The sequence below is a fragment of the Odocoileus virginianus genome, chromosome 25 (assembly GCF_023699985.2).
Source record: "Odocoileus virginianus isolate 20LAN1187 ecotype Illinois chromosome 25, Ovbor_1.2, whole genome shotgun sequence".
NCBI lineage: Eukaryota > Metazoa > Chordata > Mammalia > Artiodactyla > Cervidae > Odocoileus > Odocoileus virginianus.
The window spans coordinates 36,232,111-36,304,199 of NC_069698.1; positions in this window are offsets into that span (position 1 = coordinate 36,232,111).

Here is a 72,089-nt window from a genome sequence, read left to right on the forward strand (position 1 = left end):
AGCTAAGAATGTGCTAAAAATAAAAATAAAGTTGGGGGTAAGTTAAAAGAATGCAGAAATCAGCTTGAGAAAGCTATCACTGGTCAGACTGAAGACAATGTAAGATAATATATTATAACATGTCGCTAAAACAGAACAAAATGTCCATGGATATACAAAGAAAAATAAATAAATCAAAACATGTATGATAAAATGGATATTTATACAGTTTCAAAAAGTTTTTCTAAATCATGACAATTACTACTTACAAAAGGAAACAAATAGTAACTTCACAATGAAAAAAAACCCATCAGATATTACTATAATCCAGTGACATAATTGAATATTCTCAGTAATAGAATAAATTAAAACTATACGCCATCTGAAAGAATGCATTATGAAAAATTAAACATCATTTCTAAGATGTTCATGAAAAAAATACACAACCTGAATTATTCATAAAGAATCACTTCTAAGGAATATTCTGAAAACAAATAAGCACATATAACCGTCTTGGGTCAAAGTCATGAAAATCAAGATAAGATTAAGGAACTCAAAACTGAGCTCTTTGTTATCATGACAACATTGTCACAATTGTCAAATTATATTGGAGTCTCTGTATTATATAGTACTAATGTACTAATGTTGAGTATTTTTTGATGATCATACTGTAGAGGTGAGTGTATTATACAAGCAAGTGTCCTATATAATATTATATAATTACTAGCAAAATCAATACTAATCTATTTGAATCATCAGGTCTGCAACTCATTATCAACTGCTTTAGGGAAAAATAATTATTGATAGTACTGTACTTCTAACTTCCCTGTGAAATTGTTTTTATATTAGAAAGAAAACCACAATATTACCCTTAAGTTATTTGGCAGTTTCTGAAGCTATATGACTGGAGTCTTTTTTTTTAATTGAAATATACTTTATATACTATATTGTGTTTGTTTCAGGTGTACAATATAGTAGTTCAACATTTAAATGCATTACAGAATGATTACCACAATGCCTAGTAAACATCTGTTCTCATACTCTTTTAAAGTATTATTGACCATATTTCTTATGCTGTACATTATATCCTTGAGACTTATTTATTGATATTTTATAGCTGGAAGTTTGTACCTCTTTATTATTTTCACTTGTTTTTCCCATCTCTCACTCCACTCCCCTCTGGTAATCACCAGTTTATTCTCACACCTATGAGTCTATTTTCATTTTTTTTGTATGTTTGCTTTGTTGTTTTGATTCCACATGTAAGTAAAATCATGTAGTATTTGTCTTTGCCTGATATATATATGACTGAGCATAATACCATCCAGATGCATCCATGTTGTTGCAAATGGAAAGATTTCATTCTTTTCTTATGGCTGAATTAATAGTCCATTTTGTATATATACCAAATTGTCTTTGTGATTCATGAGCCTAAGCAACACCTTTGAAACAAATAATTCTACAATAGATATAATGCATTTCCATAAGGAAAGAGATATTTTAAAAAAGGCAATATTCAAGTAAATAATAACCAACAATATCCAAACATTAATAAAAGTGTCAATCTACAAAATCTTCAAAATTTCTACTTTTATGATATTTTCACTTCATGTACCTAAAAAGTAGTAAAAATATGAATTTCTTTACAGACACAGAGTGCATAATTCAATTTACTTGAAAATATACTTGACGGGAAAATATTAAACATTTCAACAGTCAAATGATAATTTTGAACCTTTTAGATTGTTTCTTCAATGTGCTTAATTTACATGAGTCTTTGTCTTCACTTTTAAAAATTGAATAAAACATCATTAATTTCATTTAATGTACACAACGTGTTCCTTGTGATAACATGGCAAACTTTTTCACTTTGAGAAGTAAATAAATCACATGAAACTAATCAAATTTTTAAGAATGAAATTTAAAATTCTATAATTTTGTGCATATTCATGTTGTGTGTGTGTGGGCACTCAGTCACTCAGCCATGTCCAACTCTTTGCAACCCCATGGACTGTAAGCGCCCCAGGCTTCTGTCCGCCCGGCAAAAAGACTGGACCGTGTTGCCACGTCCATAACTCCAGGGGTCTTCTGAATGCTAAAATGTCTGTCACAGTTTTAGTATGTATCGGTAGCTCCAAAGTTAGTTTGAATTTATGTTTATTCATACTTTAAAAGTTGCTGAAAGTTCTGATAAATGTCATTTATGAATATGGAATTTGAAGATTAGCTTGCTTAGGAGTAAAGATCTTTTGACATCAAGAATTACAGCTCCTTCAGGGCTTTAGCCATAAAGAAATACATTTTCATAATATAACTCAGGACAAAAAAAATTTAAAAAGAGAGAGAAAATATTACCCTTTAAGGAGACAGAGATTTTTAGGAAAATATTTTTTCTATTTCCAATAACATATGGAAAATATTTATAAAAATCTTTTGTTTTTATCTATCACAACACGTTTATCTCTTTTAAACTTGAAATGAAAATACTGATTTACTTTTTGTGTTTGCAAATGGAAGCAGTGACAGATTTTATTATCTTGGGCTGCAAAAATCACTGCAGACTGTGGCTGCAGCCATGAAATTAAAAGATGCTTGCTTCTTAGGAAAAAAATAGTATAACAAACATAGTGAATTAAAAAGCAGAGACATCACTTTGCCAGCAAAGGTCCATATAGTAAAAAGCTATGGTTTTTCCAGTAGTCATGGACGGATTTGAGACGTTGGACCATCAGGAAAACTGAACGATGAAGAATTGATGCTTTCAGTGGTGCTGGAGAACTCTTGAGAGTCCCTGGGACATCAAGGAGATCAAACCAGTCAATCCTAGATGAAATCAACACTGAATATTCGTTGGAAGGACTGATGCTGAAGCTGAAGCTCCAATTGTTTGGCTACCTGATGTGAAGAGCTGACTAACTGGAAAAGATGCTGATGCTGGGAAAGATCGAGGGCAAGAGGAGAAGGGGATGACAGAGAATGAGATGATTGGATGGCTTCATCTTCTCAATGGATATGAGTTTGAGCAAACTCTGAGAGATAGTGGACAGGAAAGTCTGTTGTTCATGGGGTGACAAAGAGTCGGACACAACTGAGTCAGTGAACAACTAAGGAACAATTATCAAGTGTCTGTTTTATGTCTGACTTGAACATACTCTCTTGGTGAAAATAAACTTTTTATATTAATAGATAAAATGGCAATCCTACCAAAAATTTCAAGAGTTGCTGGTGATAAGTTTTGGCTTTCTTTACCTACTCCCCTGCTCACATTGATTATTATTCCTTTTTTCTTGGCATTTGCATGAAATTTATCTTTGTTCTTTCCCTCCATTCTTATAATATTGAAAAATACATATCTTGAAAAACTTGTGATATTTCTTAAAAGAGTCTTTTCATTTTTTTTCATCCTGAAATGTCATTATATTAAAATGTTCACAAATAGAAGAGGTTATAATTCATTCTCATCCTCAACTCTTCCACGTCAAATAGAAAAATAAATACTTATTTTAACATAAAATTCTATATTAAATTATAGTTTAAAAAGCTCAGTTTCACAGCATATAATAATTTGTCAAGTAATTTTCCATGATACTTGTATATAACACACATTTTTTCATTTTTACCATCATATGTTGAAACTGCTTGTGATTTTGTGTGTTACTTGCTCAGTCATGTCTGACTCTTTGCAACCAAATGATCTGTAGCCCTCCACGCTTCTCTGTTCATGGGATTCTCCAGGCAAGAATACCACAGTGGGTTGCCATTTTCTTCTCCAGAGGATCTTCCCAACCCAGGGATCGAACCCAGGTCTCCTGCATTGCAGGTAGTTTCTTTACCATCCCAGCCACCAGGGAAACCCACTTGTGATTTTAGGGATCTCAATTTTTTTTCTAAATACTTTCTCTCATTAGAGAGTTTTCAGCTGTTATGGAGTTCAACCACAAATATCTTAGCACTCTACTTTTAAAATATTGACTGAAATTCATTAAGTTATATATTTAGTGTACATGAGTTTTTCCACAGGCATGTTGTTCCTCAACAACAAATTTTAAAATCTGTATCAACAGTAGTTTATGCCTAAGTAAAAATTATCTTCTAGAATACAGGGAAAAAAAAAAAAGACACCATTCACCTTAAGTGTTGTATAATTGTCCATGTTTAACCACTTTATAAATGCTTTGTATAAGTTCTAAATATTGGTTGGGGCTTCCCAGGTGGCGCTAGTGGTAAAGAACCCTCCTGCTGACGCAGGAGACTTAAGAGACATGAGTTCGATCCCTGGGTCAGGAGATCCCCTGGAGGAGGGCATGGTAACCCACTCCAGTATTCTTGCCTTGAGAATTCCATGGACAGAGGAGCCTGGTGGGCTACAGTCCATAAGGCCACACACAATAGGACATGACCAAAGCCTCCTGGCACACACATCTATGGGTTACAGGGGCACAGCTCACCTTTTATCACTGATGATTGTGCAAGCATCAAATGTGTGTGCTTAGTCACAGTCCTGTGTCCAACTCTTTGCAAACCCATGGATTGGAGCCCGTCAGGCTCCTCTATCCATAAGGACTCTCCAGGAAAGAATACTGGAGTGGGATGACATGCCCTTCTCCAGGGTATCTTCCTAACCCAGGGATCGAACCAAGGTCTCTCATGTTGATACGATATTATCTAAATACCAATTTACTACACCAGCTTATTGTAAGGATATCAACATCTTCAGGGAAACCTTTAAGAAAAAAACAATTACTTTATAAATGTACAACAAAAAGGCAAAAGTCCCTGTTCTCTCTAAATTGACCCTTGACTTCTAATTTTGTTTTTTTTTAATATCTAATTAATGATTAAGAACATAAAGCTTGATTGAAATACCAAAAGCATTAATCTAATTATATTCTATGTTATGGACTCCAATTGTTTAAATGTAACAGTGAAAATTCTTTTTATCCAGAAACAGTTTCTTAAATACATTAGTCTCTAGAATTCACCCCAACAAGATTTGTGGAGAAATTGAAAGCATTCCGAGGACATTACTGCTTATTTCACAGCTGAGCTATTTATCTTAGCTTAAGTTTAAGAAACTCTGTAGCTGACATGTAAAGATCACTTTCTGTAGTATAAAGAGAAGTCTTGATTACTTTGGCTTCTCTTGATTGAACAATTGAAGGTGAATTATCACAATTGTTCGAAATCAGGAAAACAGATCCCTGGTAAGTACAGTGCATTTTATGTTGGCAGAGACCTCTTACTGACTGGAACAATTAAAAACATGAGATGTCTACCTCATGAACTATTTTATTATAACATAAATATATGTACATAATAAAAAAGAAATATTAAAGATGTCTTGTGTCAGCTTTATCCCTAGTGACACTGCCCAGAAAAAACACATTTTAGCTTTCTCAGCTTATTGGTTCATCTGTTCATTCCCTGCATCACAATATATTAAATACATTAACTCCATTTTTTGTCAGCTTAGATTCGATTAATCCCTTACTATGGAAAAACAATTGTAAATAAATCCTATTTCCCCTTCTTAAATTTATCAGTAATATTTTTCTTAATTTCTCTCATTAATTAGTCTTTTATATAAGATACTCATGCCTTTTTCTCTTGCTAAATCAACTGCAAGCAGTGTATCTTGGCTTCTTTTTAAGTAAAATGCAGACATTTGCACACTAAAATTTCTCTTAGTTTCTAGTATGTTCCTTTACTTTTCAAAATTTTCAAGCCATTTTTGTTTGTTTTTACTTTGCCAAGGTGTATAATCTTACATAAAAAGTCTAACAAGTTGGTCAGAAGCTGTCTTTATAGGTTAAGTCTATACATTCAAGAAGAGCATAAATTATTAGAACATCTTCTGTATTACCGAAAACCACTAATGTGATTGGACCAGTAGAGAAATAAACATTATGTAATTCCTTGTTATTCAGATGTGCTCTTTGATGCAAATAGGAATAGTCTCTAAATGTCAAGGACAAATCCCCCTCCCCAACTGTTACATTCTGTATGTTGTTAAAAATCAGCATTTCATTTATTTTGCTTTATGTTTGGCCCATGACTCTTGAACATTTTTTTTTCCTGAAATTTGCAATTGTTTTGCTTTCTTATTGACAAAAGAATCATATGTCATTATCATATTGCTAACATCCATTTTCTTAATATTGTGCTAGTTTTTGTCAGGGGAGTGTGTAGTTTCCTTGGTTCTGTCTCACCAAAGCAAAAATTTGAAGAGACGGACGAACCAGTGTTATAGCTCAGTTTTATTGACAAGCAAAGGAAAATACATCTTAGAGGAGTGAGGGTGGGCTGACCCAAAAGACTCAAAGAGAAGAGAAGCCCCCGGCTCAATTTTGGCTCCTTTTTTAATGTTTTTTTCTCCTCCCCCTGAGCTTGACCTATGTAAATTGGGCTAGCCTGGAGGACTGTTTGTTTTACCTGAGGTCCTCACTCAGGTCTTCGGACATTCCTTTGTTCTATTTTCACAGAGTTTTCCCTTCTTTGTCTTTTAGCCAATACCATTTTGGACTCATTTTTCCTATTCTAACTACTTAACATTTTGATGCAGGTTTAAGTTGTTGTGACAATAATAAAAATAACAGCAATTAATTTTTTTTTAATCTCTTTAATAGTTTACTCTTAAGAAACAAAGGTGAGTAGGTCACCTCTATGTTTTAAGGATTCAGGTTTGTTGGTTTTGATTCTCTTCCACCTTCATGATTAGGTTTGCATCTTCAAATCTAAGAGACCTGCACAAACTATTAGTATAATATCTACATTCCATCCCATGGGAGAGGAAGATCCAGAAAGAAGAGGAGGGTAGGAGCCTTGCCTTTCATGATGCACATATAATATAAATTAAGAAATTTAGTGTTAATTTGTGAAAGATGTTAAAGCTCTTCTCATATGCAAATCCCAGGTGGCATTAGTGGCAAAGAACCCACCTGCTAATGCAGGAGACATAAGAGACATGGGTTCAGTCCTTCATTTGGGAAGATCCCCTAGTGAAGGAAATGGCAATCCACTCCAGTATTATTTCCTGGGGAATTCCATGGACAGAGGAGACTGGTGGGCTACAATCCATAGGGTCAAAAAGAATTGGACATGACTGAAGAAACTTAGCATATACACTGGCACCTACTTCATATGGATGGATTGAGAATTAAATGAGTTAACACTTATAATGCATTTGGAATAGTACCTGACACAGTAAAATAACTGGCATGATAAAATTCTTTAATACTACTGTGATAATTTTGTCATTTACTGTCCAGAAATTAATTGCATGACCAGAGTTTTTTGCAAAGAAATTAACATATTTTTTGCTTCACCACCATGTGCTCAGGTAAAACTTTTATTATTGGAGAAAAGAGAAGGCATTGAGAGGGGTATATTCTATTAATTAAATTATTAATTAAAACAACAGCAACATAGTCAATTTTTTCCTTGATATTTCATTCTAAATCTGAGACTCACTGATGTAAAATGAAAGCCATTCTTCTCAAGGCTCCTTTTCCTCATATTCCTGTGTCATATCACTTTTTCTTTCTTGAATTTATTTTCTGTTTGACAGAATACATTCTTTTTTCTTTCCCATCTCTTTGTATCAGAAAGTGCAAATGGTACATTGTCTTAGTCGGTTCAGGCTGTTATAACAAAATACTACAGACTAGTAGCTTAAAAGGGCTTCCCTGGTGGCTGAGATGGAAAAGAAACCTGCCTGCAATGCTGGAAACCCGGGTTCGATCCCTGCATCAGGAAGATCCCCTGGAGAAGGGAATATGGTTACCCACATCAGTATTTTAGTATGGCTACCCATGCCAGTATTCTTGCCTGGAGAAACCCATGGACAGAGGATTCTGGTAGGCTATAGTCTATGGGGTCACAAAGAGTCAGACATGACTGAGTGACTAACACTTTCACTACAGGTAGCTTATAAACAACAGAAATTTATTTCTCACAGGTCTGAAGTCTAGAAGGTTTAAGATCAAGGTGCCTGCATGGTCACTTTTTTTTTTAAGGACCTTCTTCCTGGCCCATAGCTGGAAACTTCTCTCTGCTTTCTGTGTCCTCATGTGTTTCAACAGATTATGGGTCTCTATGGGGCCTCTTCTATAAAAATACTAATCCCATTAATGAGGGCTCCACCCCCCCAAAGGCCCTGTCTCTTAATACAATCATTTCATACAAACATTCAGATCACACATCAATGTTCTAATTGCTTAGCTCTGCAAATATCTTTATTTATTTTTAATATTTTGAATATTTGCTTTTCAGGATCTTGATTTTAGTTATTATTTTGTGTTTTTAAAAAAATGTTTAAATATCAAATTCCATTATTTTCTAAAAGCTAGTATTGCTAATGAAAATTCTCCTAGAATACCTGTTTTATCTTTTATAGGTAAACTGTTAATTAAAAAATTAATTTGGTGTTTTAAATTTTCAGAAAAAATGTGCTAAAACACTTATCATTTATTATGATGGATGTTGTTTAGGAGTGAGATTTTTCAATCTGAAGTTTCTTGCTTTTTTTTCCATCTAGGATTTTTTTTTTTTTCTTCCCTTGATTATTTCTCCCATTTTTCTATTAATTTTTCTCTCTGGATCATCTATTAGAAAATTTGAAAACTTCATAGTTATTCTTCCATGTAGCTTCATCTTAAAATTTCTTTTCAAATATTGTCTTGTGTTTTTCTTCTATTTTTTTTTTCTTTTTTCCCACCCTTTGCTCTACATAATGAGATATTTCCTAGCATTCTTTTCCCACCTTCAATTTCCTAGATGTCCTTCTTCTAGATATTTTACTGTAACAACCCTAAATTCCATAAATGGTGTCACAGTCTTTGACTGTTTTTGATTCCCCCCGCCCCCGCCTCCCTGAGTAGACTGTTCTTATTTTACAGATATTACATTTCATGTGCCTGTCTGTATGCTAAGTTGCTTCAGTTGTGATCCTATGGACTGTAGTTCCCTAGGCTCCTCTGTCCATGGGATTTTCCAGGCAAGAAAACTGGAGGAGGTCGTCATGCCCTCCTCCAGGGGATCTTCCCAACCTGGGGATCAAACCTGCATCCATGTCTCCTGCATTCGCGGGTGTGTTATTTGCCACTAGCACCACCTGGGAAGCCCCATGTTACCTTTCACAAATCTTCCAAAATTCTAACTAGTACTTTCTAGGTTTTATCTCTTCCCTGGATGAGTTTAGGTTTCTCTAAAGTTAGTTATGTTTCATGTTACTGAACTTCCTCATATACATAAAATTATTTTCTCTCTATATTTAAAAACAAAACCACTGCTTGTTCATTCTAAGGGCTTGATTAGATTGGTCTTACCTTGTGAAATTCTGCTACTCATGTGGCCTCTCCCCTGAAAGTACAGCTTGACTTTTGCCTCTTTGAGACATATCGATTGATTGGTTTCACTTAAGGATATATGGACTGGACATACAGATTTATGCTCCCTCCACTTCCCACCATGTGTTCCCCAAATAAACATGACTTAACTCTAAAGTGCCTGTATGCATGTTAGGAATTCAATCATTCGCAAGCTCTTTAGACAGGAAATATCAGCTTTAAGCTGCAGGGCAGAGTTACTGAGGCCATTCTTTGTTATTAGTGGCGTCCCTGGTGTCTCAGCAGTAAAGGATCCTAGTTCAATGCAGGACACTGCCTGCAATGCAGGGGGTGGGGGGTTTGATCCCTGGGTCAGCAAAATTCCCTGGAGAAGAGAATGGCATCCCACTCCAGTATTCTTGCCTAGCAAATCCCATGGATAGAGGAACCTGGCGGGCTAGAGGCCATAGGGTCACAAGAGTCAGACACGACAGCGATCAAATCACCACCACCTTCGTTATTAGTAAGGAATTTAACCAGCCCATTTCCATTTGTTAGACTGACTTCAAAATTAGAGTGTTTCCAGGGTTCAACAGGGAACAAATAACTTCACTTCCTTTGATTTCTCCAATTTCTGGTTCCTATTGTGGCCAATTGTACTCTGGCATATCATTCAACAGGAACTTAACTACCTCAGACCTTTCAGAAATGAGCCAAAGTCCCTGTTTCATTATTGTTCCATTTCTCACAAAAGTCTAAGAACTGCATTTGATTTAGTTTGTGTACTTTGGATTTTAGGGAAAGATAGTAGTAAATGCATGTACTGAGTTTTGTATATCAAATTGTTCAGATGATTTCAAATCTCTGGAGAACTTCAATAATGGCATAGGAATAATAAAAACATTTTTCAATATTACAATGTGAATGCAATCAATGGCACTGGAAGCAGATGTTCCAAATTGTCTTTGAAGCCACAGTGACAGGAAATTCTCTGGGGAAGGAAATTTATTTATCCAATGGAAAATTTTATCAAAAATATTTATACAGTTTAGACAGACAAAACATAGCATTTGTTAAAACTTTGCCAGATTTTATTTTCTACTTCACTTATCCTATCTTCTGCCTCCATTATTCTACTGTTGGTTCCCTCCAGAGTGTTTTTGATCTCATTTATTGCATTATTTATTTTTAATTGACTCTTTTTTATTTCTTCTAGGTCCTTGTTAAGCATTTTTTGCATCTTCTCAATCCTTGTCTCCAGGCTATTTATCTGTAACTCCATTTTGTTTTCAAGATTTTGGATCATTTTTATTATCATTATTCTAAATTCTTTTTCAATGTCTCCATCAGCCTCATATTAGAGGTAACTTTGGACATAGGTCCTGAATACTCAAATACTCATATCATTAAGTTTCTGTCCTGCAAAGGAGAATTCTTACATGGGCATCAACAAATTTGTATGCATACATCTACTGTATGTTTTTAAGATTATGCAAACTCTATTTTGAAGAAGATTTTGTTTCATGGTTATGTAAATATCCAATAGAATACAAACATTTACAGTGGTAAGCACTTAAAATATCTTTAAAAATATTTATATGCATTTATTCTGATTCATTAAGGGTATGAAACAAGGTAGCTTATTAACTCAGTTGTTATTTGAGCACCATACCAGATGCTCCAATTATAATTATAGACAAGACAGATAAACTACCTAATTCTATGGTGATCACAGACTAGAAACTATATATCAATCTATAATCATAACTTGTCAGTAATGTGAAAATCCTGATTAAACGGGACAGTAAGAGAAAATAAATGAGTATAATGATACTTACACTTACCCATGTTAAAGTACCCCTGCTACATGGTATCTGAATTATAACTGACATACCATGCTGCGAAGGGGATGACAGAGGATGAGATGGTTGGATAGCATCACTGCCTTGAGGGACATGAGTTTGAGAAAGCTCCAGAAGTTGGTGATGGACAGGGAAGCCTGGCATGTCCATGGGGTCGCAAAGAGTCGGACAGGACTGAGCAACTGAACTGAACTAACTGAACTGACTGATGCTGATTAAAGCTACCATTTCTCTGAAATGTGCACTCATCGGAAAAGAGCACATCGCTCTAACACTTAGACTATTTCACTTTACAAAGTGGTTTATATTTTATCCTTTCCTCCTTACAACATGCTATCACATTTGCTTATTCAAATATGTACCTAATGAGGATCAAGGAGATGAAGTGACACATAGCTCATTAATAGTGAAGCCAGTTTATTCCAGTGTTCCAAGTGAATTGTGTGCCCCCTCAAATTTATATCTCAAAGTTTTAACCTCCAGCATCTCAGAGACAGTAATTAAGTTAACATGAAGTCATTAGAGTGCGCTCTAAGGCAAAATGAAGAAGAGGTTAGTATGACACAGAGGGAAAATCTTATAAAGAAAACGGCAGAAGAAAGCCATCTACAAACCAAAGTCAGGGCTGGTGCACTGGGAAAACCCAGATGGATGGGATGGGGAGGGAGGTGGGAGGGGGGATCAGGATGGGGAATACATGTAAATCTGTGACTGATTCACATCAATGTATGGCAAAAACCACTACAATATTGTAAAGTAATTAGCCTCCAACTAATAAAAATAAATGAAAAAAAAAAAAAAAAAGAAGAAGAAGTCTAAGAACAAACACACTATCAACATCTTGATCTTGAAATTCTAGCCTCCTGAATTGGGAGGAAATAAATTTCCACTGCTTAAACCATCTAGCTACTGTAGCCCTGGCAAACTAAAATATTCAGATTGGACCAGGTTGAGCATAAGCTTGCGACCTGCTCATAAGTAAAATTTATGGGAAGTTATAAGAACTTTACAAGAAAATACAGATAACTAGCAGATTGCTAATTAATTTGGTTCTCTGCACATAAAACTATCAATTGTGTGTTACAAATGAATTGTTGTTGTTCAGTTGCTAAGTCGTGTACGACTCTTTGTGACCCCATGGAATGCAGCCGTAGACAATGTGATGGTTAATTTATGTGCCTTCTTTACAGGTTAAGGAATAGTCAGAAAACTGAAAAAATATTATTTTAGGGTATGTATGTGAGGGTATTTCAGGAAGAGATTTAGCACTCTACACTCCAGTACTTGCCTTTATTCTCCTTAACCCTCTTTATTCATTCTGTGTTTTTTTTTTGTTGTGTGTATAATTCTATGTGCTCCTCCCATTTCATCAAAATTTTCTTTATGATTGGGACCCTATGACTGATTTCCTTTCCTCATCAGTTCCCTTCTCATAACATAGCAAAATAGTATAGCAAAATCAGTAACATAATTTTATTGCTATAGTTAAGTGCTAATTGTAAATAAAAAAAAAGGAAAAGATATTAACTTCTATCCTACTAACTAGAGGAACTACTTTATTATATTTTCTTACTTTTTAAATTCTACTTCTGTGCCCTTATGTATCTATTTGTTTGCATACATTAGTAGCTGGGTAAAAGGTTGATATAATCTTCATTGCTTCTCTTCCTTTTCTTTTCTTTATTATGAAAGTTTGTTCCGTGAATAAGTTAATAACAGAAGTTCTGTCATTTGAAGAAGAGGCCCAGGTTCCAGAGTAAAAAGTCAAAGCAGAAAGATAGAGCAAGCGTCTGGGAAAGGGAGAAAAGAGGAAGATTTGTGTATCTTAACAGCAGTGATAACCACACCCTACCTCTAGGTATGTATATAAAGAAGCAGATAAATTCATGAAGAATAAACATGACTATCTGGGTTTCACTTGCACACACAAATGCCTGAGGCAGACAGCCTGTTTGCTAACAATTATTTGACAGGGTGCATTGCCAAGGAAATAAGAATAAGGGGTATAGGGAGAGAGATGGGGAAGGAGGGAGAGCAAATGCAAAGTGACGCATCACCAAGCTGGTGACAGCTTAACATCAAAACACAACTGGTTCCTGTGACACTTGGGGGTGTCTCCAAAGAGACTGCTTAGAACTACTGCCTTTAAAAACAGTTCAATGATTGTGGAAGAGAATAAATGAGGATTGAGCAGTTAATCTGCCATCTCTTTCTTGTCCTTTATCTCATTGAACTCAGGGGCATAACCCTGTGGGCCCCCACAATCAAACAGTTCTGAGTAGTGTTTTCCAGCTTTTTTAAGCAGCAGTTCGGTTCATGTCAGTCCCTTAGTCGTGTCTGACTCTTTGGCACCCAATGGACTGCAGCATGCCAGGCTTCCCTGTCCATCACCAACTCCTGGAGCCTACTCAAACTCATGTCCATCGCACTGGTGATGACATCCAACCATCTCATCCTCTGCCATCCCCTTCTCCTCCCACCTTCAATCTTTCCCACCATCGGGATCTTTTCGGATGAGTCAGTTCTTTGCATCAGGTGGCCAAGGTATTGGAGTTTCAGCTTCAGCATCAGTCCTTCCAATGAATATTCAGGACTGATTTCCTTTAGGATGGACTGGTTGGATCTCCTTGCAGTCCAAGGGACTCTCAAGAGTCTTCTCCAACACCACAGTTCAAAAGCACCAATTCTTTGGTGCTCAGCTTTTTTTATAGTACAACTCTTACATCAGTGCGTGACTACTGGAAAAAAACATAGCTTTGATGAGACAGACCTTTATTGGCAAACTAATTTCTCTGCTTTTTAATATACTGTCTAAGTTGGTCATAAGTTTCCTTCCAAGGAGCAAGCAGCTTTTAATTTCATGACTGCAGTCACCATCTGCAGTGATTTGGAGACCCAAAAATTAAAGTCTCTCACTGTTTCCACTGTTTCCCCATCTAATTGCCATGAAGTGATGGGACCAGATGCCACAATCTTAGTTTTCAAAATGTTGAGTTTTAAGCCAACTTTTTCACTCTCCTCTTTCACTTTCTTCAAGAGGCTCTATAGTTCTTCACTTTCTGCCATAAGGGTGGTGTCATCTGCATGTGTGAGGTTATTGATATTTCTCCTGGCAATTTTGAATCTAGCTTGTGCTTCATCCAGCCCAGTATTTCTCATGATGTACTCTGCATATAAGTTAAATAAGCAGGGTGACAATATACAACCTTGATGTACTCCTTTCCCAATTTGGAACCAGTCTGTTATTCCATGCCCAGTTCTAACTGTTGCTTCTTGACCTGTATACATATTTCTCAGGAGGCAGGTCAGGTGGTCTGGTATTCCTATTCCTTTAAGAATTTCCCACAGTTCGTTGAGAACCACATGGTCAAAGGATTTGGCATAGTCAGTAAAACAGAAGCAGATATTTTTCTGGAACTCTCTTGTTTTTTTGATGATCCAACAGATGTTGGCAATTTGAGTTAAACAAGCAGGGTGACAATATACAGCCTTGACATACTCCTTTCCCAATTTGGAGCCAGTCTGTTGTTCCACATCCACTTCCAAGTCTCTAGTTCTTCTGCCTTTTCTAAATCTAGCTTGGGCATCTGGAAATTCATGGTTCACTTCTTGTTGAAGCCTGGCTTGGAGAATTTTGAGCATTACTTTGCCAGCCTGTGAAATGAATGCAATTGTGAGGTAGTTTGAACATTCTTTGGCATTGCCTTTCTTTGGAATTGGAAGGAAAACTGACCTTTTCCAGTCCTGTGGCCACTGCTGAGTTTTCCAGATTTGCTGGCATATTGTGTGCAGCACTTTCACAGCATCATCTTGTAGGATTTGCAAACAGCCATGGAAGACAAGTAAAACCATCAACAGCTTTCCTTATTGGCGGTCCCTCCTTATCAGGGGATGCAAGAATGGGTGAGATCATTCTCAGGCAGGGGTAAAGTCAGTTTCCTTGGCAACTTTAAGACTGTGAGTACAAGGTGAGCCATCAGTAGAATGGATCCAGCAAAGAAACAACAAGAATAGCCAAAACCCAGAAATACAGTGAGAAATATAGAAATACTTGAGAAGAGAACTAGGAATATATGAAGTCAGTCTTTCTATCAGTCTGGCAATATAAATCTTTGAGTGAAGAATTAGTTGCTTAGAATATTGTAATACATCATTAAATGCAAACATATATCATTTTTTCAAATTTTGCTTTATTTAGTAATTGTGCTTTATTTTCCAATGTCACTAATTATATACAAAGACATTTCAGTAGTATATTAAGTAAATGTGCCACGTGGCACTTATTTGTACTTGTATTGGTGAAAATATTGTTATATAAACTCTGAGACAAGTCTGAATACTAAAAAAAGAAACATTTCTATCAAAACTATTACTTGAACATTTTTAAAGACTCTTGGAGTATTGGAAACCTCCCTCAGGAAATTCACTCCAATTTACAATTACTATAGCAGTGCATTCAGTTCAGTTCATTCAGTCGTGTCCAACTCTGCGACCCCATGAATTGCAGCATGCCAGGCCTCCCTATCCATCACAAACTCCCGGAGTTTACTCAAACTCATGCCCATCGAGTCAGTGATGCCATCCAGCCATCTCATCCTCTGTTGGCCCCTTCTCCTTCTGCCCCCAGTCCCTCCCAGAATCAGGGTCTTTCCCAATGAGTCAACTCTTCCCATGAGGTGGCCAAAGTATTGGAGTTTCAGCCTCAGCCTCAGTCCTTCCAATGAACACCCAGGACTGATCTCCTTCAGGATGGACTGGTTGGATCTCCTTGCAGTCCAAGGGACTCTCAACAGTCTTTTCCAACACCACAGTTCATAAGCATAAATTTTTCAGCCCTCAGCTTTCTTCACAGTCCAACTCTCGCATCCATACATGACCACTGGAAAAACCATAGCCTTGACCAGACAGACCTGGCAAAGTAATGTCTCTGCTTTTTAATATGCTGTCTAGGTTTGGTCATAACTTTCCTTCCAAGGAGCAAGCGTCTTTTAATTTCATGGCTGCAGTCACCATATGCAGTGATTTTGGAGCCCAAGAAAAATAAAGTCTGACACTGTTTCCACTGTCTCCCCATCTATTTCCCATGAAGTGATGGGACCAGATGCCATGATCTTAGTTTTCTGAATGTTGAGCTTTAAGCCAACTTTTTCACTCTCCTCTTTCATTTTCATCAAGAGGCTTTTTAGATCCTCTTCACTTTCTGCCATAAGGGCGGTGTCCTCTGCATATCTGAGGTTATTGATATTTCTCACAGCAATCTTGATTCCAGTTTGTGCTTCTTCCAGCCCAGCGTTTCTCATGATGTACTCTGCATATAAGTTAAATAAGCAGGGTGACAATATACAGCCTTGATGTATTCCTTTTCCTATTTGGAACCAGTCTGTTGTTCCATTTCCAGTTCTAACTGTTGCTTCCTGACCTGCATACAGGTTTCTCAAGAGGCAGGTCAGGTGGTCTGGTATTCCCATCTCCTTCAGAGATTTCCACAGTTAATTGTGATCCACATAGTCGAAGGCTTTGGCGTAGTCAATAAAACAGAAATAGATGTTTTTCTGGAACTCTCTTGCTTTTTCAATGATCTAGCAGATGTTGGCAATTTGATCTCTGGTTCTTCTGCCTTTTCTAAAACCAGCTTGAACATCTGGAAGTTCATGGTTCACGTATTGCTGAAGCCTGGCTTGGAGAATTTTGAGCATTACTTTACTAGTGTGTGAGATGAGTGCAATTGTGCGGTAGTTTGAGAATTCTTTGGGATTGCCTTTCTGAAGGATTGGAATGAAAACGGACATTTTCCAGTCCTGTGGCCAATGCTGAGTTTTCCAGATTTGCTGGCATATTGAGTGCAGCACTTTCTCAGCATCATCTTTCAGGATTTGAAATAGCTCAGCTGGAATTTCATCACATTCACTAGCTTTGTTCGTAGTGATGCTTCCTAAGGCCCACTTGACTTCACATTCCAGGATGTCTGGCTCTAGGTGAGTGATCACACCATTGTGATTATCTGGGTCATGAAGATCTTTTTTGTACAGTTCTCCTGTGTATTCTTGCCACCTCTTCTTAATATCTTCTGCTTCTGTTAGGTCCATACCACTTCTGTCCTTTATTGAGCCCATTTTTGCATGAAATGTTCCCTTGATATCTCTAATTTTCTTCAAGAGATCTCTAGTCTTTCCCATTCTATTGTTTTCCTCAATTTCTTTACATTGTTCACTGAGGAAGGCTTATCTCTTGGCTATTCTTTGGAACTCTGCATTCAAATGGGAATATCTTTCCTTTCTCCTTTGCTTTTTGCTTCTCTTCTTTTCACAACTATTTGTAAGGACTCCTCAGACAACCATTTTGCCTTTTTGCGTTTCTTTTCCATGGGGATGGTCTTGATCCCTGTCTCCTGTACAATGTCACAAACCTCCATCCATAGTTCATCAGCCTCTCTGTCTATCAGATATAATCCCTTTAATCTATTTCTCACTTCCACTGTATATTCATAAGGGATTTGATTTAGGTCATATTGAATGGTCTAGTCGTTATCCCTACTCTCTTCAGTTTAAGTCTGAATTTGGCAATAAGGAGTTCATGATCTGAGCCACAGTCAGTTCCAGGTCTTGTTTTTGCTGACTGTATAGAGCTTCTCCATCTTTGGCTGCAAAGAATATAATTAATCTGATTTCGGTGGCGGCCATCTGGTGATGTCTGTGTGTAGAGTCTTCTCTTGTGTTGTTGGAAGAGGGTGTTTGCTATGACCAGTGCGTTCTCTTGGCAGAACTCTATTAGTCTTTGCTCTGCTTCATTCCATACTCCAAGGCCAAATTTGCCTGTTACTCCAGGTGTTTCTTGACTTCCTACTTTTGCATTCCAGTCCCCTATAATGAAAAGGACATCTTTTTCTGGGTGTTAGTTCTAAAAGGTCTTGTAGGTCTTCATAGAACCGTTCAACTTCAGCTTCTTCAGCGTTACTGGTTGGGGCATAGGCTTGGATTACCGTGATATTGAATGGTTTGCCTTGGAAACGAACAGAGGTCATTCTGTTGTTTTTGAGATTGCATCCAAGTACTGCATTTCAGACTCTTTCATTGACTATGATGGCTACTCCATTTCTTCTAAGGGATTCCTGCCCACAGTAGTAGATATAATGGTCATCTGAGTTAAACTCACCCATTCCAGTCCATTTAGTTCTCTGATTCCCAGAATGCCGACATTCACTCTTGCCATCTCCTGTTTGTCCACTTCCAATTTGCCTTGATTCATGGACCTAACATTCCAGGTTCCTATGCAATGTTGCTCTTTACAGCATCGGACCTTGCTTCTATCACCAGTCCCATCCACAACTGGGTATTGTTTTTGCTTTGGCTCCATCCCTTCATTCCTTCTGGAGTTATTTCTCCACTGATCTCCAGTAGCATATTGGGCACCTATGGACCTGGGGAATTTCTTTTTCAGTATTCTATCATTTTGCTTTCTCATACTGTTCATGGGGTTCTCAAGGCAAGAATACTAAAGTGGTTTTCCATATTAGGAGTCTTGTTTTACTGCAACTTCTCATTAGAATTACTAAAACTTGTGGTAGAGAAAACAAGATATGGTATTGATATTGATTCCTATAAATTTAATTTTTAGGACTTCCCTGTAGCTCAAATGGTAAAAAATCTGCCTGCGATGCAGGAGACTAAGCTTCAAACCTGGGTCAGGAAGATCCTTTGGAGTTGAGAACGACAATCCACTCCAGTATTCTTGCCTAGAGAATCCCATGGACAGAGAAGCCTGGTATGCTACAGTTCATAGGGTTGCAAAGAGTTGGACATGACTGAGCAATTAACACACAACACACACCCACAATTCTATTTTTTTGGAGTCTGAGAACAGTGAATATATCTTAACACACATTACACTTACTGGTTATTTGTATTTCTTCTTTTTGGAATAATTGTTCATTCAATGTTAGTTTTGTTTTGTTTTTTAAGCCTAGTGCATCCCTTTTACCTTCCGATCTTCAAATGTATCAGTACTTCATGGCATAATAGAAAGAATTAATTTCATCTAGCAATATCACAGTAAACTATGTTGATTGGGATCTCAGACTTTGTGGTCAGTTCAGAAAGCTACACTTTGTAATATATTGCTCGTTATTCAGTTTTGTGAGCTTGGGTAAGTTACCTATCATCTTTCAACTTCAGTTTCCTCATCCATAAAAATGGCAATGGCGAAAATATGTTTCCTAGTGTTATGTGATTTAAATGACATAATGTATCCAAAATAATTTAGCATCCACTGGTACATGGTATAAGTTGAATAGGAGTTAAGAGAATTAGAGGAAAGTACCACTGACACTTTCCAAAGAGAAACTTGGATTTCAATCTGAATGTCACATTCTGACAACAACAACAACACATACACAAACTATTTTTAATGGTATTGATGTGCCAAACCCAAATATGAACAGCTCTGTTTTAAAATAACATGCAAAATATATAATAGTCATATTAGTGAACTTTGTCATAAGAAATCAGTTGTTTGGTGCTGCAGATCTGTTACATGGTAGAAATTCCCTACCATGTATAATACTGTGGAATCTTCTCTGAAATTAAGAGCACATTATCTGATCTTGTAGATTTTTATAGTTGCTATTTCCTCAAAATTTTAGCCAGTTAACTGAGATATTGAGTAGATTTTTAAAACATTCTAAGACTTTTAAAATACATTTTGTAAATACAGGTTTGGAAACTGGGTCCATTGGGCTGCTTTTGATGAAATCAGTACGAACATTCAATAAGTAATGAATATAAAAATGGTGGTGGTGGTTTAGTTGCTAACTTGTGTCCTACTCTCGCAACTGCATGGACTGTAGCCTGCCAAGCTTCTCTGTCCATGGGATTTTCCAGGCAAGAATACTGGAGTGGGTTGCCATTTCTTTCTCCAGGGGATCTTCTCGACTCAGGGATCAAACCTGAGACTCCTGCATTTCAGATGGTATCCTGCATTGCAGGTGGCTTCTTTACCACGGAGCCACTAGGGGAGCAGGCACATATGAAAATGTCCTACCTGAAGCCATAGGCATGTATAATCCATTTACCAAGATGTCCAAAGGTGTGTTCTCTTGCTACTGTCCTGGCGACTCAACAGTGTCATCAAGGGTTTAGGCCTTTAATCCAGCTTCTCTGACATACTTAGAGGCTTGAACATCAGCAAGAAAGGAAGTGAAGGCAATTACAGAGATTTCTCTTCCTTTAAGTTTCTCCTTTATCAGGGAGAATCCTGTTTCTTCCATAATTCCACATGTATGCTTTTTCTTGCATTTCCTTGCCAGTAGGACAGAAAAAGAGACACAGATGTACAGAACAGACTTTTGGACTCTGTGGGAGAAGGCGAGGGTGGGATGATCTGAGAGAATAGCACTGAAACATGTATATTATCAAGTGTGAAACAGATCGCCAGCTCAGGTTGGATGCATGAGACAAGTGCTCAGGGCTGGTGCACTGGGAAGACCCAGAGGGATGGGGAGCACATGTAAATCCATGGGTGATTCATGTCATTGTATGGCAAAAACCACTACAATATTGTAAAGTAATTGCTAAATCACTTCAGTCATGTCCGACTCTGTGCGACCTCATCCCTGGGATTCTCCAGGCAAGAACACTGGAGTGGGTTGCCATTTCCTTCTCCAATGAATAAAAGTGAAAAGTGAAAGTGAAGTTGCTCAGTCATGTCTGACTCTTCGCGACCCCACGGACTGCAGCCTACCAGGCTCCTCCATTCACGAGATTTTCCAGGCAAGAGTACTGGAGTGGGGTGCCATTGCCTTCTCTGATTGTAAAGTAATTAGACTTCAACTAATACAAATAAATGAAAAAAAAAAAAACAAAAAACAAAAAACTAAGATACTGGCATCCAGCCCCATTACTTAACGGTAAATAGAAGGGGAAAAGATGGATGGAAATAATGACAGATTTCCTCTTCTTGGGCTTTAAAATCACTGCAGGTGGTGACTGCAGCCATGAAGTCAGAAGACAACTGCTTCTTGGCAGGAAAGCTATGACAAACCCAGACAGTGTGTTGAAAAGCAGAGACATTACTCTGCTGACAAAGATCCATATAGTAAATGCTATGGTCTTCCCAGTGGTCACATACAGTTGTGAGAGCTGGACAGTAAAGAAGGCAGAACACCAAAGAATTGATGCCTTCAAACTGTGGTGCAGGAGAAGACTCTTGAAAGTCCCTTGGACAGCAATGAGACCAAACCAGTCAATCTTCAGGGAAATCAACACTGACTACTCTTTGGAAGAACTGATGCTGAAGCTGAAGCTCCAGCATTTTGGTCAAATGATGCAAATGCCAACTCATTGGAAAAATCCAAATTTCTGGGAAAGATTAAGGGCAGAAGGAGAAGGATGAGATGGCTGGATGGTATCACCAATGCAATGGACATGAACTTGGGCAAACTTTGGGAGTTGGTGAGGGACAGGGAGGCCTGGTGAACTGCAGTCCATGGGGTCTCAAAGAGTCAGACATGACTGGGTGACTGAACAACAACAGTGGACTGTAGCCCAAAAGGTTTCTCTGTCCATGTGATTTCCCCAGCAAATACTGGAATGGGTTGTCCTTTCCACCTCCAGGGGATTTTCCTAACCCAGGGATAAAATCTGGGTCTCCTACATTAGCAGGGGATTCTTTACCACTGAGCCACCTGGGAAGCCCTAAAGAATCATAATAAAAAGGAAATCAAAAATAAATAAATAAAACAACCAAACTTCTCTTATCAAAATAACTGTTAATAGTTATAGCATGTCAAACATGTAGGCTAATCATACATGCTTGCTCATTTAATTCCCATATAGCACTGTGATAAGAACCTCATTTTATTGTGACACTCAAGTAACAAATTAAAAATTACACAGTTAATGATCGGTGGAGCTTGAATTTCAATTTATTCTGACTCCTGAGCACAAGTTCTTAATTATGACTCTGTTCATTATTTCATTCCAAGTTCAACTTGTAATTCACACACTTCCAAAATAACAGAGGGAAAATGGCTTAAAAACAAAGTTAAAAATATCAGTGAAAGTTTACCAGAAAATTAACTCTTAACCTTTAAAAAAAAAAAAAAAAAAGATTTACCCTGAAATTTCAGCTCTGAACAAATACTGAAGGCAACATAATCAAGGTAGTTAAGGGAAAGTCAACTGAAGCACTGGAAATTAAGTGACTACTTTTGTGCCCTGACCTGGATGAAAAATCAACTTTTAAAATATGAAGCATGCTTTAATATCAGATGATAAATTTTTTATTGTAGACAATATATACTTTCTAACTTTCATCTAGTTTCTATTTTCATCTATTTTTCATACATCTATTGAGACATATGAAGATTTTTAAATTACAGAAAAATATCACACACCTTGTTGTCAGTGGCTGAGGTTCTTTCCTGATTCAGTGCAGCAATATGATGACCAGATCCAGAAGCACAGCAGAAGCCTCAGGGGCTGAGAATTTTTTGGCTTTGAAACAGGACGTGGAATTCTTTTTTTTTTTTTTCTAAAGATGAAGCAGCTGATCCAGGGCATATGAGCATACTTTGCCAGGATTTTCTTTTTTATACTCCCTGTGGGTATTGGCTTTTAAACTTACCTGGAGTCATGGGTTCTGTGTGCTATAGAAACGAATAGGATCGTTGAAGTCACATTAAACTGCATTCGGGGGCTTGCTCCATTTTTGACCCAGAGACATTTGGACTGGTATTCAGTGTATCAGAGCCTGTGTTTCCATAGATGTAAAGTGTGCGTGTCTGGAGGTGAGTAGAAAGAAAAAATGGGAAGCATTAAAGAGTTAACCTCTATAAACTTATAAACTACGCAGCACATAGCAGTGTCTTCATAAACCATTAGCTTCTGGCTAGAATCTTTTCATCCAGCAGATGAGGTCATGCTTCTGTTCAGAGACAGGTTAACTGGAAGCCTGGTTGCCACACGTTCTATTCTCTGGTTGACCAGTCTCTGAATCAACAAAGTGCTCTCTAGTGATCTCATGAATCCTTTTCTTCTCACCTCCTCTATTCATCATCAGTCTATATTTGACTCCCTTTCCAACTTATTTATATGATTTTAAGCCTTTACTACCCTCCCCCGAAATCATCTACAAAACCGAGTTTGGATCTTCATGAGTATTATTTCCTATAGGAAACCTCTTAGCATCAAGACATTTTGGAAATTTACAGCTCACTTCAAGGGCGAGCTCTGCCCAATTGTCAGTTTCTTCTCACAACTCCTTTCCTCCTCTTTCATGCTTCTTTCTCTGTTCATTCCTACTGAGGTAGCCTCTTAGGACCAAGGCTGCTGGAATGATAATGATGACCTCAAAGCATTCACATCCTCTATTACTAACCTAAAGGTCCTCTTGAGAACTTGGCTTCCTAAGCTGTTTTAATCATGTATTTAATAATTGCAAACCAACTCCATTTGATGTATTATAATTTTTAATTTTAAAAATATACATTAAGTTATAATACATATAGACAAGTTACAATGATTTCAGTAATTATTTAACCCAATGAATATGCATGTAACTATAAAGACTGGTGGTGGCGGTTTATTCCTTAAGATGTATCTGACAATTTACAACCCCATGGATCATAGCCTGCCAGGCTTCTCTCTCCATAGGATTTCCCAGGCAAGAATACTGGAGTGGGTTGCCATTTCCTTCTCCAGGGGATCTTCCTGGCCCAGGGATCGAGCCCAGGTCTCCTGCACTGCAAGCAGATTCTTTATCAACTGAGCCACCAGAAAAGCCCCTAACTAGAAATACTATGTGTGTGTGTGTGTGTGTGTGTGTGTGTATAGAGAGAGAGTGTATCTTTGTCTCCTATAAAGACTCTTACATAGTGCTCACAATTAACTAAAGCATATTGGATGACAACAATTTTTCAGACATATTTTACACTTCTTATATACATAAATGATTATGTAGACTGGTACCTTATCCTGAATAAATCTTCAGAACTTCCAAATAATTCATTATTAAATTATGATATTCATAGAATATATGCATCAAAAATGTACAGGTGGGTGTATTTTCAGAAACTGAATATACTTGCATAATATACAAACTGATCAAGAAACACATCTGACCATTGCATCTGACAGTGATCAATTAAACATATTAAGATTCATTAGGTCTTCCCAAGTGGCGTTAGTGGTAAAGAACCTACCTGCCAAAGCAGGAGACATAAGAGACTTGGGTTCAATCCCTGGGTCGGGAAGACCCCCTGGAGAAGGGAATGGCAACCCACTCCAGTATTCTTGCCTGGAATCCCATGGACAGAAGAGCCTGGTGGGCTACAGTCCATGGGATGGCAAGGAGTCGCATAAGACAGAAGTGAATGAACAGACACCAGCACATGATTCAGTATAGGGAACTGAACTTGGTCAATTGTGTGAGCTGGTTAAACAGTCTCTGTAAGGTTCTTGTCTTTATGTGTGATGCTGAGGACTGAAGACCACAGGGAAAGTTGTCAGGCAGGGAAGATAGATATGAAGTGGCTGAGAGCTGTGGCAACTGGAACCCACACAGGGGCGCAGGGATCTGTGTCAATTCCTGTCTCTCCAGCCTTCACACTGCGGATTTCCCTGTCTGCCTTAAACCAGCCCAGGAGGTGGGGAAGCCCCGAGGAACACGGAAGCTGGAGCAATTTCAGACTGGTTGATGCCCCACAGCAGTCGGGCAAGCCAAGAGAGGAGGAATAATATGTATGAGATGTAAAAGTGCCTGATTGAATGATGGTAAAATAAAAGTCAAACGATTGTTCCTTCTTTTTCGACTCCAACGGTCTCTTGTGGGTCCACTCTACCAGAAACAGAGAAAAGGGAATTCTGAGACTCGTAGCTCAAATGACACATCGCAAAGTCACCAGCACCAGTATCTGCAAAGCACCCATGGTATCCTTCTATTTTCTACCTCACCCAAAGCTGATCATTGTCCTAAGTGAAATTTGAGTTCAAACACTTAGGCTATAATGAATAGGAAAGTAGTTAAAGTCCTCTAGTCAGATATTTTAAAGAAAATATTTGTTAATCTAGATATAAACATTTGAATTTATATGTACAGTAAATTAATATAGCTTGTCAGGTCTCCTGCATTGCAGGCAGATTCTTTGCCATCTGAGCCACCAGGGAAGTCCATAATTATATTTTAAAAACAATAATTTATATTATTTTTAAATATGTCTATATTAAGGTTGAATGATTGCTTTAATAGAATAAAAGTAGAACCTTAAACCATTTAAAAAAGAGTAGCAACACTTTTAATAAAAAGTGTTCTTAGGTAACTTTTTAAAAACTACTGTTTTGATTGGAGCATAATTATAAAATAGTGTCACATGGTATTAAAATTAAAAAAAAATATTATTCAGTTGGCCTTTTACAACATAAGTAAACTCCTCCAGGTTATAGATACAGAAAACCAAAGTAATGTTTCAATTTGCTTCCATTTATCAAACCATTACTTTTTTCTTACTCATGAATTTTACAGTCCTGTTCTCTTTCTTGTCCATCCCTCCATCACCCTTTCTCCTATTTAGGTAAAAGTATCTCGGGATTTCTTCTGGCCTAAAGGAAAATCCATTACTTAAACAAGCTCCATCAGGCACTTAGTATGAAACTCTATTAGCTCTAACACAGCATCTGGCAATTAGCCCAGGGCAGTTCCTTTCAATAAGGAGCTTGTGAATACCTAGTGACTTCAGCATTCTGAAAGCACCCTTTCCCATTCCAATAGACTAAAACTGACTTCTCATAAAAGCCATCTTTTGCTCTTTCTAGTTATTTCTCTATTTAAAGATGATCTCCCTCATCTAATTGCCATTCTTTAGCATTCTGATCTAGCATTCAAGGACAGGAATAAGAATGTAGATTGCTTCCCATGATTACTTTCTTATAGGCTGAATGGCTCAAACATGTTTTAAGCGTGAACTCAATGTATTTCCTTAAGAACTTAATTCCTCTTCATTGTAATTTATTGGTTTAGACTGGAAGAATTGCTTTTGAAAAAAAATTATCTTTCTAAAATAAAACAATAATACTTAAGTATCCTATTCACATTGAGACCAGAGGAAAAATTGTATCAAAACTGTCCTCTTGGAGAAGATCAGATCCATGAATAAAACTCATCTGTCAATGTTTCCATTTGCATAATTAGAAAAACCCTAAATGACTTGAATAACAAAATTTATTGTGAAGAGTTCGATTTCATGAATGCAACAATCTATCCTACTTATGAATGGCCTAGTAGAGTCATTGCTGATTATGCCAACACATATATTGCTGCCAGGTTTGGACACCACATATGTTCATAACTTGGGTACAATTTGGGTACATTGTTTCTCCTAAAACTATTGCTTGTCCAATGAAAGTGCTAACTGATATAGTCTACTCCCCAGTACAACTCAGTCTTAGAGTGCCATGGAGCTTCAAAGATGTAGCTCCTTACAAATCCCTGAAGATAGATGACCCCTTAATACCACTCTATCCAAACTTTTTGATCCTACTCAAACTTCCTGCCACGTAGAGCCAGTGCATGCACACTCTTTCATTTGTCATAGTCAAAAACAATCTCTAATGTACTTTGTGGATGAGAGCAATCTGTTTCCCCATCACACCTAGATAACACTGCATCAGCTTTTGGAAACCTTTACTCATAGCTGCACCTCCAACTGGTCAGCATCATCCATCCTGTGAGATTCAAAAGTAACAAATAAAGATTAGTTAATCACAAGTGCAATGAAAGGTACAACTTACCACCTGCCATTTAAGTCACAAAGGGGTTCTATTTCACATCTATACTCTAGATTATCAAGATACAGTCTTTAGGCAGAACATATAATCAGCAGAATTTAATTTCCCTTCTCCAGAAAAAATAGGTCAAGTAGCCTCTCCTAGCATCAGTTGTTTGTCGGTTCTACGTCTGAGACAAAAGTCTGAGTGTTGCTATTTTTTTCTTGACATGCTTTTGGGTGAAGAGCTACTACATCTTTCCCCGGCTTCATGATCCTCCTTTACATCTTCTTTCCCTTTTCTATTATATTCCTTCCATTTTATATTCTAATTATTTTAATTCATTTTTTTTCTTCCCCTAGTGGCGGCACCTGGTTCAGATACATTCAGCAGGCAGTAATATCACTCAAACCAAGACTTTTACCTTCATTCATTTTCTAATGCGATATCAAAGGATTTGAGAATAAAAAATATAAGAATATTTCTGACATTTGGTAATGCTGTCTTTTTACAATTAGCCTTAGTTTAGTAAGGTAAGGTAAGGTTAGATTTACTTCCAGTGTTCTACATGTAATACATGCAGTCAAACTCAGCGGTGTAGTCATATTATATAGCATGATGCTCTGGCTACCAGAACAACAAAGTAAAGTTCTTTTTTTTAAGAGAAGATGATATCTTTTTAAAAGATGTGAAGTAAGATATATGTTTTATCTATCCATGTATATATCTATCTAGGCTTCCTTGGTGACTCAGCAGCAAAGAATTACCTGCAATGCAAGAGATCGAACCCTGGGTTTGATCCCTGGGTGGGGAAGATCCTGGAGAAGGAAATGACAACCCACTCTAGTATTCTTGCCTGGGAAATCCCATGGACAGAGGAGCCTGGTGAGCTAAATAAAGTCCTTGAGGTCACAGGAGTTGGTCATGACTTAGTGACTAAACCACCACCACCATCCATCTATATCTATGTATCTATCTGTCTATATATTTATTTACACATGTGTATATATGTAAGGTTCTTTAAATAAATGTGCATTTCTAGAGCTAAAAATATGAAGATAAGAACACACAGGGTAGAAAGACGATATAATCATTGAGGGACTATCATAAAGTTCTTAGAATAGTCATGAAGTAATAGAATTCTCTTGAACACAGACCAAACAAGTTAGAGTACACTGAAATCCTTAAAAAAATCTCAAAGAGGCTTAACTTAAAACTTCATTAGAAGATATAAAATAGAATGAAAAGTAGTATTTGATTCAAGTTACAAAGACAGAAGAGAAGAAATGAAGAAAAAGCAAATGGGACACACAGAAATCAAATAACAAGAAGGGAATTTAAATCCAAACATATCAATAACTACATCAAATATAAATAAAAATCTTAAATAAAGGCAAACTTGTTATATTTATTTAGATAATAACTCTGTATGCATTATTTACTAAAATAAAAAAAAACCCAGCAATTGACTTTTTTTTTTAAAGTCTAAAATTGTATTTAATTTGTACATTTCTTTAGGAGGAAAAAAATGTACTTTCATAGATACATTTGAATATATGCATTTTCCCTTATAGTTTTATATCTTTTAAAAATAGGTCCTGTATATTTTGTGTTGCTTGTTCATAACCCAAAAAGTTTTTTTTTTCCCTAAGCATTAATATACATGAAATGTAGATCTCTGTAGATTAGGATTACTCAGTTTACTAAATTTTACTTTTTCAAAGAGCTTTTCAGTTGTTACATTTGGACATTCAAGGAATACAACCATATTATGTGTAAAGGTAGTTCTTTGTATCTTCTTTTTTCCAATCAGAATATTAACTTTTTTTTTCTGACCCCTAGCAATTGACTCTTAATGACACACATAGATTGAGATAAAACTCAGGAAAAAAAAAATTACTTGCAAAAACTATATGTAAGAACACTGATATGACCATTCTAATACTAGAGAAAATAGGTCTGAAGACAAGAATATCACTAGAAAATAAAAAAGGACATCTCATGTCAGTTGATCAAGAGAATACAAAAATAGCACGTGCATATACACTCATTAACAAAGATTCCAAATACGTAAAGCAAAGTCGACAGCCTCTAATACTGCCTCTCTGAAATGAACTGATAAAATGAAAACAAAGTAGGTAGGACTATGAAGATGTGAATACTTCTATCAATCAACATAACATACTGAACATATACAGAAGACTGTACCCAATTAAAGACGAAAATTAATCCTTCTTAAGTGGGGCAACACTTAGAATATATGGAATAATAGGGGACTACAGAAAAGGAGTATGTCAAGGCTGTATATTGCCACCCTGTCACATCAAGAGAAATGCTGAGCTGGAGGAAGCACAGATGGAATCAAGATTGCCAGGAGAAATATCAGTAACCTCAGATATGCAGATGGCACCACCCTTATGGCAGAAAGTGAAGAAGAACTAAACAGCCTCTTGATGAAAGTGAAAGAAGAGAGTGAAAACCTTAGCTTGAAACTCAACATTCAGAAAACTAAGATTATGGCATCCAGTCCCATCACTTCATGGCAAATAGATGGAGAAACAGTGGAAACAGTGACTGGCTTTATTTTGGTAAGCTCCAAAATCACTGGAGATGGTGATTGCAGCCATGAAATTAAAAGACACTTAATCCTTGGAAGCAAAGTTATGACCAACCTAGACAACATATTAAAAAGCAGAGACATTACTTTGACAACAAAGGTCCATCTGGTCAAGGCTATGGTTCTTCTGGTGGTCATGTATGGATGTGAGAATTGGACTGTGAAGAAAGCTGAGTGCCGAAAAATTGATGCTTTTGAACTGTGGTGTTGGAAAAGACTCTTGAGAGTCCCTTGGACTGCAAGGAGATTCAACCAGTCCATCCTAAAGGAGATCAGTCCTGGGTGTTCATTGGAAGGACTGATGTTGAAGATGAAACTCCAATACTTTGGCCTCCTGATGCAACAAGCTGACTCATTTGAAAAGACCCTGATGCTGGGAAAGATTGAGGGCAGGAGGAGAAGGGGACGACAGAGGATGAGATGGTTGGATGGCGTCATTGACTCAATGGACATGGGTTTTGGTAGACTCTGGCAGTTGGTGATGGACAGGGAGGCCTGGTGTGCTGTGGTTCATGTGGTTGCAAAGAGTTAGACATGACTGAGGGACTGAACTGAATTGAACAGAAAGAATGAGGGTAAAGATGTGCAATGAAACTCTAGACATCTTGAGAGTTTCAAATATTCTTCTAGTAAAGATATAACATTTCAAGTTCATTGGAAAAATGAAGTTAAATTTAGAATTATATTAAGAAATTGTGTCAGAAAACCTTGACATGGGTAAAGCACAGCGTAAAGTGAAATGATAACAATTACTGAAGCTGATGGGGGAACATATTTGAGATTTTTAGAAAAGTTGATGTGAGTGTGTAATAATACATTAATAAAAACTTACGGAAATGATCTCTAACAATGAGGGCTGAGAAGTTGCATGAATTGGAGGTAGAGTAATTAGAACTGCTTTTATTTTAAATGATGGTCACAGCTCATGATAATCAGTGTATGGAAAAAAACACTACAGCATTGTAATTAGCCTCCAATTAAAATAAATAAATAAAAAGAAAGTATATGATGGAATTTACCAAGTTTCTCAGCTTGATTTGAAATGTATATTAAAACAACAACAACCAGGGAATCAATAAAAGAGGGTATATAAATCATGAATAAACATATACAAATTCATGAATTAATGAATGAATTTTATATTTAAATCAACACTTTGATTCTAGAATTTCATCATGCTTCTTTCTATTATCCCAGGCCTTGGAAAGTAAAATCATCGCATATTAATTTTTAATACCTTGCTAGATAGAAAGTTATTTTTTTTCTTAGTAGAAGTCTTATAGCTGTTCAGTAAGCATGTGCGGCTTGAATAAATCTGCTTTATCAATGTTTATATTAAAAATTCAGAATGTATGATTTTATTAGTGTTACTATCATTCAAATATCTGTGATCTCACTAATTTAAGAAGATAGTAGTTTATACATTGGATTTAACAAATGTATAATATATTTGAAAAATACACTAAACTCTCTCAATTTTTTTCTTTAAAGAACCTTCATGGGGTGGCAACATTTCATTTTATGAATTGCATTATAGCCATGAAGAATTAAATTACAGTCTATGTGGTGTATTAAATTTTCCACTCTTTGATATTAGAGATAAATCAGATCTTAAAACTTAATTACTGGCAATAAGATAAAAGAATTTTTGAGGTCAATTATTTTTTAATTAAAATGAAGACTTGAAGAAACAGTAAAGACAGAGGAAATTTCCTCACCATTCTTTATTAAAATATAGCTGCCAATAATAAAAGAATATATTTTATCTTATGTTGTGCTATGTATAAATCTCCTATAACTGTCATCTGTAACCCTCAAAATTACCACTTTTGCAAATTTATAAGTATCACTTATAAACAGCAATGAAGCAAACACATTTATGTCAAATAATGACATGTGAAAAGTATGTTTATTTTGTAGAACCTTTCTGAAAGACGTCTTTATCCAGTTAGAGAAATAGGATAATAAACCTGAATGAAACTTTATAAATTATGCAATCTGTTTTGTGTTAATTTTTTGAACAGAAAAACTGAGTTTATAGAGATGATAACTGGTTTGCCCAAGGTCAGAAAACCAGTCCAAGGCAGAGCAAGAAATCATATCCAAGTGTTAAAAAATGACTTGCCTCTTTTGTGTTGGGCAAAGAGCTGTGTAAATTTTCTGGGCACACATGACTGATTTTCAATCTGGTAACTCTGTCATAAAATTCAGTGACAATGTCAGCACCACATTGTTACAGATTTCACCTAGTACAGTTACCACAATTCATTAATAATTTCTTTCCATTATGATTTTAAAATATAATTAAACATTGATAGTCATTATCAGGACTAAACACATGGTATATGCATTTCTACTAGTAAAGTCAGCATCTGAGCTCTACTGATGATAAAAGGGGAAAGAACAAACAAAGTGAAGAGCTGACATCCATGTGCTGCTGAAAATATTACATTATAGAGCTGGCTGGATATCTGAAAGTTACAGACCTAGAATTCTGCTTTGGAGTGAAAACAGCAGCTGGCTGAGGAACGGTGGACAAAGAGAATGATGAATGAAATCAGGGTTTGATGTGGAGTGGAATATGGGGAACAAGCATTTTAATTCTCTTGTGGAAGCCTTGATTTCCTTCCAGGTTTTTGAAGAGAGTTGAAAACTGCTTTGGAATGCTATGGACACTTTTCTGTCCTGTCCACTAAATTGCCTTCTCTCCTCTTTTCTCACATTTATTTCCTGTGGGATTCAGACCTACCTGATGGTTCTCTGGACACTGCCTAATGTGTGCATTTAGTTACTCTGGAAAGGAATTTTGCAGGAAATAGGAAAAAGGTATCATTTCCTTTCCTTTTCTCATTTCACTTACAAAGCACAAAGACATTATTTGAGTAGATATGACTTATTTTGTTTAAAATATATTTTCTGAGAAATTATATATAATCATTTTGTTGTAACTCTTTGCATGTAAGTATTTTATGAAAAATTTTAAATTATGTAACAGTATGAGTATTAGAGTTAGTTGAGATGCTTGGATATGAGTCATACTCCAGTCATTATCCTTGATAGAAACTCAGATGGAGGAGAAGTAGGAAATAGGAGGTCCCTATATGTTTGACACTCTGTTATTTAACAGTTTCTAAAAGGTACAAACAAATTAGTTTTCTATGTATCCATTTTCTTTGGATTTCAAACATTATTGTCAAAAAGTCTAATAATGGGCACAAAGTAATTTGAAGATGTTATCGAAGTCAATATGGCTCTCACTTCGGAAAACAGTTGGACCAGTTACTCTATTTTAGATTGTATTATTTATTGTTAGCCCCACACATGAGGAATTACACTCTGATTTTGACCACAACATGACAAAATATCTTGATAAAATTTTATAACAGAAGTGCCAGGGAAAGTGCAGGAAACATTGAGTCCACAAATATATGAATTTACTCAAAAAACAATTACAATCAGTAGGCTTGATCTTTGACATGTGTGGTGTGTCTGTGAAGTTTTCTCATTTGTGTTCAACTCTTTGTGATCCTATAGACTGTAGCCTGTCAGGCTCCACTGCCCATGGTATCCTGCAGGCAAGAATACTGAAGTGGGTTGCCATGACCTCCTCCAGGGGATCTTCCCCACCCAGGGATTGAACTCACATCTCTTAGTCTTCCTGCATTGACTGGCAGGTTCTTTACTACTAGCGCCAGCACAAAGTTGTATTCAGAAAAGATAGTAATACATGACTAAGTCAGTAGAATGCAATTCATATCTAATTCAAATATTAAAGTTTTATCAAGTATTATTTTATCAAGTGAAATATGGATAACTAGAAATACTGAATTATCCAGTGATCTATATTTTAAAGATATTTATTATACTGAGATTTAACCTTTGTTTGAAAGAGCCTCAAAATCTATAAATTAATATGAATCATTACCTACTCCAAAAATCTAGATTAATGGGAAGCTGCAGGTTAAGTCTATTATTATTATTTATTATTTAATGTACTTACTGAGAAAATATTTATAACATTCATACAAATGTATTTTACATTTATTCCTAGGAAAATTTTCAAAAATATGTTTATTACCTCAAAAATTCATGAATGTTCCAAGAAAAACTATACATAATAAACTGTAATAGTTTGAATGTGTCTACAGATGGATGACAAACCAAAGGAAAGTGGTCATTATCAGGAAATTCCATCACCATGAGAACTGGAGTATTTCAGGCTGTTCTTGATATATATGACACCAAAACCTTATGAGAAAGAAGCAGGGAGTTCTACCTGAATAATTTACCCACAATTATCTTGCTTTTAATTTTCCCTATTTCTTTAAGAAGGAAAGACAGTTTAAATGGTAGGAGGTTGGAGGTTGGGGTTAATTTGGAAAGGTGATGTAATTGGTGTTTTCCTCATAGATCTTTCATGAAAGTGAAAGTCACTCAGTCATGTACGACTCTTTGTGACCCCATGAACTGTAGTTCACGGAGTTCTCCAGGCCAAAATACTGGAGTGGGTAGTCTTTCCCTTCTCCAGGGGATCTTCCCAACCTAGGAATTGAACCAGGATCTCCTGCATCACAGGCAGATTCTTTAACAACTGAGCTATCCAGGAAGCCCTTAGATCTTTTATACCAACTACAAACATAGTGTTGTTGTTAGCTTTATAATTGTTTTATAGATACCATGTTTTCCTGTATAAAAATACAGTATCAGTATTTCCAATCTGATAAGTCTGTTAACAAAGAAGGACATTTGTTTTCATTGTCATCCTCTCCTTACTGTGTGTAAGATGGATGGCTTGTTTGAATAATAATTATAGTTTAAAGATTTTCAACTGGTATTATATATAAATAGCAAATACTTAGAACTGAGGATATGTTTCCAAAATACAGGTCAATTTCATTGACTGAGAAGACAAGATATTTTTGTAAATAAGATTACTTTTTAGTTGGGTCTCAATTATCAATTCTACTAGTTATAAATTTTCTTTAATACAACTTGCAAGACAATTTATCATTTCCCACTAGAATAAAGAAGGGCAGGGCAATTTGTTATTGATAAATATACAGTACTTAATACTGTGCATATTATATGTGTTCAATAAATATTTTATGTATGAAAGAAAAATTTAATATTTGATATTTTAACTATGTTATTGACTTTCTAAATCAATATTTAGGAATTCAACATAAAAATAATATTCTGTTTATCTGTATAATACAAGCATGCTGTCCTCCAATTTGATTTGTTTTTAGTCATGTTTTCCTGAAAATGTCATTTGAAATGAAATAGTGCTCTATCCAACTCAGTATTATAATTTTGAGCATTCAATAGGCCTTACCTTTTGAAAGAAATAAACACACATAGGCTTTTGAAAAAAACAAAATGTGTATATATATGTGTGTATGTAAAAATAATATATAGTATGTAAATGTATATATATAAAAATCAACATGTTAACCCTTTTCCTGCTAAGATATTAAAAAATCTAATCAAGAATTTGGGTTTACAAAATGAGGTATCATCTCACACCAGTCAGAAGAGCCATCATCAAAAAGTCCACAGACAATAAATGCTGCAGTGGGTGTGGAGAAAAGGGAACCCTCTTACACTCTTGGTGGGAGTGTAAGCTCATATAGCCACTGTGGAGAACAGTGTGAAGTTTACTTAAAAAAACTGGGACCAGAACTGCCAGATGGCCCAGCAATCACACTGCTGGGCATACATCCTGAGGAAATCAGACTTGAAAGAGATACATGTACTCCAATCTTCTTTGCACCACTAGTTACAATAGCTAGGATATGGAAGCAAACTAGATGTCCATTGGCAGTTGAATGGATAAGGAAGTTGTGGTACATATACACAATGAAATATTACTCAGCTATAAAAAGGAACACATTTGAGTCAGTTGTAATAAGGTGGATGAACCTGGAGCCTGTTATGCAGAGTGAAGTAAGTCAGAAAGAGAAAGACAAATACTGTATATGAACGCGTATGTATGGAATTTAGAAAGATGGCACCAACGATCCTAATGCAGGGCAGCCAAGGAGACATAGATGTAAAGAAGACTTTTGGACTCACTGGGAGAATGTGATGGTGGGATGATTTGCGAGAATAGAATTGAAACATGTACATTATCATATGATAAATAGATTAACAGTACAAGTTTGATGCATGAAGCCAGGCGTCCAAAGCTGGTGCTCTGGGACAAACCAGAGGGATAGGGTGGGAAGGGAGGTGGGAGGGGGCACATGTATACTTGTGGCCAATTCATGTTATATGTCAGGAACCATCCCAATATTGTAAAGTAATTATCCTCTAGTCAAAATAAATTAATTATTGAAAAAAAAAGAACTAATAATGCCAATAATAATCCCATAATCCACCTTTTTAAAATTGACTTTCCTAAACCTTCAGAATTCCCTGGTGGCTCAGATGGTAGAGAATGCACCTGTAATGAGGGGTACCTTGGTTTGATCTCTGGGTTGGGGAAATACCCTGTGGGAATGGCTACCCACTCCAGGATTCTGGCCTGGAGAACTCCATGGACTCTATATTCATGAAGTCACAAAGAGTTGGACATGACTGAGCAACTTTCACTTTCCTAAGCCTTCAGTGGAAAAGTCCTATTTTCACTTTATGAATTGCTACAAGGATGAAATATTTAAATGTAGTCCACTAAAATTTCTGCATATACAGTCTTAAAGAAATAAAACTTTAATAAGAAAAAAAATAGAATTTGGATTTAAACGCCAACATGGAGATTTTTGCTACTCTGAAATTTTCATTTAGTTTTGTTATTTTAACTATTTGTTCAGCAACAAGAAAGTTCATGTTGTTTAGTATCAGTAGGTTGAATTGCCTAAAATTTAGATAGCAGCATTTTCAATATTGCATTTTGTAGTAATGCTATGCCTTTAAAAATTGAGCTACAGGGTATCCAAATTCTAATCTAACTAGTCAGTGGACATGAATTTTTAACAAACTCTGAGAGATATAAGGAGGACTGAGGAGCCTGGAGTGCTACAGGGGGGTACAAAGAGTCAGACACAACTTAGCAACTGACCAACAACAACAATCTAACTAGAGTGATACTTATATAACCCAGTGTCTAAAATTGAAAAAAATATTCACCCAAAGTTACCCAGCACTATTATATATACATATATGTGTGTGTGTGTGTACGTATTCATATTTTAACTCCATCAGAAATTGGACTTCTCATTTTTTATAATTTTCAGATAGCACATATCTTAAAAGTTTAACTGAAACATTGACTCACAAGTGGGCACATAAAGAAAAAATAAGTTCAACTAATAATTCAAGGAAGCAGAAAATGGCAATTAGAAATAAATACAACATGGTACCCATAGAGAACACAGATTTGGAGTATATAGATTTGAGTTAGAGTTATGATTCCGACATGTACAAATATGCCATAATGTGTTAGGCTATTATTATGGACTTCTAACTTTTGTTTTGTTATAAAAATAATCCATGGTACATCGGTGAGTGTGTTTTGATCTAAAACCATCTCTTGCAGTTTGCTATTTGAATAAGTCACTGTTATTAAGTGTTTGAAGTTTCATTGGCTCATTCTGTGAAAAGCTTTTCTGATTAATGGGAAAGGATCAAGGTTACCAAATGAAATAACTCAGTCAATTATAAAATTTGAATTAAAAGGTGAGCTTCATTTTATTACAATTTTATTTCAAGTTAATTCTGACATGATTTCCTTTTCTTCCATAATTTGTTCAAGTAGCTTTTGTTGAACACCCATCTAATTATAATCAATCACCAAATTTTGATAGAAGAAACTTACAGTTATGCTCTGGAATGAAGTTTACATGTCAAGTTAATTTATATATGCACTGTGAATGCATATTTTAATGATAATAAAATTTTGAAAATTTTAATTTATATTTTTTTTTCCCAGTGCACCAGGCCCGAGCACTTGTCTCATGCACCCAACCTGGGACTATTTTTTTAGATTCCAGAGAGTTTCTATGGATTAAGATTGGCATTTAAATCTAGAGTCTACCATATAGAATATTCAATAATACAGAAATAATGCACTATTTTTTAGTTTTTCTGTGAAAATTCTATCCCTAAGATAGAGAGGTAAACATAAAAATGAGGGTGATAATTCTTCCTTCTATGCATTTTCACTAAAAATTGGCCATTTATCCCTTTTTGTGTATGTCTGTGTGCACTTGCTCAGTCATGTCCGGTTCTTTTGCAACCATATGAACTGTATCCCACCAGGTTTTTGCAGTCCATGGGATTCTCCAGGCAAGAATACTGGAATGGTTTGCCATTTCCTCTTCCAGAGGATCGTCCCAGCCCAGGGGTTGAACCCATAACTCCTGCATCTCCTGCACTGTAGGGAGATTCTCTACGACTGAACCACCAGGGAAGCCCTTTTAAGTGCTTATCATAGATGCTGTGGTTAGTTGGGCTTTTACTTTTATTCTTTTCTTAATCTCAAAATAATACATAGTTTACCAGATAAAGTTAAATGAATTAAACTAAACAAAATTTTTTTTAAAAATGACAAACTAAAGCCCAACAAGTTTAATGCTGATAAAGTAAAAAACTTTGGTAAGAGGGTAAAAGAGGAATAAGTCCTGGATGGTTGTTAAAAATGACTAAATATTTGGACGCGACTTAACAGCTGAACAATAACAAGATAACATATATGACATTAAAATGTGATTTAGTGCTGAGTTTAAAAGATTTCAAGTAATCCCTACCATCCCCAAATCTTTAATGTCTGAAAACATTTTCTTGTCTTTTTTTCTGCTTTTGTTAATTGGGTGGCAGAAACAACTGCTGGAAAAAGACAGGCAAAACAAGTGCTATTTGGCATGAACTCTATGAAAAAAGTACAAACACTAAGACTTTGTCTAGACTGATTAAAAACTTGGAACCAAAAAAATAAATAAATAAATGCTAATTATTCTAGTTATCTAGGGAAGAAAACAAGTTGTGCAAAGAATTTAACAAATCACCAAAGTAATAGCAGAAACAAAATATTACAAGAAAGAATCAGAAAAATTTAGTTTAGTTCTTATCCCCCTCAAACTTCATGAAAGTGAATAGATCTCAAAATGTACCCGAGGGAATCAAATTGCATTAAATATGATGAAATGGAAATAAAGAAAAATTAACTCACTAGTAATAAACAATTTGGTAAAATCTGATGATAAGTTTAATAAAGGTTTTAAAACACTAACAAAAATAAGATTTTTAAATTGTCTAGAATATAGAACACATGCAAAGAATACAATCTGGGGGGAAGGAAGAAAATAGCATTATCTGAAAAAGATTTAAACCTGGAAAGATTTCAAATAAACAGAAATTCAATTCAAGGAGATTTCAGTTCAGTTCAGTTGCTCAGTCCTGTCTGAATTTTTGTGACCCCATGGACTGCAGCATGCCAGCCTTCCCTGTCCATCACCACCTCCCTGAGCCTACTCAAACTCATGTCCATTAAGTTAGTGATGCCATCCAACCATCTCACCCTCTGGCATCCTCTTCTCCTCACACCTTCAATCTTTCCCCAAATAATGGTCTTTTTAAATAAGTCAGTTCTTCACATCAGGTGGCCAAAGTATTGGAGTTTCAGGACTGATTTCCCTTAGGATAGACTGGTTGGAACTCCTTGCTGTCCAAGGGACTCTCAAGTCTTCAACAACATCACAGTTTAAAAGCATCAATTCTTTGTCACTCAGCTTTCCTTAAAGTCCAACTCACATCAGTGCATGACTACTGGAAAAAACATAGCTTTGACTAGACGGACCCTTGCCGGAAAAGTAATGTGTCTGCTTTTTAATATGCTGCCTAGGTTAGTCATAGCTTTTCTTCAAAGGAGAAGGTGTCTTTTAATTTAATGGCTGCAGTCACCATCTGCAGTGATTTTGAAGCCCCCAAAATTAAAGTTTCTCACTGTTTCCATTGTTTCCCATCTTTTTGCCATGAAGCAGTGCAACTGGATGCCATGATCTTAGTTGTCTGAATGTTGAGCTTTAAGCCAATTTTTCGTTCTCCTCTTTCACTTTCATCAAGAGGCTCTTTAGTTCTTCTTTGCTTTCAGCCATAAGGGTGGCATCATCTGCATATCATGTTATTGATATTTCTCCCGACAGTCTTTATCCCAGTAAAATTTCTCATGATGTACTGTGCATATAATTTAAATAAGCAGGGTGACAATATACAGCCTTGACATACTCCTTTCCTGATTTGGAGCCAGTCTGTTGTTTCATGTCCAGTTCTAACTGTTGCTTCTTGACATACATACAGATTTGTCAGCAGGCAGGTTAGGTGGTCTGATACTTCCATCGCTTTAAGAATTTTCCACAGTTTATTCTGATCCACACAGTCAAAATCTTTGGCCTAGTCAATAAAGCAAAAATAGATTTTTTTTTTTTTCTGGAACTCTCTTGCTTTTTCAATGATCCAATGGATGTTGACAATTAAATCTCTTGTTCCTCTGCCTTTTCTAAAATGAGCTTCAGCAATTGGAAGTTCACGGTTCATTTACTGTTGAAGCCTGGGTTGGAAAATCTTGAGCATTACTTTGCTAGTGTGTGAGACAAGTGCAACTGTGTGGTAGTTTGAGCATTCTTTGGCATTGCCCTTCTTTGGGATTGAAATGAAAACTGACTTTTTCCAGTCCTGTGGCCACTGCTGAGTTTTCCAAATTTGCTAACATATTGAGTGCAGCACTTTCACAGCATCATCTTTCAGGATTTGAAATAGGTCAACTGGAATTCCATCACCTCCATTAGCTTTGTTCGTAGTGATGCTTCTTAAGGCCCACTTGACTTCACATTCCAAGATGTCTGGCTCTAGGTGAGTGATCACACCATTGTGATTATCTAGGTCATGAAGATATTTTTTGGACAGTTCTTCTGTGTATTCTTGCCACCTCTTCTTAATATCTTCTGCATCTTTTAGGTCCATACCATTTCTGTGCTTTATTGAGCCCATCTTTGCATGAAATGTTCCCTTGGTATCTCTAATTTTCTTGAAGAGATTTCTAGTCTTTTAAATTCTATTGTTTTCCTCTATTTCTTTGCATTGATTGCTGAAGAAGCTTTTCCTATCTCTCCTTGCTATTTTTTGGAACTCTTCATTCAAATGGGAATATCTTTTCTTTTCTCCTTTGGCTTTCACTTCTCTTCTTTTCACAACTATTTGTAAGGCCTCCTCAGACAACCATTTTGCTTTTTTGCATTTCTTTTTCTTCGGAATGGTCTTGATCACTGCCTCCTGACAATGTCATGAAATTCTGCCCATAGTTTTTCAGGCACTCTATCAGATCTAATCCCTTTAATCTTTTTGTCACTTTCACTATATAATCATAAGGGTTTGATTTAGGCCATATTTGAATGGCCTAGTAGTTTTCCCTACTTTCTTCAATTTAAGTCTGAGCTTGCCAATAAGGAGTTCATGATCTGAGCTACAGGCAGCTCCTGATCTTGTTTTTGTTGACTGTATAGAACTTCTCCATCTTTGACTGCTAATAACATAATCAGTCTGATTTTGGTATTGACCATATGGTGATGACCATGTGTAGAGTCTTTGCTTGTGTTGTTGGAAGAGGGTGTTTGCTATGACCAGTGTGTTCTGTTAGCCTTTGCCCTGCTTCATTCTGTTCTCCAAGGCCAAATTTGCCTGTTATGCCAGTTATTTCTTGACTTCCTACTTTTGCATTAGAGTCCCCTATAATGAATAGGACATCTTTTGGGGGGTGTTATTTCTAGAAAGTCTTGTAAATCCTCATAGAACCATTCAAATTCAGCTTATTTAGCATTACTGGACAGGGCATAGACTTGCATTACTGTGGTATTGAACGGTTTGCCTTAGAAACAAAAAGAGATTTGTCATTTTTGAGATTGCATCGAAGTACTGCATTTCAGACTCTTTTGTTGACTATGTTGGCTACTCCATTTCTTCTAAGGGATTCTTGCCCATAGTAGTAGACATAATGGCTATCTGAATTAAATTCACCCATTCCAGACCTTTTTAGTTTGCTGATTCCTAAAATGTTGATGTTCACTCTTGCCATCTCCTGTTTGACCACTTCCAACTTGCCTTGATTCATGGACCAGGATTCCAGGTTTCTATGCAATATTGCAGTTACAGCATCGGACTTTCCTTCCATCACCAGTCACATCCACAACTGGATGTTGTTTTTGTTTTGACTCTGTCTCTTCATTCTTTGTGTAGTTATTTCTCCACTGATCTCCAGTAGCATCTTGGGCACCTTCCAACCTGGGGAGTTCATCTCTAAGTTTTCTATCTTTTCCCCTTTTCATACTGTCCTGATGGTAGAGACTGACTGAGTGGGAAACTGGGTCTTGCTCTGATAGGTGGGGCCATGCTCAGTAAATCTGTAATCCAATTTTCTGTTGATGGGTGGAGCTGTGTTCCCTCCCTGTTGCTTGACCTGAGGCCGAACTATTGTGGAGGTGATGAAGACAACTGTTGACCTCCTTCTGCACGCAGTGCCTCCAACCCTGAAACAGGCCAGCACTGACCCACACCTCCACTAGAGACTTCTGGACACTCATCAGCAAGTCTGGGTCAGTCTCTTGTGGTGTCACTGTTCCTTTCTCCTGGGTCCTGGTGGACACAAGGTTTTATTTGTGCCCTCCACGATTCTGTATCCACAGTCCTGTGTAAGTTTGGTGGCTTGATGGTGGAGTTAATGGCAACGTCCTCCTATAGATCTTATGCCATACCCAGGCCTACTGCACTCAGAGCCCCTGCCCCAGCAGCAGTTCACTGCTCACCCATACATCCACAGGAGGCACTCAAACATAGTTCTGTCCTAGTCTCTGTGGGATCTCTGGGTCCTGGTGCACAAAGTTTGTTTGAGCCCTTGGAGCATCTCTGGTGGGTATGGAGTGATTCTCAATCTAATTTTACCCTTCCTACAGTCTTGCTGGGGCTTCTCTGCCCTTGGACATGGGGTATCTCCTCAAAGTTGCTCCAGCACCTTGCAGCCCTCAGTAAGAGTTAGCAATTAGATAATAAACAACCGATTGACATGAAAGAGACATGGTTTTAGAGCTGATTTTACAAAACAAATAGGGAACCAAAAACACTGCCATTATAGGAAATTAAATCAATGAGAAAGAGCTGGAAGCTTTACATAAATGAGATGCTTATAATAATCTCACTTAATTCAAAGGAAAATTAAAAGTAGAGTGGACTAAACAAATAGAGAACTATCCTGTGTCCTGGACAAGAGAACTGCAGGTGCAGTTCGAACATTCAACATTTATTGATAGAGGGATAGATAGATAAACTTTCAATGGTAAGACTTGTTCTGTAGAGTTCTTATAAAGAAGACATTATTTAGTCATGTAGATAAAGAAACAATTTTATGTAATTTGATGACTGGTAGAACCAAAACCAAGCATGGCCTCAGATTTCTTCTTAGCAGTTTTCAAAGTCACAAGATAACATGAGAATGAACACAAAATTCTAAGAGAGGGGAAAAAAATCCATGAAACAAGACTATTCTCAGCTAATGTTTAAATAATTGAAGAAGAAGCAAACATCATCAGACATGGAAAAAAAAAAGGAAAAACATAATCATGAGCTATTGGGCAAGACTTAACAAATTAAGATGGGTACTGAAATTAGAAATTGTCTTTTTTTCCTTCCAGAATTGTTATTATATATTATTTATTCACTGCTGCATAACAAATTACTCCACAGTTTAACACCTTAAAATATCAAATATGTATGTTCTCATAGTTTCTGTGTGTCAAGAAACTGGGTGTGACTGATTTGGGCCCTTTGTTTCAGAGTTTCTAACAGGTTGAAATCAAGGTTTGGCCACAGTTGTTGTCTTCTTAATCCTTGACTGGGGATAGATCCATTTCCAAGCTCACTCACATGAGCTTTGGCAGATTCAGTTTCTCATGGTTCTGTTGGATTAAGACACCCAGCTCCACCCTCTTGATTAGTTTATCTTCAATTATCTGTCATGAAACTGAGCAATCCTCAGAAAGACTTTTCTCTTTGGGTTTCCACCTCTTGCTTACAGAAAAACTTTTGTCTACTGAACTTTCTGAGTTTCAAAAAGTCTGGCTCAAGTGTTAATGATCAGAGAAATAAGAACATACAGAGACAAAGAAGTGTATTCAGGCAAGAGAACTGGCAACAGTTTTAAATATAAATCAGCCATATAGCAGAGTCACAGCACTTTTAGTATTTCCCTAAAGAACCTGATATACTCAGTGTCTAAGGCACATTCCTAAGACATTTTTAGGGACAGAAACAGGATCTCACCAGGTAGAAAATGCTGACCATAGCACACAGAACCCAAACGGACTGAAACCAGAAAGTTCACAATAGAAATTCATAAAATATTGCCATGACATCTTACCATCAACCATTCAGAGAATTTTGCACAAGTGATAACAGTGCATGACCCTCTCTCTCCCTCATATTTTAAAAATTCCTCCTTGAAAGCCTTGGAGAAAATGGGTCCTTTGAGCATGAGCAATTTGTTCTCCTTGCTTGGTGCCCTGTTATAAATGCTGTATTTCCCTACACTATAACCTGGTGTAGTAGAATGACTTTGCTACACGTCTGGGGAACAGACCCAGTCACATGACTCTTTCCAACATGACAACTTGGTTGATCAGAAAGGTCAAGCATGGAACACCTAAGAGAAATTGTCAGCAAGAGAGAAAGAGTAAAACTGTGAAGGAAGTCACAATATTTGATAAACTAACCTCAGAAGTTACATCCTATCACTTTTGATATATTTTCCTTATTTGGAACAACAATCAGGAGTTGTTTTATAGGAAGCCCCCCACAACCAGCTTGTTTCAGATTAACAATATAATTGAAAACTATTAGAAATCCTAATCAAAAATATTCAAAACAAAATCTTTTTGAAGGCACTGGAGAAATTTCAAGTCTTTGAAGAATTATAGGACCAAGATTCCGAGAAGAAGGGATGTTCCAAAGAGTTGAGTTTAATTTTTTTTTCATTTATTTTTATTAGTAGGAGGCTAATTACTTTACAATATTGTAGTGGGTTTTGTCATACATTGACATGAATCAGCCATGGATTTGCATGTATTTCCCATCCCGATCCCCCCTCCCACCTCCCTCTCTACCTGATCCCTCTGGGTCTTCCCAGTGCACCAGGTCCGAGCACTTGTCTCATGCATCCAACCTGGGCTGGTGATCTGTTTCACCATAGATAATATACATGTTTTGATGCTGTTCTCTCGAAACATCCCACCCTTGCCTTCTCCCACAGAGTCCAAAAGTCTATTCTGTACATCTATGTCTCTTTTTCTGTTTTGCATATAGGGTTATCACTACCATCTTTCTAAATTCCATATATATGTGATAGTATGCTATAATGTTGTTTATCTTTCTGGCTTACTTCACTCTGTATAATGGGCTCCAGTTTCATCCATCTCATTAGAACTGATTCAAATGAATTCTTTTTAATGGCTGAGTAATATTCCATGGTGTATATGTACCACAGCTTCCTTATCCATTCATCTGCTGATGGGCATCTAGGTTGATTCCATGCCCTGGCTATTATAAACAGTGCTGCGATGAACATTGGGGTGTCATGTCTCTTTCAGATCTGGTTTCCTTGGTGTGTATGCCCAGAAGTGGTATTGCTGGGTCATATGGCAGTTCTATTTCCAGCATTTTAAGAAATCTCCACACTGTTCTCCATAGTGGCTGTACTAGTTTGCATTCCCACCAACAGTGTAAGAGGGTTCCCTTTTCTCCACACCCTCTCCAGCATTTATTGCTTGTAGACTTTTGGATAGCAGCCATCCTGACTGTCGTGTAATGGTACCTCATTGTGGTTTTGATTTGCATTTCTCTGATGATGAGTGATGTTGAGCATCTTTTCATGTGTTTGTTAGCCATCTGTATGTCTTCCTTGGAGAAATGTCTGTTTAGTTCTTTGGCCCATTTTTTGATTGGGTCATTTATTTTTCTGGAGTTGAACTGGAGGAGTGGTTTGTATATTTTTGAGATTAATCCTTTGTTTGTTGCTTCGTTTGCTATTATTTTCTCCCAATATGCGGCCTGTCTTTTCACCTTGCTTATAGTTTCCTTTGTTGTGCAAAAGCTTTTAAGTTTCATTAGGTCCCATTTGTTTATTTTGTTTTTATTTCCAATATTCTGGGAGGTGAGTCATAGAGGATCCTGCTGTGATTCATGTTGGAGAGTGTTTTGCCTATGTTCTCCTCTAGGAGTTTTATAGTTTCTAGTCTTACATTTAGATTTTTAATCCATTTTGAGTTAATTTTTGTGTATGGTGTTAGAAAGTGTTCTAGTTTCATTCTTTTACAAGTGGTTGACCAGTTTTCCCAGCACCACTTGTTAAAGAGGTTGTCTTTTTTCCATTGTATATTCTTGCCTCCTTTGTCGAGGATAAGGTGTCCATAGGTTCGTGGATTTATCTCTGGGCTTTCTATTCTGTTCCATTGATCTATATTTCTGTCTTTGTGCAAGTACCATACTGTCCTGATGACTGTGGCTTTGTAGTATAGTCTTAAGTCAGGCAGGTTTATTCCTCCAGTTCCATTCTTCTTTCTCAAGGTTACTTTGGCTATTCGAGGTTTTTTGTATTTCCATACAGATTGTGAAATTATTTGTTCTAGTTCTGTGAAAAATACCGTTGGTAGCTTAATAAGGATTGCACTGAATCTAGAGATTGCTTTGGGTTGTATAGCCATTTTGACAATATTGATTCTTCCAAACCATGAACACGGTATCTGTTTGTGTCCTCTTTGATTTCTTTCATCAGTGTTTTATAGTTTTCTATGCATAGGTCTTTTGTTTCTTTAGGTAGATATACTCCTAAGTATTTTATTCTTCTTGTTGCAATGGTGAATGGTATCATTTCCTTAATTTCTCTTTCTGTTTTCTCATTGTTAGTGTATAGGAATGCAAGGGATTTCTGTGTGTTAATTTTATATCCTACAACTTTATTATATTTGTTGATTAGCTCTAGTAATTTTCTGGTAGAGTCTTTAGGGTTTTTGATGTAGAGGATCATGTCATCTGCAAACAGTGAGAGTTTCACTTCCTCTTTTCCTATCTGGATTCCTTTCATTTCTTTTTATTCTGTGATTGCTGTGGTCAAAACTTCCAAAACTATGTTGAATAGTAGTGGTGAGAGTGGGCACCCTTGTCTTGTTCCTGATTTCAGGGGAAATGCTTTCAATTTTTCACCACTGAGGGTAATGCTTGCTGTGGGTTTGTCATATATAGCTTTTATTATGTTGAGTTATGTTCCTTCTATTTCTGCTTTCTGGAGAGTTTTAATCGTAAATGGGTGTTGAATTTTGTCAAAGGCTTTCTCTGCATCTATTGAGATAATCATATGGTTTTTATCTTTCAATCTGTTAATATGGTGTATTACATTGATTGATTTGCGGATATTAAAGAATCCTTGCATTCCTTGTATAAAGCCCACTTGGTCATGGTGTATCTTTTTTTTTAATATGTTGTTGGATTCTGTTTTCTAGAATTTTGTTAAGGATTTTTGCATCTATGTTCATCAGTGATATTGGCCTGTAGTTTTCTTTCTTTGTGGCATCTTTGTCTGATTTTGGAATTAGGGTGATGGTGGCCTCATAGAATGAGTTTGGAAGTTTCCCTTCTTCTGCAATTTTCTGGAAGAGTTTGAGTAAGATAGGTGTTAGCTCTTCTCTAAATTTTTGGTAGAATTCAGCTGTGAAACCATCTGGTCCTGGGCTTTTGTTTGCTGGAAGATTTCTGATTACAGTTTCGATTTCCTTGCTTGGGATGGGTCTGCTAAGATCTTCTATTTCTTTCTGGTTCAGTTTTGGAATGTTATACTTTTCTAAGAATTTGTCCATTTCTTCCAAATTGTCCATTTTATTGGCATAGAGCTGCTGGTAGTAGTCTCTTATGATCCTTTGTATTTCAGTGTTGTCTGTTGTGATCTCTCCATTTTCGTTTCTAATTTTGTTAATTTGGTTCTTCTCCCTTTGTTTCTTAATGAGTCTTACAAATGGCTTTGTCAATTTTGTTTATTTTTTCAAAAAACCAGATTTTAGCTTTGTTTATTTTTGCTATGGTCTCTTTTGTTTCTTTTGAATTTATTTCTGCCCTAATTTTTAAGATTTCTTTCCTTCTACTAACCCTGGGGTTCTTCATTTCTTCCTTCTCTAGTTGCTTTAGGTGTAGAGTTAGGTTATTTATTTGACCTTTTTTCTTGTTTCTTGAGGTAAGCCTGTAATATTATGAACCTTCCCCTTAGCACTGCTTTTACAGTGTCCCATAGGTTTTGGGTTGTTGTGTTTTCATTTTCATTTATTTCTATGAATATTTTGATTTCTTTTTTGATTACTTCTATGATCTGTTGGTTATTCAGGAGCGTGTTATTAAGCCTCCATATGTTTGAATTTTTAACAATCTTTTTTTCCTGTAATTGAGATCTAATCTTACTGTACTGTGGTCAGAAAAGATGACTGGAATGATTTCAATTTTTTTTTAATTTACCAAGACTAGATTTATGGCCCAGGATGTGAGCTATTCTGGAGAAGGTTCTGTGTGCACTTGAGAAAAAGGTGAAGTTGTTTGTTTTGGGGTGAAATGTCCTATAGATATCAATTATGTCTAGCTGGTCCATTGTGTCATTTAAAATTGGTGTTTCCTTGTTAATTTTCTGTTTAGTTGATCTATCCATAGTTGTGAGTGGGGTATTGAAGTCTCCCACTATTATTGTGTTACTATTGATTTCCTCTTTCATACTCGTTAGCGTTTGCCTTACATATTGTGGTGCTCCTATGTTGGGTGCATATATATTTATAATTGTTATATTTTCTTCTTGGATTGATCCTTTGATCATTATGTAGTGTCCTTCTTTGTCTCTTTTCACAGCCTTTATTTGAAAGTCTATTTTATCTGATATGAGTATTGCGACTCCTGCTTTCTTTTGTTCTCTGTTTGTGTGAAATATTTTTTTCCAGCCCTTCACTTTTAGTCTGTATGTGTCTCTTGTTTTGAGGTGGGTCCAAAGAGTTGAGTTTAATGTCTGGCACCATTTTAATTTCAAGTCAATACTCCAAATAAACAGCCAAGAAAGTGAAAACCTGAGCAGTTATATTATTCAACTGAAAATCTTAGGGTAAAAATAATACATTTTAGGTACTACTTAGGAGGAAAACTCCATTGCATATTTCAGCCTTTAATTAAAACCCCATAAAATTAAATTTCAGGAGTAAGAGAAAACTACAAATAGAATCACTCTATGTTATACAAATAGGACCTTAAGTGAAATAATAATTCAGATGAAATAAAAGCTCTGAAAGATAAAATCAAACTTGCAAGATGAAAAATTAATTGAAAAAATAACTAAAAGCTTTTGATCACATCATACGTTACTTTTTCTCAGTCAAAATATTTAACTGCCATGCAGGAAACCTAAACTTCTAAAAATTATATGCTAAAATATAGAGCAAATCAGTCACTTAAGAAGTATAAATACAAAAATATTTAGGATGAAATGCTTCATAGAAATAGTAATTTTTGAATTATAATGAAAATTGTATCCTAAGTATAATATGTAAGAAATGCACATCATCATTTTTGTTCATTATGAAAGAAATTTACTAAGGTAATAAATATTTCATAGTAAATTTCTGTTCAAATAATTTTCTTCCATAAAGTCCTAATCATTGTTTGAATTCTATTTTATATATCTGTGTAGCTGTGCTTGAATATTCAGATTGTGAATGTGTCAATCTGTAGACCTGTTTAAATAGCATGCATAAACAAAGTAAGAATACATTATAAAATATGTAATTATGCTACAATATCATTGTAAAATATATTTGACATATCCAAAGGAGGATGCAGAATATATTATTCAGTGTGCTACTAAACATTTCATACAATACAAAACTACCTGAAAATTTCAAAATTAAACCTATAATGATACCATTCAGGGCCATTCAACATTCATCTTATCATCTACACTGAGGGGAGAGAAGAAAAATAAGTTCTGTTCAAATGAAAGCCAGTTTCTTGATATTGTCATTAAGCTAATTATCAATGATGCCACACAAATATTTCTGAATTATCAGTTTTCATTTCTTTCATTTGTAATAAGTCACATTACAAAGTTTGCACACATGAGGAACAACTGAGTGGGTAGAAATCATCCATCCACTTTGAGAAGTCCAGTATTTTCCTATTATTTTTCTCCACTGTTTACTTGTCTATAATAATCCTGTCTATTTCCTTACTGATTCACATTAACCATGCAACAGTGTACTCCACACTAGGAGTAGGCCCATCTTCTGCTGATCACTTCTTGCTATCTTTTAAATTCTACACCATTTACCTCCATGCTGATTTTCTCAAAACTAGTCATAATCTGTCTCTCTAATCCCTCAATGCCTAAAAACTGAGCCAGCACTGAATTGCAACTTAAAAACAGAGGAACAAACAGCCAGATAAAATTAAGAAGAAATGATAAATTGGCATCTTGAGAATAAATTGTCATTGTTAGCACCATCAGCCCATGACTGATACCAGAGTGACTTGCTAAACTCCTTAGTGTGAAGAACCAACTGATCTCCATTAAGCAACACAGTCCAAGACCACTTCCCGTTTATCTTCAGGGAGAAGAAGTCCTGCTGTCTTCCTTTTTCTGGTCTGAACCATTGTGGAGGGGATGTCTATTTTCTCATATAAAATCATAATCTACTTCCCCTCACCCCTGCAATTAAAAATAAATCTGCTTTCTGTGTCTCACACATAACAGTTCCCTAGACTGCAGGTTATCTTCTACAAGCTGGCTTTGATATATGTACACACTATCTGCTGTAAACCAACAATCTAGACCTTAATTTCTCCCATGCCCTCTTTTGGTGTTTCCTCTTGTGCTGTGGGGAGAAATTCTTAGTCTTGCATTCCCTTCTGATATTGTGTGGACACCTAATTTCCTGTGAGCAAGATTTTCTAACATAACATAAACCCTTTCCAAATAATGAGATGTCCAGGAACTTACTCATCTATATCTTCAACTGGGAGGAATTGACAAACAAAACTTTTTTCTCCAATTTTCAAAGGAAGTAGTTTTTATAATATATCTAATTTAAGATAAAGACAAACAAACATATCAATTGCTTTTCTACATGTCTGACTCACATTAAATCCTGTTGGTTCTTAATGTCTGATGGAGACTGCAGTCAAAAAGATGACTCGACAAACTCCTGGGAACTAACTGTCCAGGTATATTGCTAATTTTTTTCAGGAAAAAAAAATCAAATAACTTCAATTTTAATGAACATTAAAAAGGCAACATATATACACTGTAAAGCATGTAGCCTCATGAAACACTGAAAACAAAAGAGAGTATTTGGATTTGGTACTAAAGGGAAAGAGAAAATGACCCTTCTATTTATGGGCCTCAAATCCTGAACAAATCTATGAAAAGAGAGTGTTAGTTGTTCAGTCGTGTCTGACTCTTTGCAACCCCATGGACTATAGCCCACCAGGCTCCTCTGTCCATGGATTCCACAGGCAAGAATACTGGACTGGGTAGCCACATCCTTCTCCATGAGATCTTCCCATCCACATTCATTGGACTTCTGACTTAATAATTGTTATATGCCAAGAGCTAATCTGAGGTATGATAAATCTATTTGGTTATGTGGTTTAGGAGGAATATTGTGCATATTATAGTTGGAGCCATCAGAATCTTTATGGTTTTAACTCCAATAATTGTACCAAGATTAGTAGAAATTGTGTGAACAAGAATCCAGAATCTCATTGAAATCTTTGTTTTTAGTATTATTTTGGACCAGTAGTACCAATAAGTCAATATCCCAATTGTCCATGATCTCATTTTGAATAGAGACTCCTCAGAGATTTAAGGAAAGAGATTATCAGTGGAGATTTAATATGGGAATTTTCTTTGCACTGTTGTATGAATAGATTCTTTATTATTAAATTAGACATTATGTGTCAAAAATGAGAAAAAATGTTTCTTGGGTAAAGATCTAATTGATGAGCAAGGAGGAAAGGAATTCTGGGCAGTTTTAGAGATTCTCAGCGCTGAATTAACTTGTTGACTATAAGAAAGAAGTTTCAATCATGGTGAGGTTTAATGTTGAATGTGCCTGCATCAGTCTAAATTTTCAAGGTTGTCCTTTATATTTAGGAAAACAATTATCCCTGTTAACTTAAGGGTAAAATGGGACATTGGACACTTCTGTTCCACTTGAAAGAACCCTTTATTCTTCAGTTTCTTGGCTATTTCAGGATAGCTGATTTTTCAATATCTGTTTGGCTTCCAGCATCTCCAAGTGGCTTTACCAAGAGATTCCCTACTATGGTGTTCTAGGACTGGAGTGGGAACATACAGTTACATTATCTATAAGGTTGTCAACTTATTTATTTATTTTTTTTTTTATGTTCCTTTTTTCCTCAGGTTTCTTCAAAATGGTTAGCCAGGGGATGAAAATTTAGCAATGGTCCTGTTTTCCATTTTAGTATTTGTTTGCCTATTAAATCCTCTGTTGCTCTCTCTCTCTCTCTCTCTCTCTCTACATATATATGTATGTATAAAGTGAGGGGATAATGGGTCACACCTGCTTCAAAGTATACTAATGAATACTGTCTACTTAGCTTATGCCAGATGTCTCCAATGTGTACATCATTTCTTTGCTTATAACAAGCATCTTCCAACTATACCTTCTACCTTTTTTTGTAAACAGAGTTTTATTGGAATTCAGCCATACGCCTACATTTGTTTTGTCTGTGTCTGTCTTCACTGTAAAATAGCAGTTTAGTAGCTGTAACAGGTACCAGATGGCCAGCAAAAACCTAAATTATTTACCATCTAGCCCTTTACAGAAAAAGTTGGATGATCACTGATATATAGAACTGAATCATAGACTAATCTAGTTTCACAGAAAAGACTTCAGGGATGATAGGCTCCAGAAAAGAACAAAACAAAACAAAACTTTGTATAACATATAAAACTTTTCCTGATGTCTTCTAAGTTTCTGTATAATGCAATGTAAGCTCTCTTAACACAGTCAAGCTTTTCCCGTTCTCTTTTTTCTCATCTATTTACATCTGTGGTCCCCACTTTTACAAAAATTAATAAATATAGAACTGGGATACCTAGGACTGTATTCCTAGAACTACTCTAAATTTTTGTCTTATTTAGGCTTTAGAAAGTTTTTTTTACAGGGGCTGCAAGTTGGGAACAGAGCTTATAATAATTTTTGACTGATTGTCCTGTTCTGGTGTGGTTTTACTTCAATAGAAAATTGAGATTTGGGGTTTCCTGGGCACCAAGGAAGGAGTGGAAGCAGGTCAAAATAAAGAGTAAGAGCAGAAGGAAATAAAAAAATCATTAGATGGGAGAGGCTAAAAGCTGGTTTGAAACAACTTTCAAGCAATTAAAATCATGGCAACTGGTACCATCACTTCATGGTAAATAGATGGGGAAAAGTGGAAGCAGTGACAGATATTCTTTTCTTGGTCTCCAAAATAACTGAAGATAGTGATTGCAGCCATGAAATTGAAAGATGCTTGCTCCTTGGAAGGAAAGCTATGACAAACCTAGACAGCATATTGAAAAGCAAAGGCATCACTTTGCCAACAAAGGTCTACATAATAGTCAAAACTATGATTTTTCTAGTAGTCATGTATGAATATGAGATTTGGACCACAAAAAAGGCTTTGGGCCTAAGAATTGATGCTCTCAAGTTGTGGTGCTAGAGAAGACTCTTGAGAGTCCCTTGGACAGCAAGATCAAATCAGTCAATCCTAAAGGAAATCAACCCTAATTATTCATTGAAAGGACTGATGTTGAAGCTGAAGCTCCAGTACTTTGGCCACCTGATGTGAAAAGCTGACTCATTGGAAATGATCCTGATTCTGGGAATGATTGAAGACAAAAGAAGAAAGGAGCTGCAGAGGATGAGGTGGTTCAGTGGACACTATCTCTTGTAGATAGTGATGAACAGTGGAGCCTGGCCTATGGCAGTCCATTGAGTTGCAAAGAGTTACATATGACTTACTGACTAAACAACTGATGGGGACAAAGGGATTGTAAGATAAAGGCTGCATGCTTTTCACATTTAAAATCTTTTGTTTGGGCCAATAATTCTTTTAATTTAAAAATTTTAGAATCTGAATTTTTTTTAAAGTTTCTTCATACCAAGGCAAATAGAAGGACAATTGGATATTCGATTCCCTTTTTGTTCTAAAATATCTTTAAATGGGTATACAATGTTTATAACTAAAATTCCTCAAAATAGTCACTAGGAACTTATTATAGCCTTGGTTAATTACAAAGTATAGAAAAATGTAGGCTTTGTAATGAGCACAAGTCTAGTTGACAGGGAATGCACACTTATACTAAACCTGGAGTTTGGCAATAGTTGACTCAAAGTTTCATTTGTGACCTCATGTCTTGTGCTCTTTAATTAAAGGATAGTTGTCATAATTCTAAGTGCTACCATCTCTGAATTCCAGAAGATAGTGTACAGAAGAGAGCTCTCTTAGAACCAGACTTCCAGCATCAAAATGACACAAAATTTAGGAATGCTCTCAAAAGCTTTTGATATGAGTTTCAAAGCAAAATGCTATAGTGATGCTTATATGAGAGGACCTCCTGGGCACCCTGGTCCTTGGACCTGTGTTGTAGATAAATTTCTTGTCTCCACTTATCCTACTTTCTACGAAACTTGTTTTTATTTGGACTCACAACAAAGATGATAAGGACAGACAAGCACAAAATATAGGATTGTTAATAATTAGCAGGTTTCCACCAGGAATTAAAAATTTTGTTTAGGTAATCAAAGAATTTCTAAGAAAACTATTATTTATTCCTAAAAGTGCAAATGGATATCACAGTGGAAGAGGTTGACAAAAACAAATTAGACAGCGGAACCAGTGCAAAGCATACTCTCTTGAATGTAGATTGGTGTAGTCATTGTGGAAAACAGTACAGAGGGTTCTCAAAAAACTAAAAATAGAACTACCATATGACCAAGCAGTTCTTTTCCTGGGTATATAATTGAAGAAAAACAAAAACACTAATTTGAAAAGATACATGCACCCCAATATCCACAGCAACATTATTTACAATTGCCAAGAAGGGGGGACATATGTATACCTATGCTGGTTCATGTTGATATATGACAGAAATTAACACAATATTGTAAAGCAATTATCCTCAAATTAAAAAAATGATATGAAAGTAACCTAAGTGTCCATCAACAGATGAATGGATAAAGAATGGATAAAGACATACACACACACAGAGACACACACACACACAGACACACACAGACACACCACTTACAGTGAACTACTATTCAGCCATAGAAAGAATGAAACTTTGCCACATACAGCAACATGGATGGACTTGGGGGATATTATGCTAAGTGAAGTAAGTCAGAGAAAGACAAATACTGCATGGTATCACTGATGTGGAATCTAAAATATACAGCAAACTAGTGAATGACATTAAAAAGAAGCAAACTCACAGATATAGAGAATAAACTAGTGGTAGCTAGTGAGCGTGGAAGGTCAATATAGGGGTAGAGGAATGGAAAGTTCAAAGTACTGGGTATAAGACAGGTTCAAGGATGTATTGTACAAATGGGGAATGCAGTCATTATTTTGCAGTAACTGTAAGTTGAAAATAACCTTTAGAAATTGTATACAAAATAAAAAAAAGACATTTAAAAGTTGTGTATAAAATTAAAAAAAAAACATTTTAAAAAAGACATATTTATATGCAGTGATTGGGGAAATCCCTGAGTGGTAGGTTCAAAAACCTGAGTAGTATATTCTTCTGAGGTGAACATCTCATGCCATGAGGACAGAGGTTTTCACTGCATATCACTGTGGACTGTGAACTGCTGACTCCCTGAAAAGGACTTCCTCACTTCCCTGAAAAAAAAAATACAAAACACAAAAAACCCTGTTAAAGTAAAGCTTATTGCTACCTATAGAAAATGAGATGAGTACCATGACAAATTCTTAGGTTGGTGTTGGAAGGTGCAGGCCAAGATTGAGAAAATTTCAAAGTTTCCAGAATCATCTATAAAGAAGACTTTCCAAAACAGATGGATTGGGATTGGGTGAATAAAATATATACTTCAATATATAAAAATATATAAAATATATATATATCATGTATACTTTATATGGGCAGACCTAGCAAGATGAGTCTTTTGAAGTAAGACTGGAAGAATGATAATTCATTTGATAAAGCTAAATGGGCACTCTACTGTTTGGAGAAGGGGATTATAACCTGCATAAGAGCTAGATTATGATCTTCTTTTCAGATAAAGAGAGTTTGAGGAAGTTCTTGAAACAAACAATAGTTATTTGCAACTTCATTATCTTAGGCAAGAAAGTCATGTCAAGGCTTAGAGTTACATAGTACTCACATTGTAGGAATGATCTTAGTTTATAATACAATTACACTGCATGTAATATATGGTTATACATGACTAAGTTCTAACATATCTCCTGGACATACATGATTTATGTAAGCAAATGTTTGAAAGGATACCTAACCAAACTACAAGGGTAGGTACCGTGAATATGGGGATTGGCAACAAAGATGATAGAAAGAAATTGTCTTCATCTTTAGTTTTTGAAACTTGTGTTAATATTTCAATAATATTTATATCTTGATTGTATAATTAAATATATAATAAATATTTAAATTTAATTTTTCTAAGATACTAGTCTTTTGCACTGTACTATGCTGCTGCTGCTAAGTCTCCTCTTCAGTCGTGTCCGACTCTGTGCGACCCCATAGACAGCAGCCCACCAGGCTCTGCCATCCCTGGGATTCTCCAGGCAAGAACACTGGAGTGGGTTGCCATTTCCTTCTCCAATGCATGAAAGTGAACAGTGAAAGTAAAGTCGCTCATTCGTGTCTGACTCATAGTGACCCCATGGACTGCAGCCTATCATGGGATTTTCCAGGCAAGAGTACTGGAGTGGGTTGCCATTACCTTCTCTGGTACTGTACTATAGGATGTTATAACTCAATCATGTATTGAGTAAATTTTTAATTAAATAATTTAGTGCTTCACAGAACTAATTTTCCCCATTATTTAGCATTAATGTTCAAAATGAACTGAAAACCATGTTATTAAGACATAGCCAAAGCAAAGTATGCTCAAAATCTAAAAGCAGCATTAAATGCTGATGAAAGATAATTAGAATAGATTTACTATAAGTTTATTCAAAAACAAACTTCAAAACTAAGGTTTAAGTATAATGTGGGGTATGAACTTGGTTTTCTACAGCAAATTAGTCAAAATATGGCATTTTAATTTCCCAGTTTCTTTCAGTGACCTATGAAATTTTCACATATTTTCCTTTGTTTCCTGCTGTTATGTTGACTATATCATATTTATTTAACTATACATGTCTGTGTATGCTTAAGGATTAATTTAAAAGTATAAAGAACACTGTGACAAATTTTTAGTTTCTTTATCCAGATTTCATACATTCAACAATGTCTTTTTTGTCTTAATTATTTCAGAAATATATATTATTCAACAAGAAAAAAAAAAAAACAGATTTAAATCCTTAAAATTTTATCCTGTTCACATTTCTCCCTGAATATTTTAAATAATGTAAAATCACCAGATAGTCATCTCCTGGATATAAAAGTGCAAAAAGCACACCTAACAGAAACACACCAGTCAAAAACACTGAAACATTTTCATACTTGAACTAAAATGAATTTAGCTTGTGGCACTAGGGGCTAACACAAGTAGAGGAAGTCTGTGGCATCTCTGAAAAGACTATTAAAGAAGGGACTTTTGTAGAGTCTGCATATGAGCTGAATAATTCTAGGGAATTATCAAGGATATGAGGGTTATTTAGATGCTATAAGGAAGTGGGAACAGCTCACCGGCTGACTGTCTTATTTTTGCTAAGGAAGTGGGCAAAATGATGTATGATTTTATATATCTTTAGTAAGAAATCAGCAATAACTCTGGAGAAAGGATTGGCAATTATTTTGGAGCTGTGGTGCTGTCTTGAGTACATTCTGTCAGAAACAAGGCTGATACTCTATTTGGAATATTATAGTTCTATTATGAGAAAATTTTATTCTTTCCTTGTTAATTACAGGATAAACTTTATGAAAGTTAAATCAAACAATGTTTTGCATTGAATATTTTTAAATCATTATATATTTGTGCTTAATTTGCACTTCTTAATATTAAGAATTCTTTTCTTATGGTCAGTTATTTGCATTTTAATATGTGTGTTACCTATTAATGAAATTTTGGCAAATTTGAAAAAAAAAATTAAACACCAATCTGCTACTCAACAGATATAAGACATTTCATTTGTCTATGTGATTATTAGCATTTCCTTATTGATATCCATGTTTTTAATGATTAATTTTATTAACTTTTGGTGTCATTTTTTTGCACATTATATGCTATTTCTCTTTTAATACTGCTTATGACATTTTAATGTATGCTTTCTGTGGTTGTATATGTAGATTTTTCAATCAAAGTTTTTACTTTTGTAATAAATAAATCATTCCTACAAATTTTATGCTTTAATATTTTCAAATTTGCCCTTTGATCCATTTGGAAAAAAAATATGCTGCATAATATATAACTTCATTTTCTTTCACAAGAAGTTAATAATTTCCCCAGCAGTATTTATGGTTCTTTAATTCTTTCAGCAGTATTGTATGTTTTTCTTATTGAGTTTTACACTATCAAAATTTCCTATACACTTTATGAATAGAAAGACTTGAGAAGTTCAGTTCAGTTGCTCAGTCTTGTCTGACTCTTTGCAAACCTATGGACTGCAGCATGCCAGGCTTCCCTGTTCATTACCAACTCCCACAGCCTACTCAAACTCATGTCCATCATGTCAGTGATGCCATCCAACCATCTCATCTTCTGTCATCCTCTTCTCCTCCTGCCTCCAAACTTTCCCAGGATCAGGGTCTTTTCTAATGAGTCAGTTCTTAGCATCACTGGCCAAAATATTGGAGTTTTAGCGTCATCAGTCCTTCCAATGAATATTCAGGACTGATTTCCTTTAGGATGGACTGGTTGGATATCCTCGCAGTTCAAGGGACCCTCAAGAGTTTTCTCCAACACCACAGTTCAAAAGCATCAATTCTTCAGCACTCAGCTTTCTTTATAGCTCAACTCTTGCATTCACACATAACTCCTGGGAAAATGATAGCATTGAAGATGGACATTTGTTGGAAAAGTAATGTCTCTGCTTTTTAATATGTTATCTATGTTGGTCACAGATTTTCTTCCAAGGAGGAAGCGTCCTTTAATTTCATAGCTGCAGTCACCAACTGCAGTCATTTTGGAGCCCCCCCAAAAATCAAGTCTCTCACTGTTTCCATTGTTTCCCCAATCTATTTGCCATGAAGTGATGGGACCAGACACCATGATCTTAGTTTTCTGAATGCTGAGTTTTAAGCCAACCTATTCATTCTCCTCCTTCACTTTCAACAAAATGCTCTTTAGTTCTTCAGTTCAGTTCAGTTCAGTTCTGTCACTCAGTCGTGTCCGATTCTTTGCAACCCCATGAACTGCAGTGCTCCAGGCATGCCTGTCCATCAACAACTCCTGGAGTCCACCCAAACACATGTCCATTGAGTCAGTGATGCCATCCAACGATCTCATCATCTGTCATCCCCTTCTCCTCTTGCCCTCAATCTTTGCCAGCATCAGAGTCTTTTCCAATGAGTCAATTCTTCCCACCCAGTGGCCAAAGTATTGGAGTTTCAGCTTCAGCATCAGTCCTTCCAATGAACACCCAGGACTGATCTGCTTTAGCATGGACTGGTTGGATCTCCTTGCAGTCCAAGGGACTCTCAAGAGTTCTCCAGCACCACAATTCAAAAGCAACAATTCTTCGGTGCTCAACTTTCTTTATAGTCCAACTCTCACATCCATACATGACCACTGGAAAAACCATAGCCTTGACTAGACGGACCTTTGTGGCTAAATAATGTCTCTGCTTTTTACTATGCTGTCTAGGTTTGTCATAACTTTCCTTCCAAGGAGAAGCTTCTTTTAATTTCATGGCTGTAATAATCATATGCAGTGATTTTGGAGCACAGAAAAATAAAGTGAGCCATTGTTTCCCCATCTATTTGCCATGAAGTAATGAGACAGAATGCCATTTTCTTAGTCTTTTGAATGCTAAATTTTAAGCCAAGTTTATCACTCTCCTCTTTCACTTTCATCAAGAGGCTCTTTAGTTCCTCTTCACTTTCTGCCATAATGGTGGTGTCATCTGCATAACTGAGTTCATTGGTATTTCTCCCAGCAATCTTGACTCCAGCTTGTGCTTCCTCCAGCCCAGCGTTTCTCATGATGTACTCTGTATATAAGTTAAATAACTAGGGTGACAATATTCAGCCTTGACATACTCCTTTCCTATTTGGAACCAGTCTGTTGTTCCATATCAAGTTCTAACTGTTGCTTCCTGACCTGCATACAGGTTTCCGAAGAAGCACATCAGATGGTCTGGTATTCCCATCTCTTTCAGAATTTTCCACAGTTTATTGTGACCCTTGCAGTCAAAGGCTTTGGCATAGTCAATAAAGCAGGAATAGATATTTTTCTGGAACTCGCTTGCTTTTTCAATGATCCAGCGGATGTTGGCAATTTGATCTCCGGTTCCTCTGCCTTTTCTAAAACCAGCTTGAACATCTGGAATTTCACGATTCATGTATTGTTGAAGCCTGGCTTGGAGAATTTTAAGCATTACTTTATTACTAGCGTGTGAGATGAGTGCAATTGTATGATAGTTTAAGCATTCTTTGAAATTGCTTTTCTTTGAAATTGGAATGAAATTGACCTTTTCCAATCCTGTGGCCACTACTGAGTTTTCCAAATTTCCTGGCATATTGAGTGCAGCACTTTCACAGCATCATTTTTCAGTATTTGAAATAGCTCACCTCCACTACCTGGTTCATATTGATGCTTCCTAAGGCCCACTTGACCTCACATTCCAGATGTCTGGCTCTAGGTGAGTGATCACACCATTGTGGTTATCTAGGTCATGAAGAACTTTTTTATACAGTTCTTCTGTGTATTCTTGCCACCTCTTCTTAATATCTTCTGCTTCTGTTAGGTCCCTGCCATTTCTGTCCTTCGTTGATCCCATCTTTGCATGAAATATTCCCATGGTATCACTAATTTTCTTAGTGAAGAAGAGGTCTCTAGTCTTTCCTCTTCTATTGTTTTCCTTTGTTTCTTTGCATTGTTCACTGAGGAAGGCTTTCTTATCTCTCCTTGCTATTCTTTGGAACTTTGCATTCAAATGGGAATATCTTTCCTTTTCTCCTTTGCTTTTTACTTCTCTTCTTTTCACAGGTATTTATAAGGCCTTCTTAGACAGCCATTTTGCCTTTTTGCATATCTTTTTCTTGGGGATGGTCCTGATTCCTATCTCCTATAAAGCGTCATGGACCTCCTTCCATAGTTCATGAGGCACTCTGTCTATCAGATCTAGTCCTTTAAATCTATTTCTCACTTCCCTGTATAGTCATATGGCATTTGATTTAGGTCATACCTGAATGGTCTAGTGGTTATCCCTACTCTCTTCAGTTTAAGTCTGAATTTGGCAATAATAAGTTTATGATCTGAGTCACAGTCAGTTCCAGGTCTTGTTTTTGCTGACTGTATAGAGCTTCTCCATCTTTGGCTGCAAAGAATATAATCAAACTTATTTCGGTGTTGACCATCTGGTGATGTCCACGTGTAGAGTCTTCTCTTGTATTGTTGGAAGAGGGTGTTTGCTATGACCAGTGCGTTCTCTTGGCAGAACTCTATTAGCCTTTGCCCTCCTTCATTCCGTACTCCAAGGCCAAATTTGCCTGTTACTCCAGGTGTTTCTTGACTTTCTACTTTTGCATTTCAGTCTCCTATAATGAAAAGGACGTCCTTTTTGGATGTTAGTTCTAGAAGGTCTTATAGGTCTTCACAGAACCGTTCAACTTCAGCTTCTTCAAACGTTACTGGTTGGGGCATAGACTTCGATTACTGTGATATTATTGAGTGGTTTGCCTTGGAAATGTACAGAGATCATTCTGCTGTTTTTGAGATTGCATCCAAATACTGCATTTTGGACTCTTTTGTTGACTAAGATGGCTACTCCATTTCTTCTAAGGGATTCCTGCCCACAGTAGTAGATATAACCACAATTACAGACAACTAGCCAATCTGATCAGGCTTCCCTCATGGCTCAGATTGTAAAGTGTCTTCCTGCAGTATGGGAGACCTGGGTTCAATCCCCGGTTTGGAAGATCCCCTGGAGAAGGAAATGGGAACTCACTCCAGTACTCTTGCCTGGAAAATTCCATGGACAGAGGAGCCTGGTAGGCTACCGTCCATGGGGTTACAAAGAGTCAGACTTGACTGAGCAACTTCATTTTCACTTTCACTTTCAGCCAACCCATCACATGGACCACAGTCTTGTCTAACTCAATGAAACAAAGCCATGCCATGTGGGGCCACCCAAGATGGACGGGTCATGGTGGAGATATCTGACAGAATGTGGTCCACTGGAGAAGGGAATGGCAAACCACTTCAGTATTCTTGCCTTGAGAACCCCATGAACAGTATGAAAAGGCAAAAAGAAAAGACACTGAAAGATGAACTCCCCAGCTCAGTAGGTGCCCAATATGCTACTGGAGATCAGTGGAGAAATATCTCCAGAAATAATGAAGGAATGGAGCCAAGGCAAAAACAACACCCAATTGTGGATGGGACTGGTGATAGAAGCAAGGTTCAATGCTGTAAAAAGCAATATTGTTTAGGAATCTGGAATATTAGGTCCGTGAATCAAGGCAAATTGGAAGTGGTCAAACAGGAGATGGCAAGAGTGAACATTGACATTGTAGGAATCAGTTCTTCACTTTCTGTCATAAGGGTCGTGCCATCTGTGCATCTGAGGTTATTGATACTTCTCCCAGCAATCTTGATTCCAGCTTGTGCTTCATCCAGCCCTGAATTTCACATGATGTACTCTGCATATAAGTTATATAAGCAGGGTGGCAATATACAGCCTTGATGTATTCTTTTCCCAATTTGGAACCAGTCTGTTGAACTGTGAAGTTATAGTCTAACTGGCATCTTTGCTCACTCTCTCTTTCTTCTATTTTCCTATTGCATTCAAATGAACTTTGGGAAGCTTCAACATTCAACTGTTTTTGACCTATCAGAAATAAATATAGTATAGTCTAATCTGTGGCTGAAATTAATATTGTAAAATTCTCAATGATTTCAAGTTGTTTTTCACTTCCTGGATAGATGTAAAGTTTGTGGAAACTGTCATCTGCTATGGACTTAATGTTTGGGATCTCCCCAAATTCATATGTTGAAGCTTAAGTCCTCAATGGGATTTAGAGTTGGGGTCTTTGGGAGGTAATTAGACCATGGGGATGCAGTCCTTATGAATAGGATTAGTGTCCATATAAGAAGAGAAACAAGAGAGGGGACCACTCTCTCAACTTTCCACCATGTAAGGATGTGTCTAGAACACAACAAAGAAAATTGTAAACCAAGTTGATGCCAGGTCTGCTGGCACATTGATCTTGTACTTCCCAGCCTCCAGAACTGTGAGAAATAAGTATTTGTTGTCAAAGCCACCCAATCTCTGGTATTTTGTCATAGTGCCTGGACTTATTAAGACAGTATCTAAATAAATACAGCTTTACAAATAATGATACCTGAAGTTAGACTGACAGTGCTAGAGTTGCTGTTTCAGCAGAAACTAAGAATTTCTTTCTTCATTTTTATTCTGCAAAGTCTTTCAAGGAAAGTTATAAAATGAATGAAATTTTAGTCTCTCTTGATTTCAAAATAAAATATAGCACTGTTATATTTGTGACTATACAATTAAATGTGGTTTATACTCCAATGAGCCATAATTATTTTTATTACATTCTGTGTTCTTTTTAAAAATGTGATTTTTCACAACCAATTTATCACTAGTAGGAAGGAAAGAATGAACTAATATGGGCTTTTTATTTCAAATAAAAAATGAATGTGAGGAACTATATTTGAATTTAAATTCTAGCATAAGTATTGTCTCTTGAGCATTGGTATATAAAAGTAAGTATTGTCTCGAGCATTGGTATATAAAAGTAAACATTTCCCATAAGGATGTCTTAATGCATTGCCAGTGATGAATGCCTTGGAAAAAGCCTACTGGTTTATTTTCCTTTTCTGAACCACTACAAACAGTCATTGAAGAATCCTACTGCTCCCTTACAGCTAGGTAAAAGCAATGCTGTCTCTTATTTATAAAGGGCATTTGCAAAACACATTTGCATACAATTACACACAAGTGTGCATACAATTGCACAAAATACCCACATTTAGGTAGGTTTTTTTTTTTTTAATTATCTCATTGTTTATTTTTTTTTTTTGTTAATTTTTACAATATTGTGCTGGTTTCTGCAATACAACAATGCAAATCAGCCATAATTATACATATATCCAGTGCCTCTTTCTCCTCTCCCCATCTTAGCCCTCCAGGTTATCACAGAGCACCAGATTGTGCTACCCGTGCTATGAAGCGACTTCTTACCAGCTATCCATCTGACACATGATAGAGTGTATGTGTTGCTGCCACTTTCTCCATTCATCCTACTCTCTGCTTCCTCCACTGTGCTCACAAGTCTGTTCCCTACATCTGAACCTCCATTCCTTCCCTGCAAATAGTTTCATCAATATCATTTTTTTAGATTCCACATTTGTGTGTGTGTATTAATATACTGTATTTGTTTTTTTCTTCCTGACTCATTTCATTCTGTGTAACAGGATTTAGTTTCATCCACCTCACTACAACAGACTCAAATTTGTTCTTTTTATGGCTGAGTAATATTCCATTTCTTACCACAACTTCTTTACATTCATTTGTTGATAGACATATAGGTTGTTTTATGCCCTGGCTATTGTAAATAGTGCTGCAATGAACATTTGGGCACAGGTGTCTTTTAGAATAGTGGTTTTCTCAGGGTATATGCCCAGTAGTGGGGTTGATGGGTCATATGGTAGATTTATTCTTAGTTTTTTTAAAGGAATCTCCACACTGTTCTCCCCAATGACTGTATCAGTTTACATTCCCATCAACAGTGTAGAAAAGTTCCGTTTTCTACACATCCTCTCCAGCATTTATTGTTTGTAGATTTTTTTTACAATGGCCATTAATTAGTGATGTTGATTATCTATTCAGGTGTTTATTGACCAACTGTATGTCTTCTTTGGAGCAATGTCTGTTTAAGTCTTCTGCCCATTTTTTGATTGGGCTGTTTGTTTTCTTAAATTGAGATTTATGAGCTGCCTTGATGTTCTGGAGATGAATCCTTTGTCAGTTGCTTCCTTTGTAGTATTTTTTCCCATTCTGAGGACTGTCTTCTAACCTTATTTTTTGTTTATTTTTTCCTTTGGGCTTTCCAGGTGACTCAGTGGTAGAGAGTCTGCTTGCCGATGCAGGAGATGCAGCTCAATCCCTGGGTCAGGAAGATCCCCTCGGGGAGGCAATGGCAACCCACTCCAGTATCCTTGCCTAGAGAAGCCCATGGACAGAGGACTCTGGCAGACTACAGCCCCTGGGGTTGAAAAAAGTACAACAGATCAAGCATGTACACCCTTTGCACCATTGTTTCCTTTGCTGTGTGAAAGCTTTTAAGTTTAATTAGGTTCCATTTGTTTATTTTTGTTTTTATTTCCATTACTCTAGGAGGTGGTTCAAAGAGGATCTTGCTGTGATGTATGTCAAAGAGTGCACTGCCTATGTTTTCCTCTTAGAAAGCATATAGAGTTATTTTTAAAATTTATGGTAACTAGCAGAAATGCTTGGAAGGAGGTATTTACATTTGCAATAATAATATTAGGTGGTAGGCTGAACAATGGCCTCATAAAGATATCCCTGTTGGAATCCTCAGAACCTGTGAATATGCCACCTTACCTGTGTTACCTTACATGATGAAAGGAACTTTGCTAATAGGAATAATTTAAAGACCTTGAGATGGCCAGGTTATCTGAGTAGGCTGAAGTTACTCATCAGGGTTCCTATAAAAAAGAGGCTAGATTGTCACAGTTAGAGAGAGAGATATGATAACAAAAGCAGAGGCAAAAGGGATGTGAATGCTGGAAGGGACTGTAAGTTATGAAATGGCAGCTGATTCCATAAGCTGGAAGAAACATGTAAAAGGATTATACCCAAAGCCTCCAAAAGGAAAGAAGCTCAGCTCTTCATTTTACTCCACTGAGACTGATTCTGAACCTCTGGCCTCCAAAACTGTAAGAAAATTAACTTCTGTTGCCTTAAGTCACTAAGGTTGTAGTAATTTGCTACATCAGCAATGAAAAATTATAAAAATAGTATCTTATTTTTCAAATTTACTCAAGTGCCTGAAATATTATATTCTCTAAAACAAGTGCATCTGTGCACGTACAGAAAGAAATTAAAAACCAAGAGTCGTATAGTTGATTCACTACATTGTACAGCAGAAATTAACACAACATTGTAAAGCAACTATGAAAGTGAATGTTAGTTGCTCAGTCATGTCTGACTCTTCGAGACCTCATAGATTATAGCCCACCAGGACCCTCTGTTCATGGGATTGTCCAGGCAATAATGCTAGAGTGGGTTGTAATTCCCTTCTCCAGGGCATCTTCCTAACCCAGGGATCAAACCTGGGTCTCCTCCACTGAGGGTAGATTCCTTAGCATCTGAGCAAACAGGAAAACCCAAAAGCAACTATACCCCAATTAAAAAAAAAAAGTCTTTGTATATGTATTCTTTTTTTCTTTGCATTTTTAATACCTATACTCTGTTTGAAATACTTCTTTCAAGAACATAGAGTTGACATGATACTTTATTAATTCATTCCTAAACAGATACTGAGATGATATTTCCTCACATATAACTTATTTTATAAATTTTCTACCACACTTTTGAAAGTACAGTCCTGCTTTATTTTCCAATGCTTATAAAGAGAGTTGTATGTATCAGCATACTGCGGAGTCATGGAGTAAAACAGTGCATTTTATTGAAATTTTGAAACTGAGAAGTATAATGACTTAAGCTATAATCATTATTTTAAAGGATTGTATTTACTGTGAAATAAGCAGAAGAAAATATAACTAGATCCAGGTTTACAGCTTTATATGTGAAAGGTAATAATGTTTTGGCTTTTGTTTTTAAATAAGGTTTTTACTTTTACTGAAAAGAACAGGAAATTTTATATGTGTTTTATGAAACTTTTTTTTTTCAAGTAACAGTTTTCTCCAATGTAGAGTATTTTTCTAGTATTAGAAAATAACAAACTCCTGAAAAGTATCTAGATTTAACTTTGTCTACAGGACTCTTAGGCTTCCCTGATAGCTCAGCTGGTAAAGAATCTGCCTGTAGTGCCGGAAACCTGGGTTCGATCCCTGAGTTGGGAAGATCCCCTGGAGAAGGGAAAGGGCACCCACTCGAGTATTCTGGCCTGGAGAATGCCATGAGAGGAGCCTGGTGGGCTACAGTCCATGGGGTCACAAAGAGTCAGCACATCTGAGGAACTGAACACACACACGTTTCTCCTATTAGAATAGAATCTACAAGTGTAGGAGCTGGCTATTTTCTGATCAGTGACATATTCCTAATGCCAGGAAGAAGTATCTTCCTGAGAGTAGACAGTAAATGAATATTTGCCAAATGAATGATTTTGGAAAATACAAATTCCATAAAAGAGATCATGAAAGTAACCTATTCTTATTTTTATGAGTTTATTGGCCACAAAATTATATATATAAGTGCACATAAATCTGGTGAGTTTTGTGTGTGTGTGTGTGTCTGTGTGTGGGTGTGGGTGTGGTATTTCAGTTTATCTATAAAATTAAAATTTATTCTCCCAAGTATCCCATAAATTTTGTGCTGTGCTTAGTCATTCAATTGTGTTCAATTCTTTGCAACCCCATGGACTGTAGCTCACCAGGCTCCTCTGTCCATGGGGATTCTCCAGGCAAGAATACTGCAGTGGGTTGCCACGCCCTCCTCCAGGGGATCTTCCTAACCCAGGAATTGAACCCAGGTTTCCCACATTGCAAATGGATTCTTTATCTTCTGAAACACCAGGGAAGACAATAAATGCTAACAAATGTCACTTAATCCCTTGCCTATGACAGACACTCGGGAGCTGTCCCAGACTTCTTAATTATACCTATTATCCACAGTAGCCAGACTTAATATTCTGGGTTGATGGCTGTTACGTGGCTGTATTTGTAAAGGTGATAACTGAAACAATGGCTTACTCATCTATGAAATGAGCCAACATAAATGTGTTGTTCTTGTTCAGTCTCTAAGTCATGTCCGACTCTTTGTGACACCATGGGCTGCAATATGTCAGGCTCCTCATCCTTCACTATCTCCTGGAGTTTGCTCAAATTCATGTCCATTGAGTTGGTGATTCTAGCTAACCATCTCATCCTCTCCAGCCTCTTCTCCTTTTCCCTTCAATTGTCCCAGCATCAGGGTCTTTCCCAATGAGTTGATGCTTCACATCAGGTGGCCAAAGTATTGGAGCTTCAGCTTCAGTCCTTCCAATGAATATTCATAGTTGATTTCCTTTAGGATTGACTAGTTTTATCTCCTTGCAGTCCAAGGTATTCTCAAAAGTCTTCTCTAGTACCACAGTTTGAATGCATCAATTCTTTGCTGCTCAGCCTTCTTTGTGATCCAACTCCCACATCTACATATGACTACTCGGAAAACCATAGCTTTGACTATACAGGCCTTTGTCGGTAAAGTGATCCCTCTGCTTTTTAATATGTTGTCTGGGTTTCTCAAAGCTTTCTGTTATAAATAGCAGATAAAATTCTTTTCCAAATGGTGCAATTTGTGTTTTCTCCACTTGAATCTGCGGTGGCCTGTGGCTTCTACCACTAATGTGGCAAAAGTTATTTCAAACCTGTTTTGCATCTGTCCTTTAAGAGGACTGAGAGTTTCTATCAGATTCCTCTTAGAGTGCCAAGTCATAATAGAAAGCTGACTCCCTTGCCAAGTTGCGAGGAAGCACAACTAGCCGTACTGGGAGACTTTATGGGACAGTAGAAGCAGGTACAGGATGGAGTTCAACTGGTTCAGCCCCCAGCCTTTAGAGCCATTTCAGCAAAGGCCACAGGCATCATGGAGTAGAGATGAGCCAAAGTAGAATTTAGCGCTGGAATCTGTGTGATATCATAATAGAAATCTCTCACATAGCTCTGGCTTTGGGACTTTGTAGTTGGCACAAGCATAAAAGTCTTGAGGAAATTCATCCTAAAAGGTTGGAAAGAGCTTGAGAGAAGTTAATGAGAGCTTGAAGGACACTAAAGAAATGTTACTGGAGATTGAGAAAAGGAAACCTTGGTTACGTCATGCTCAAAATTTTGGTAAGATGATTGCTCGTGATAATATGAAAATAGACAACATACCTAACAGAGTAGTATATTTGCATGGATATATTTCTACACAGAGTATAGAAAGTACAAATTGACTTCTTCATGCTTCCTATGAGAAAACACAAGAAGATAAATATAAGCTAGAAAAGAAAATGTTCACTTTTCAATGAGAATATGGATGACATATTTCCAACTCAAGATGTGGATCAAATCTAAACTATCTTATTCCCTATGCTCTCCACATATAAAAAGAGGTTCAAACAAAAAAAGGAGGGAGGTCCTCAAGGCAAATATAAATTTTATGGTACTTCAAGATCTCGGTGTAAAAATCCTAAGGGTATCACAGTAAGACATTCTATTAAGAACTTAGAAAGATTTAAGGCAGTGCTCCACTGAAGCTCTGTTATACAAAAGGTATCCTAAGGGTTTTATGAACATCGGTCATGGGCCAGGACTTTCTAGGCACAAAATTGAAACTAGTTCTCATCTCAGGTCTTTCACAGCAGAACGTTCTAAAATCGAAAGACTTTCAAGAAAAAGATCAAATATAAAAACTGTCCAAACAATGTTTCAGGCAGAAGAGAAAGTCATGGTTATGACGCCAAAATCTTAATTAGGACATCATGGACTATTTTAAAGAGGAAAAATGCCTTTTAAATATCTTTTGAATGCTTCTCATTCCAAATGTATTTTAGAATACCTTTTAAAATTTTATTTATTTATTTTTCCTTCTTTTTTTTTTTCCATTTATTTTTATTAGTTGGAGGCTAATTACTTTACAACATTGCAGTGGTTTTTGTCATACATTGAAATGAATTAGCCATGGATTTACATGTATTCCCCATCCCGGTCCCCCCTCCCACCTCCCTCTCTACCCGATCCCTCTGGGTCTTCCCAGTGCACCAGGCCCAAGCACATGTCTCATGCATCCAACCTGGGCTGGTGATCTGTTTCACCCTAGATAATATACATGTTTCGATGCTGTTCTCTTGAAACATCCCACCCTCGCCTTCTCCCACAGAGTCCGCAAGTCTGTTCTGTACATCTGAGTCTCTTTTTCTGTTTTGCATATAGGGTTATCATTACCATCTTTCTAAATTCCATATATATGTGTTAGTATACTGTAATGGTCTTTATCTTTCTAGCTTACTTCGCTCTGTATAGTGGGCTCCAGTTTCATCCATCTCATTAGAACTGATTCAAATGAATTCTTTTTAATGGCTGAGTAGTATTCCATGGTGTATATGTACCACAGCTTCCTCATCCATTCGTCTGCTGATGGGCATCTGGGTTGCTTCCATGCCCTGGCTATTATAAACAGTGCTGCGATGAACATTGGGGTGCACGTGTCTCTTTCAGATCTGGTTTCCTTGGTGTGTATGCCCAGAAGTGATATTGCTGGGTCATATGGCAGTTCTATTTCCAGCTTTTTAAGAAATCTCCACACTGTTTTCCATAGTGGCTGTACTAATTTGCATTCCCACCAACAGTGTAAGAGGGTTCCCTTTTCTCCACACCCTCTCCAGCATTTATTGCTTGTAGACTTTTGGATAGCAGCCATTCTGACTGGCGTGTAATGGTACCTCATTGTGGTTTTGATTTGCATGTCTCTGATAATGAGTGATGTTGAGCATCTTTTCATGTGTTTTTTTTGCCATCTGTATGTCTTCCTTGGAGAAATGTCTGTTTAGTTCTTTGGCCCATTTTTTGATTGGGTCATTTATTTTTCTGGAGTTGAGCTGGAGGAGTTGCTTGTATATTTTTGAGATTAATCCTTTGTCTGTTGCTTCATTTGCTATTATTTTCTCCCAATCTGAGGGCTGTCTTTTCACCTTGCTTATAGTTTCCTTTGTTGTGCAAAAGCTTTTAAGTTTCATTAGGTCCCATTTGTTTATTTTTGCTTTTGTTTCTAAAATTCTGGGAGGTGTGTCATAGAGGATCCTGCTGTGATTTATGTCGGAGAGTGTTTTGCCTATGTTCTCCTCTAGGAGTTTTATAGTTTCTGGTCTTACATTTAGATCTTTAATCCATTTTGATTTTATTTTAAAACACAACAGGGATTTAAGTAACTGAAGAATGGTGCCCCAGGGTTTCCCTGATGGTCCAATGGTTGAGAATTTGCCTTCTGATTCAGGAGGTGTGGGTTTGATCTTTGGTCAGGGAGCTAAAATCCCACATAACTTGCAGCCAAAAAAACAAAAAATAAACACAAGCAATATCATAAGATATTCAATAAAGACTTTAAGAGTGGTCCATATAAACAAAAAATCTTAAAAAAAAATATTGCCCCATAACAGCCACATGGAAGACCTGATGTGGAGAAAATCTGCCTAAAAGAGAATTGTGAATGTAGCAATAACTTCTTAAATTAATCATCAATTAATTTTTAAATTTTTATATAATTTTATGTGTGTTTGTCACAGGTATAGAGCAAAATGGTTTGGTTATACCCATATAAGCATCCTTTCTTTTTTCAAATTATTTTCCCATTTAGGTGATTACAGAATATTGAGCTGAGTTTCCTGTTTTATACAGTAGGTCATGTTTGGTTATCTATTTTAACTATAATGATATGTAAAGGTCAGTCCCAAACTCACAATCTATCCCTCCCCAACTCTTTGCCCATAGTAACTATAAGCTTGTTCTCTAAGTCTGTGTTTCTGTTTTATAAATAAGTTCATTTTCTTTCTTTTTTTTTTTTTTTTTAGATTTTGCATATAAGTGAAATCCTATGATATTTGTCTTTCTCTGTCTGTCTTACTTCATTTAGTATGATAATCTCCAGGTTCATCCATACTACTGCATAATGCTGTAATGCATTAGCATTGTATGCTAACTGTACAGCATTGTATGCATAACGCTGTATGCTGTAGCATTATTTCATTCTTTTTAATGACTGAGTAATGGGAGTATAGCCCTTCCTAATGGAATGTGCACATTAAGTTTCATTAGAAACTCTCTTTGATAACCTTGACTTTGATGCCCACTTCTTGTTTGAATACAGAATTCCCTTAAATGATACACCCTTAAAAATCATAGTATGATTTCAGTTTCTTGTGCTAAATCCTAACTGACCC